Source organism: Nelumbo nucifera, chromosome 1, assembly GCF_055504915.1.
Source record: "Nelumbo nucifera cultivar China Antique chromosome 1, China Antique-T2T, whole genome shotgun sequence".
NCBI classification, from domain to species: domain Eukaryota; kingdom Viridiplantae; phylum Streptophyta; class Magnoliopsida; order Proteales; family Nelumbonaceae; genus Nelumbo; species Nelumbo nucifera.
In genome coordinates, this window is record NC_142649.1 from 30,962,346 (window position 1) to 31,034,434 (window position 72,089).

A 72,089-nucleotide genomic window follows, 5' to 3' on the forward strand; every position below is an offset into this window, starting at 1 on the left:
GAGCCTTCCATTTGGCCATTTAGAAAGTTCCAGTTGTCCATACATAGTGACAGTCGAGTTGCAGAGTGTTCCCCATCTTCTCTCACTCGTGTATCCATGGCGACGGTCGAAGTTGTTGAACCAAGGAAGATGCTTAGGCCTGGTCGAGGGGGGCTGATCGGCCACGGACTCTCCAAACTCATCAAGATGATAGCAGCGGTGCCGGAATCGGAACGCGAGTCTCTGCTCCCCCGCCAATAAGACAAGGCCATCTGCACCGCTTCTGATATCGCCGTTGTGGCTGTCATGTCGAAGCCCCATTGTTGTCAACACATCGCTACCACCGGGAACATCTGTGTGTATTGCCCCGGTGTATTCCCCCATTACAACAGATTATAATCGTCATTTGAGTAGTAATGGGGGAATGGGGTTTACCTTTACAGCGGTGGTCGACCAGTTCTTTGGGAGGTTGAAAGTAATAATATCTCTAGTTTGGTCACCGTAAGCCAAGTAACCAAAGAACCCAAACAGCACTCACCGGAAATTCTAGTGAACGCCGTACACAAGCGTAATCCCAGTGAATGCCTATCCCAGCACCCATCGGAAATTCTTCCTCTTTCTCATCAACGCTTCCAACGGCTAAAGTCATTCCAAAACCCTCGAAACAAAAACACCACCACCCCTTCGGCAAACAGCAACCCGCCAACGCTTGTAATCACCTCTCTTAGAAAAATAGTCAAACAATTGGAGGTCTTCCTTAACGACGACCGCCATCACCAACACGTTGCAGATGTCTACGAAGATGGTGAAAGGGGAGAGAGTGGAGAGAGCGATTTCGACAGGGACAAGAAGGAATATGTAAGAAGACAATGTCAAGGTATGGGTGCCCACAATGGATGACATGTTTTGGCTGATGAAGACGAGATAACCAACAGAGGCACCACGTTGGGAGATGCAAATAAGGAACTTCGTCAGATACCGACCTATCATTCCGAAGGCTTTGAAACGCAAGTCACCATACGTATGGACTTCTTCTGATGCTAACCTGTCTCTGCATTGAACCTGTAGAAACAGAGAAGATGGATTATATTTGTGGGTTTTCGATATTTGGTAGAGTTAATCAAAATCTTGACGAAAGGAGAGGAAAGAGGAAAGAACAAACAAGGAGGAGCATGGGATTCACAAGTGTAATCTTACTAGCTGGATCGCTATAACCTGGCCTTTAACACACTTGATCCTTGCCATCCCCCTGAACAAGCTCCGAAGCCACTATCATTCCAGCTCCATAAGATTCCCAGAGGATTGAGTGACGATTATCCCATCCCACGGCAGGCTCGATACTGAATGGCAGGTGACAAGGAGCAAGAACAAATGGTTAGTGTAATCGCACCAAAATAGCATGTGAAATGCAACGATCCTCTTCCTCTTCACCTATCATTCGGTTAGAGGAATCGTGCCAAACTCGTACGCTGTTAAGGGAAAGGGGAAGAAAAGAGATTGAGGGAGAGAGAGAGGAGAGAGAGAAATGCAAAACAAGGTATTATAAGAATAGTATGGGGATTAAAAAAATATTGTAACGTTCTTTTTTGACAGAAAGGTAAGGGAAGGGGGTCCTTGTCTTATGTCAAATTACAGGGGGTCTTTGTCACAGACCCCATAATATAGGGGGGTCTTTATAATTTGCCCTAAAATCTATTCCGTTATCTAATAAAAAAATCTACTCCGTTATGATTAAGTGACTTGGTGGATTTGTACCGGTGGTGGAGACATATCTACATTCCACACTCTCCCTTTTCTCCTATTTCAGCTGAAATTTTGCGATTCCGAAGAAAGCAAGAAGAATTAATTGTTGCTCATTAATTGGGCCCTAAAAGACAAGCTTGTTTTTCGCGTTCAACAAGGAGAGTTTCCAAGAGGGTGAAATGCTGCTTGCCTCTTCCGAATTTCTAAATCGAGCCTAATCCACTGGTGGATTCTTGTATTCTGCCGAGAAATTACAACAAATCTAAGCCGCCCAAAATCCAAATGACGAGCAAGGTTAGTATGATATACTCTTCGCCTCCCGCAGTCTCTGTATTTCTGTTGTCTATGGTGCGTGTTTAAAGTTAAACTCGAAATTGAAATTCGAAATAAATCTATAGAAATCGATTTTGAACTAAAAAATGGTGTGTCTCTGGAGTTAAAAGGAGGACTTGCAGCAGCGGCGGTGGTTTCCTCTTCACCTCTTCCCTCCCTTTGATTCCATTTATTTACAACTCCTTAGTGGCATTGACTAGGCTTATTTGCAACAAACTGGTGAGAGAGCTAGTCCCCAGATGTCTGCGTAACAGAGCACACTGCCCTGCCCAGCTTGCCGATCCTAATGATTATTCCGGTCGCTCTGCCGTTCACCTTTATGAATTCAGTCAACCATCGGACTTGACCCGGATTTTATCGGCACCAAGAACAATATCGATTGCGACCAAGTAAAAGGTTACCTGTAGTGTTTCAGCATTTTTCTCTGTCACAAACCAACCATGACCATCGTCACCGGTCTGCACAGCAGCTTCGTTTCTCAGATCACAGGCTACATTAAAAGAGGGTATCCCAGTTTTTGTGGTATGAATCACTTGTCAAGAGGGAGTGCGGTGATGTTATGAATCTAAAGCCAATCTTGTCTCCCGAAGTATACACCATTTACCGTCGGCTAAGTATTGAATTTCTTGCTCTTTCCTCTGATATTCGATCTTTATGTTGCCATGCGTTGAATAGTTTGATGTCTCGCCTATAGTGTTTAGTATTTACTCCATTTATTTATGCTTTATCAGGCTTGATTCATGGGATTAGTTAATCACGGTTCCCCCCGGTTATCCTGTGTTTTTGCCATACAATCATCATGACGGCATAAAATTCCATACTAGCTTTTATTTTGTTTACTTGAACTAAAATTTCAGTGGGGTTGAACGATTCAGTGGGACTATTTACCTGGGTCATACCATGCTGTTTTATGGCTTAATAGTTGGTAAACTAACGATTCTAGTGCGTCTTGCTGCCAGTTCTCATGTAGTTATTTCTCATGGTTTTGGTTTCACGTAATTTACTTCAGGCCATTCTTTTTTTAGTCATTGTCTTTCTATGTCATTGAATAATTCTAGCTTGTTACATTTAGATATACTATGGTGAATCCCCTCTACTGTTAGTAGTTGTCGATGTGATTTTATTAAGGTTTTTTTTCTTGTTTGTTAAAAAATAATAATAATAATAAATTAAAAATAGAAGTAAAGTTCATATGCAATGGTACACAAGTAAATGAATAAACCAATAATTATTTTGTTTGTGCTTGTGCTTATTTAGGTCTCTCCATTCATCCATTGGGCCTAGGAGAGGGGTGCCTATCCCCTTTCCTCTCCCATCCGAGTCTTACCTGGACTGGTTGGACCATTTCCTTGGATATAAATGAAAACGGATTTTCGATGCAATTTCCGGAGGTCCCATCACCTCAATTTCCTTAACTGATGGCAGGGACTCCAATTCAGCCCAAGTGAGCCAATTTCCAATACTAATGTGTAGACCAAAGGGCAAAGGTGGCTTGGTATAATCGTTTCTGATCAAAAAAAAAAAAAAGGTGGCTTGGTATAGGAAACTTAGTCCAGAAAAATACAACCCTCATGGGAAAGTGGCTTTGGAAGTTCCCCCTGGAACGTGAAAGGCTCTAGAAAGCATTCAGACAATGACTCGGATGTAAAAGTATCCCCTAATGCCTCATTATTATCTCCTTGGAAAGCAATTCAAGAGGTTTTTCCTTTCTTCCTCAACCATATTCAATTTGATGTGGGAAATGGGAACAAGGTCTTATTTTAGGAAGGCCTTTGGTCGGGAGAATAACCTCTAAAGACCTAATTCCCCTTACTCTTTACTTTGTCAAACTATAAATCTGAGCTCATTTCAAAATTTGTGACCTTCAACACCTCATGGCTGAATTGGGGTTTCAGTTTCAGAAGGGGTCTTAGGGACTTGGAATGTGAATCTCTGATAACCCTTTTGGCCAAGCTGGACTCTGTTTTCCTAGACCAAATTATAGACGATACAAGGGTTTGGGCAATTTCTAATAATGGCATCTTCACTTGGGCTTCTTTTTTCAATAACCTAATTCATCCTACCACCCTGGGTTAGAACCTCCCGGTAAAAGAGGTTTGGAGCATTAGAGCATGCCAATTCCACCAAAAATTCAGGCCCTTTGCTGGGAGATCTTTCTTGGGAAGATTAATGCCAATTCCCTTATGTTTATTGCCTTTGCAAAGCTAGTGAAGAAAATATCTTCTATTTGTTTATTCATTGTACCTTTGCACATTGTGTTTGGGAGCATTTCTGTTCTCTTTGGTTGCAGGTGGACTCCTCCCAAGGATGTGTTGGGTCTCTTTGATCCAATCCAAACTTCTTGAGACAGTCAAAGAAAAGAGGAAGGATTCTATGGAAAGCAATGAGAGCAGCACTAATTTGGACTATTTGAGAAGAAAGGAACAGGGGGATTTTCAATGACAAGTGTAGATCTGAGTCAGAAATCATAGAAACCATAAAGATACAAGCAGCACGTTGGGTAAAAACCTTGAAAATCTTCCATCTTTTATCCTTCAATGATATTTTGAGATCATGGAAGAATGTGGCAAACTTGGCCCAAGAGAAAGAAAGGGTTGTCATGGAATGGAGACCGCCAACACCTAATTATGTGAAGAAACTAAATTTTGATGGAAGTTTTTTGAGAAATTAAGGAAGGGCTGGTTTAGGGGGTGTATTTCGAGGTAAAGAAGGTGAGATACTAGCACTTTATCTGGGTCCTGTATTGCAAGGAGATTCATTGACAATAGAATTATTGGTTCTGCTTCAAGGGCTGAAACTTGCAAAGCAGTTTGGCTTTCAAAGGTTAGAGGTGGAAGGGGACTCTTAGGTGGTTATTCTTGGACAAAATTTCACAGCCAAACCCCTTGGGTTTACAAGCAAAGGATTAAGGAAATTGAAAGGATAACAAGGGAACTGAGTGAAACTTTTAAATGGGTGAGAAGAACTACAAATGGCATGGCAGATTAGCTAAGCAAGGGGCAGATAGGCGGTACTTATTTCAGGCTAAATTGTAAGGCTGGTTTTTCAGGGATTGCAACTCTAGTTGTATTTGTTTACTCCTATGGGTGTGGGTAAAATTACCCACAAATTTGTAAGCTCAAGTTTCATATAATGCTTAATAAAATTTACCATTGCTGATAAAAACACATCGGTTGAACTCATGTAAGGATCAAAATAAGAACAGAATTATTCATCAAAGGACCAATTTATAATATCTAAGGGGCCAAAATAAATAAAAGCCAACCTATTTGATAAAAACCATAAAGTATTATACCATACATGTAAGATACTGTACAATTACCAAAAAGCTATAAGATATTATATACCAAATATATAAGCTATTATACTACATTATATATATACAATTTCTGGGCTGGCCCAGGCTGACCAGGCCTAAGGTTTGATTTGTCTGGGCCTGGCCCACATTATGTGTGGCTTGATGCAAGTCCTGGCTAGCTAGGCTTGGGAAAAATGTGGCTGCCCAAGCCCAGAAATTCGTAGGCTGGGTTGGGTGTACATGATCATCCTGAAGCCAAGCTTTCTCCCTCCATAGCTTATATTTGGTAAAAACCATAAAATAGTATACCATCTATGTATGATACTATACAATTACCAAAAGACTATAAGATATTATACCAAATTTATAAGTTATTATACTACATATTATATATACACAATTTCTGGGCTGGACCAGGCTGACCAGGCCTAAAACTTGCTTAGTTTGGGCCTGGCCCACATTATGTGTGGCTTGATGTAGGTTCTAGCTGTCTAGGCCTAGGAGAAATGTGGCTGCCCAAGCCCAGGAATTCGTAGGATGGGCTGGGTGTAAATGATCATCCTTAAGCCAAGCTTTCCCCCTAATATGCACTCCATAACACATGTTCTGTTCTAGTCCTACCTATTTTTAAAATCTTCTGTTTAGTTAATCATCTATGATTAGTGCAAAAATAATTAAGTATTATCTTTGAAGAAATGAATAGAAGGGAAAAAAGGGGCCTAAAGACTCCACTCTTTATTTGCTAGTTACCTATTGGAATAGGACCCTTAACAGCTGGGTGGCTGGCCATATCTCTTGAGCCACTTTTGATGTGGCAAAAAATGGTGTGGTCTCAAAGGTAAATTTCTTTGGGCTGCATTTGGCAAAATATGTTTTTGTACTGAAAATAAAAGTGAATTTATTTTTTCTTACGTTTTTGAATTCAAAGTGGGAGCAAAATTTGCCACCCAAAAAATTGGAGCAAACTCTTGTAAGCTTTTGTAGACTCTCATCAAAGTTGCCGATCATCTTTTTGTTGGAATGGTTTAGGCTATGTTTGATGATTAAGTGGTTGTTAAAAGAAGTACTTGTTGCACAAGTACTTTTTAGAAGTACTTATTTTAACAACTACTTATGGTTGTTTGGTAACCCACTTGCCAAATCACTTATTATGTTTTTAAGCACTTATTGGGGTGGGGATGTTTGGTAAGCTACTTTTCCCATAAGTGCTTATATTGACACAAATGACAATTTTAGCCCTCATTTCAATGAGAAGAATAACTTCACAAAATAGAAGAAAGTGGAAAAACGACAGGTCCGTTAGCCACTTTTCCTTATCGCCGATTGTCGCCGGTGGAACTATAACTGGGTGCACCGCCACCTGGTTTGAATGAGAGGAGATGGAGGTATAACCCTCGTGTTGGGGTATTTTAGGTATTATAAGAAAATACTAGGGACTGGTTCATCCCATTTTATTGGAGAAGTACTTCAAAAAGTGCTAAAAAAGCCAACTTTGGGTCACTTTTTTAAGAAGTACTTCTTTTAAAAAGCACTTCTTCTCCACTTTTTTACTAAACACATAAAACCATTTATTAACCACTTAATGTGTGGTCCTAGCTGTTAAAAGAAGTACTTGTTAAAAGAAGTACTTCTTATAAGTGAAATTAAACAGGGGCTTAGAATCCATCATATGGATAGCCGAACCATGCTAGATGGTTGGGCAAAATTTCAAATTTCTAAACCCTTTTGGGAACCGATTTCTCAGTGAATTTGAAAACTGAATTTTCTAGATTGATCTTGCATTGAACCAGACCAGATTTGAAACCAAATTGAAACGAAATTATACCTGATATGGAAGCCACAAATTGCAGCTCCCAAATTGGAAGTTCACGCCCAATATCAGTCCCAAAATCGTCCTCCAATTGAAGATGTGCAGAGTATAGGGGAAACCGATTCAACAACTATGATTTCAGCAAATCTGCTATCCAATTGACTTGGATCGAGTGAGATAACTTAACTAATCATGACAACTTAACCAATCACATGATAACTAAACTAATCTGCTATCCAAACCCAGTTTTGACCCAAATCACATGACAACTTAACTAATCATGTGATAACTTAACTAATCATATTAGTAATGGGCCTTAGGCCCATTTCTCATAAAGGCTTGCACCTCTATGTGTTGCATGGCTACTTTATGCCTGATATTGTATGATGTGGAACCCCACAAAGGTCTCACACAAGTCCATGAGGGTCTAACCCCAATTTCTTAATTTTATCAGGTATGATGTTTGCTTAGGGAATTATGTTCTCTTTTGGAATATGTCGGGGTGGGAAATTCAGCCTTAAAATACCTTTTCCCTTCTCTTTACTCTATTTCCTTGTTTAAGAATAAGGCTGTCTCTAATTTCCTTCCCTTCCCCCTTTTGCCTTTGTCGTTAAATTGGGATTTTGGCTTCCGTTGGGGCTTGAGGATGATGAACTTGGTGATGTTTCCCAACTTCTTTTGATTCTTGATAATGTTTGGTTGGATCTCTTATAGTCAGACAAGAGGATTTGGTCCCCCCACCCAAATTGCTCCTTTTCTTGTGCATCCATTTTGAAAGCCCTTTGTTCTTCCTCCCCTTAGTCGGTTTTTCCAATAAAGGAGCTTTGGGCTAAGCCTATTCCCCCCAAAATTATCTTGTTTTGTTGGGAATTGTTTTATGGGAAAATCAGTACTATAGACTGCTTACAAAAAAAAAGAAGCCTTTTATGTGCTTGTCCCCTAGTTGGTGTATTCTTTGCAAAGCTAATGGTGAGGACTATTTCCACTTACTAATTTCTTGATCCTTTGTTGTTGCTATTTGGGATTGGACTTTTGCCTTATTTGGTTGATGGTGGAATTTACCCACTAATGTAAGTCTACTTTTCGACCCGTTGGTCTTTGTATGGCCCACAAAAAGAGGGTGGATAATGTATCAGAGCAACTGCACTTTGGACAATTTGGGAGGAAAGAAATGCAAGAAATTTTCAATAAAAGGAACGAAGCCTCCCGAATATCAAAGAGTGTATCTTAACAAGGGCAATTCATTGGTTGAGAACTTCGGAATTTTTCCATTTGTTCTCCTTTGATGACTTCAGAAGGAACTGGATGGAGGTGGCTAATATCTCCCTCAAGAAGTAATGGACTTCTATAGTGTGGACTCCGCTGTCGGAAGGTTGTGTAAAATTGAACTTTGATGGAAGCAGTCAAGGCAATCCTAGCCCCTCAGGTATAGGAGGGATTTTGAGAGATAGGGATGGTAATATCTTAGCCTTGTACTCGGGTCCAGCGGGAATGGGAAACTCAAAATAGGGCTGAGTTGTTGGCAGATTTACAAGGTATTCAGATTGCTAATCAATTTGGTGTTGAGAACCTTCAAATTGAAGGTGACTCCAAGGTTGTTGTAGGTTGATTAACAGATCCGAGCTCAATCATTTGGTGCTACAAGGACCTCTCAAAGAAGGCCAACTGGTTATTAAGAAACATGAATGTTAGTATATAGGGGGTTGGCAGGTTTGCAAACGCTATGGCAGATTATCTTGCTATAAACAAGGGGTTTTGAGGGAACATTTGTACTGGGCTACCTTGTAACCTTGATATATAGTGCTATGTGATTTTCCCTCTTTGAGGGAGGTTGATGATTGTAACAGTTCTCATATTGTCTTAATAAAATTCCTCTTCAATTATCAAAAAAAAAAAATCTAAACTAACACGAGTGTCTTAAGTGTCCGATTTAAGGGCTAATACATAGAAAACATACCAATATGAACATAAAACAATAATGTACTTAAAGGGTCTTCCGTTAGGAGCTAACCCAAAAGAAAGTTGGTTCTGGTATCCAATTGTGGAAAAGTTTGAAAAGAGGCTGGCTACTTGGAAAAAAAGTTACATTTCGATAGGGGGTAGAGTGACCTTGATTAGGGCGACACTTGCTAGTCTTCTGGTTTATTTTCTTTTTGTATTCAAGATACCCTCAAGGGAAGTCAAGAAGCTAGAAAAGGTGATGAGGGATTTCTTGTCGGAGCCAGGGGAAGAGAAGAAGGATCACTTGATTAGGTAGGAGATAGTCAACAGGAGTAAGGAAGAAGATTCGGATTGGGAAATCTAGTTCTTAAGAATGAAGCTTTTCTAGGGAAGTGGCTTTGGAGATGGCCGTTAGAGAGAGAGAGAGGTTGTGGCACAAGGTGGTGAATAGTATTCATGGCTGTTTGCAAAATGGTTGGGATGCCGGGGTATCTCGACAGGCGACTCTTGCAACACCCTGGAAGGCCATTCACGGAATTCTACCCCATTTCTCAATTTGGTAAGGTATGATGTTAATTCTAGACACAATGTTCTTTTTTGGGAAGACATTTGGGTGGGCAACCAACCTCTTAAAGACCTTTTTTCCTCTCTTTACTCTCTTTCCCTTTATAAGGAAGAGCCAATTTCTAGTTTTATTTCCTACTCAAATTCTTCTTTGTCCCTAAACTGGGATTTTGGTTTCCGTAGAGGGTTACGTGATGATGAAAGTGCTTGCATTTCAGATTTATTGTCTTCACTTGAGTTTATTTGTTTAGATCCCCTCAAACCTGACACAAGAATTTGGACCCCTAACCCAAAAGGTTTGTTCACTTGCTCCTCTTTCTTCAAGTCCCTCTGTTCCACTTCTATACCTTAGAATTTCCCAATTAAAGAATTTTGGACTAGGCCCATTCCCCCAAAGAATTTTGAAAACCTACAAAAGAGAAGACCAAATTGGTGCTTATCCCCTAATTGGTGTGTTCTTTGTAAATCTCAGAATGAGGACTGTGACCACTTATTGATCTCTTGCTCCTTTTCTACAGCTTTATGGAATTGGATTTTTACGTTGTTTGAGTGTAGGTGGAACCTGCCATCTGATACTGTTGTTTAGTTCGTCTATTTTTGAATGGCACACAAAGAGAGGGAGAGTTATGTGGAAGTGCATAAGAACAACTTTGTTGTGGACAGTTTGGGAAGAAAGGAACACCAGAATCTTTTGTGAAAAAGAAAGGAATTTCTTGGAAGTTAAAGAATGTATTTTGACAACGGCAACTTAGTGACTAAAAACTCTAAAGATCTTTGATGCATACTCTTTTGATGACCTATGGAGAAGCTGGTTAGCAGTGGCTAATGCTTCTACCAGGAAGGACAAACATGGGGTTGAATGGATGTCACCAAGGAAGGAGTTTATCAAGCTGAACTTTGATGGAAGTTGCTGAGGAAATCCAGGACCTTCAGGCGTAGGAGTGCTGAGAAACAAAGATAGTAACATGATATCTTTGTACTCAGGTCCTGCAGGTGTGGGAGACTCTTTAAGGGCCGAATTACTGGCTGCTGTACAAGGAATCCAGCTTGCAAATCAGCTAGGCATAGAGCATCTGATTATTGAAGGGGATTTCCAGGTGATAGTGGGTTGGCTGAAGGATCTAGACATTGTGATTTGGAGTTTTAGAAATCTTCTCAAAAATATTAAATGATTAACAAGGAATATGACAATCAGAGTTCAGTGGGTAGGGAGATCAGCAAACTCATTGGCCGATTCACTTGCAAAACAAGGGGTTTCTCGGGATACTTTATTTTGGGCTTCAGTGTAATTTCTTTTGTACTTATAATTCTGTAATTAGCTTTAAAGGAAAGGTTGCATCTCGTGCCTTTCCACGAGTTGCATGTAACTCTTATTTGCTGGTTTAATAAAATTTCACTCATTTATCGAAAAAAAAACAATAATGTACTTTATTCATTTACAAATAAATGTTTATGTACATAGTCTGATTGGAGCTAAGGGCATACACTATCTAACACTTTGAGCACCTTGATGGGTCTATCATTAGTTATCTATGCCATTCTAAAATGTTCTTTGCTTATAGGTGATCCAAACCATGCTCCTGAATTGGAAATATCTCCTATTCTCTTCTATTTTAAATGCATTTTTTCCCCCACCCTCTCATTTCTACATCAAAACCTTCAATCCCCAGGATTTTCTTTTGACTGATTATAGCCAATGATAATTTCTAATTGTAGGGAACCATATTTTCTAGTAAGAGCACTGGACTTCGTTTCATGGGGTGCACAAAGTTTTGATGCCTTCTATCACTTTCTAAAGCCTTAAATCTGATTCTTTTAAGGTAAGCTCATGATTTTTGGTGCATTATTTTGAAGAAATTCTTGTGCACAACACACTTTTTGATGTCTTGATTGAAAATTCCTTTTGGTTCTTACTTATAATAGTGAAGCTCATCTCATAGGATAATGGTTTGTTTGAAAGAGTTATTGAAGGTGTATTTTGTTTTTGGTATGCATTGAAGAGTTTAGTTGGTTAATAAAAATGCATTTTGTTTATTCTAATCACATGACTAAGTTTGATAGGTTAAGAGAATTGCTAATGTGATGGCAGATTCATTGGCCAAAGAAGGGGTCCATAGGGAAATTACTTCTGGGCAAAATTCTAAAAACCAAATACATTAAATGGGTGGCTGGGTATCCATCCCCAGCTTTGGTTGTACTTCTGATCATTTAATCAATCTAACAAATTTACTCTTTACTAACAATTTGACAAAAAAAATCGCATGGCTAAGTTTATACATTAGGAAATGGAAATGATCTATTGATTGTTTCTATTTTTTTTTTTTGAGTTTTAATACTTTGTCATGTGTTTAAGACTCCACATTTTCTGTCAATGATCCAAATCCAATGGATTCATATGGGATTTTTTGGAACAATATGCATATGCATTACTCATAAAAGTAATAGATAAGATTGATTTCAAATTAAAAGTGGTTTGCAGTTGGGTTGAGCTTGGAGTTCATGGTGATTGGGAATTTTTTCTAGTATGAAAATTATACAGACCATAGTGATATTGAGTTAGATATCATCTTTCTTAGAAATTGGATTTTCTTTTGTGAACAATTTTCTAGACATGCACATTTTATAAAAATTGCTTCAAATTTCACATCATTCCATTGTAGTAAGTAGTATTTTTCTGTTGGTTTTCAGTAAAATGGTGAATTTAGATTTAGCTTCAAAGTTGAGACTTGATATGCGTGAAGGGATGGAATATCCATCACATGGACGTCCAAGTCTTGCGGAATAGACTGGACGAATTTCAAAAAAAATTTCTCCCATCTTTGCAGGGAATCGAATTCCCTATTTTGAAAACAAGTTTTCAAGGATCAATCTTGAACCATGAACCAAATCAGATCTGAACCAAAAGGGGTAGGAGGGAGGATATACCTGATACGGAGAAACAATATCTCCCAATGGAGGTGTTCACGCCCAAGGAAGGATCCAAAATCTGCTCCCACTGAAGATGGCGCAGTGCAGGATGGAGCAGAATCAGCAATGTTCTTCCAAAAGAACTTGACCCTTCGCAAGAATCAACTGGATGGCTTGTGAGTACAGCTCCAACCAATCTTTTCCGAAAAGATTGCAATCAAGATCAGATCTTGATTTCTCCCAAGAACTGGAGATCTAAAGGCAATGGCGGTGGCAGGAAGGAGGCAGCAGGAGAGAATTCGCAGGGTGCAGAAATCTCTCTTTCTGTGATTTTTCAGCTCTGAAGAGAATCAGATGTGTTTCTTTCTTAGGCTGCCGCCCCCTTCTTTTGTTAACTTAAAAGATCAGCTCCTAATCCAATTAGGAGCAGCTTATCCAAATCATATTTGGATAAGATCTCTCTTTAGGTGATAGGGATAAATCCTTATCTTATCTGCAGATTAGATCAGCCATCTCCTAATCTAATTAGGAGGTTTCCAGATCTAAATTATTTAGATCTTGGACTCTCTAAGTGGATAGGGTCTAGGCCCAATCCTAACAGCTGATCCATCCCAGAATTTGCCCCATAATTAATTAAATAAACAGCCCAGTTCGAAATGGGCTTTAGGCCCATTAAGCTTATGTACTCACTTAACCTTCCAAATTGCTGCCCAGTTGGGCTTCCTTATAAGGCGTGGGACCCAAACATTGATCTACACATCAGCCACATGGGTTCGGCCCAGCCTTTGTTACAAGGCCTGGCCGAATACACTGTTAAAGACAGTGCACCCCCTGAAAACCCATCTTATGGGCTCTATGGGCCCAACACTTACCCTAAGTGGTCCCTGGGCCAAGCCACCTTGTAACACCCAGGGACTATGGGCAGATGCAAGATTAGCTCATCAGGTATTATCCTCAATGGTCTTACACTTAACCTCTCAGCCCATAATGATCAAACATTGCCCGACAAGAGAGGACCTCTCCGTCGGCTACAAGGAACAGTGTTGCACTCTCAGCTCATATGGATCCCGGGAATTAAAACCTTTTGCAAATCATTTCGAAACCATAACATATATATATATATATATCTTTATATATTTTGCAAAACAAATCTCAACGATTGAAATCGGCTGCTGGCAGTCTTGGTTTCCATTAGTGAGAGTGCATCCCCGATCATTTCCTTTGTCCGACAAAGGGGCTGATCCTGTCACTATGATCACCCATTCAGGTGAATTCTCAGACAGTCCCAACATACCCAGGTTTTGACCCCCGCTAAGGATCTCACTGAATGGTATATCAAAGACAGCCCAATCCTACACCTAGTGCAGTATCATAATCGAGTCTAGGGGTCGGGTGTAACTTTCCAGTTTTGCCCATCAATCTCCAAGGTCCAGGGCAATACTGGAAATCTGGTCCGGTTCAAAGGTTCTATTAATCCTACACTGTATGTGCCTAGGGTCTCACTTTGGCAGTTGAGACAGGCCACCCCAACCGACTTGGTGGCACCACAGTGTCAGCCTTGTCAAGATAGGTCTCCCCAGACCGATCCACTGGCTGTGAATGTTCTAAACTAACACTAGTCTCATTAAGTGTCCAGTTTAAGGGTATTACACAGAAACATACCAAGGGAACATGAATCAAATATGCACTTTTATTCATTTACAATAAACTCAAAAAGTACATCATTCTGATTGAAGCTAAGGGCATACAAAACTGTCTAACAATGCGCCCCCACTTAATGTGGTTGTCAATCTTTATTATGGGAGGGCCCTTAGAGCTTGGGTGGGGATTTTAATGTAATTGGATTTATAGAGGAATCAAATAACCCCCAATATACAATTACAACCAGTATGAAGAAGTTCAGTGACTTAGACTTCAAGCCATCTTTACTTGTACTAACTTCCAGGAAAACCCAACCTGCTCAAAGCTGGACCATTTTCTCTTTAATGCAGCATGGGAGAATCTTTGGAGGGGTTTGGTGACAAAAGCCTTACCTAGAGTCACCTCTGATCACTGCCCTATTATGTTAGGACAGGAATGGTTAGGTGGTTGACGCCTTTTAGACTTGAGAACATGTGGTTGACGCACCCAGATTTTGTAAAGAAGGTTGGGGAATGGTGGAATGAGGAATTGAGGGGTGTAAAATAGAAAGGAGTGTGGTTCCACAAAAAACTGAAAATTTTGAGGGCCAAAATAAAAGAGTGGAGCAGAGATCAGTTTGGGAAAATAGAGGAGCACAAGTCCAATTTACTTTCAGGCATTGAGTCTTTGGATGAGAAAGAAGCCCAAAGAACAATGAATGAACAGGAGAGCGAGTCAAGATGGAAACTAAAAAAATAATTGGAAGAAGTGCTCTATAGAGAGGAAATTTCTTGGAGGCAAAAGTCAAGGCATAGATGGATCAAGGAAGGTGATGGGAATACCAAATATTTTCATGCTTTGGCCAATGGGAGACGGAGAAAGAATTTTGTGATCAAATTAGAAATTGATGTGGAAGTTTTCTCCTCAAGAAGAGATAGCAAGGATTTTTGTGGACCACTTCAAGTCAAGGATGAGAGGACCTCTAAACATTCGAGAGAGGTTGGAAGGCTTAGAGTGGCCAAGGCTAGACGAGAGCATTTCAGGTTGGCTGGAAAGGAGCTTTGAGGAAGAAGAAATCAAACAAGCGGTGTTCTCTATGGATAGATCAAAGGCACCAGGACCAGATGGTTTCACCATGGCATTTTACCAAGATTGTTGGAGAATAATTAAGGAGGATCTGGTTGAGGTTTTCAAGGAGTTTGAAGAAAGACATGTGAGTAGCCCTGGAATAAATGCCACTTTCTTAGCTCTGATTCCGAAAAAGATTGATGCTAAACACCCAAAAGATTACAGGCCCATTAGTTTGGTGATCAGCATCTATAAAATCTTGGCAAAGGTGCTATCCTTAAGGATCAAAGTGGTCTTACCATCTATCATTTGTCAATCTTAAAGAGCTTTCATACAAGGTAGGCAGATAACCGATCAAATCCTAATGGCAAATGAGTGTGCGGAGGATATGAGGAAAACACGGGGGCCAGGCTTTGCTTGCAAGTTGGACCTTGAGAAGGCATATGATATGGTGGACTGGAGTTTCTTCTTAGAGATACTTAGGGCTTGTTGGTTTGGGGAGAGATGGTGCTATTGGATGATTGGTTGCCTCACTTCGGTTCATTACTCCGTGTTAGTGAATGGAGTGTTGAAGGATTTCTTTCCAGCCTGCAAAGGGTTGAGACAAGGTGATCCTCTTTCTCCTTTTCTTTTTACTTCGGTGGCGGATGTGTTGAGTAGATTGATATCAAAAGCAAATAGGGAGGGGGTAATAGATGGTTGGAAGATCGGAAGGAATAATGTCTCTGTAACTCATCTCCAGTTTGCAGATGATATTATCATTTTTTGTGAGGGAAGCGAGCCAAGAAGAGTGGGAAATCTTAAGGATATAATATTACGCTTTGAGAGAGTTTCCAATATAAAGGTCAACTTTGAAAAAAGTTGTGTAGTAGGGGTCAATCTAGCTAACAATGAAGTTGAGTCTATTGTAAACTCTTTGGACTGCTCTATTTCTTCTTGGCCCTTGACTTATTTGGGTTTACCTTTGGGTGAGAATCCTAGGGAAAGCAGATATTGGTACCTAGTTGTTGAGAAACTTGAAAGAAAGTTGGCAGCTTGGAAAAAGAATTATATCATTATGGGAGGAAGGGTAATTTTGATTAAGGCTACACTTGCCAATTTACCAGTCTATTATCTCTCTGTGTTTAGGATCCCCCATAGGGAGGCTAGGAAATTAGAAAAATTGATGAGAGATTTTCTTTGGAAACCAGGGGAGGAGAAAAAGGATCACTTAGTTAATTGGGAGACAGTTTGTCAGAGTAAAGAAGTAGGGGGTCTGGGATTAGGGAATTTGGTCCTAAAAAATGAAGCTTTATTGGGAAAGTGGCTATGGAGATGGCCTCTGAAAGAGAAAGTTTGTGGCACAAGGTTGTGAATAGTATTCATGGCTGTTCTGTTTCTGGTTGGGATGCTGGGGTATCTCATCGGGCTACCCAAACAACACTGTGGAAGGCAATACATGGTGTCTGTTGGACAGTTTTGTATGCCCTTAGCTTCAATCAGAATGATGTATTTTATGAGTTTATTGTAAATGAATAAAAGTGCATATTTGATTTATGTTCCCTTGGTATGTTTCTGTGTAATACCCTTAAACTGGACACTTAATGAGACTCGTGTTAGTTTAGAATGTTCACAGCCAGTGGGTCGGTCTGGAGAGACCTATCCTGATAAGGCTGACACTATGTGCCACCAAGTCGGTTGGGGTGGTCTGTCTCAGCTACCAGGGTGAGACCCTAGGCACATACAGTGTATGATTAATTAAATCTTTGAATTGGACCAGATTTCCAGTATTGCCCTGGACCTTGGAGATTAATGGGCAAAACTGGAAAGTTACACCCGACCCCTATACTCGATTATGATACTACACTGGGTGTCGGATTGGGCTGTCTTTGATGTACCAATCAGTGAGATCCTTAGCGGGGGTCAAAACCTGGGTATGTTGGGACAGTCTGAGAATTCATTTGAGTGGGTGATCATAGTGACAGGATCAGCCCCTTTGTCGGACAAAGGTAATGATCGGGGATGCACTCTCACTGATGGAAACCAAGACTGCCGGTAGCCGATTTCAATCGTTGAGATTTGTTTTGCAAAGTATATTTTATATGAAATATGAAAGTATATATATTATGGTTTCTAAAATGTTTGCAAAAGGTTTTAATTCCCGAGATCCATATAAGTAGAGAGTGCAACACTGTTCCTTGCAGCCGAGGGAGAGGTCCTCTCTTGTCGGGCAGTGTTTGATCATTATGGGCTGAGAGGTTAAGTGTAAGACTGTTGAGGACAATGCCTGATGGGATAATCTTGCATCTGCCCACAGTCCCTGGGTGTTACAAGGTGGCTTGGCCCAGGGACCATTTGCTGTCCACAACAATGTATTCGGCCAGGCCTTGTAACAAAGGCTACGCCGAACCCATGTGGCTGATGTATAGATCAATGCTTGGGTCCCACGCCATACAAGGAAGCCCAACTGGGCAGCAGTTAGGAAGGTTAAGTGAGCACATAAGCTTAATGGGCCTAAAGCCCATTTCGAACTGGACTATTTTAATAAGTTAAATATGAGCGAATTCTGAGATGAATCAGCAGATAGGATAAGGTCTTAACCCCATCCACTCAGAGAGTCTAGATCTGAATATGATTCAGATCTAGAAACCTCCTAATGAGATTAGGAGAAGGCTGATCTAATCTGCAGATAAAGATAAGGGTTTATCCTTATCACCTAAAGAGATGTCTGATCCAAATATGATTTGGATCAGCAACTCATAATTGGATTAGGAGTTGATCTTTTAGGGTTACAAAAGGAGGGGGCGACAGCCTTTAGAAGAATCACATAATCAGATCCTCTTCAGAGTTGAAATCACAGAAGAAAGATTTCTGCAATCCCTGCAAAATCTTTCTTGCTGCCTCCTTCCTGCAGCCGCCAGACATCCAGTTCGATCTCTAACTTTGTGGGAGAAGTCAAGATTCGATCTTGACATCAGTTCTTTGTGAAAGAATTGATTGGAAGCTGCGCTCACGTGCCATCCTGTTGTTTTTTGCGAAGGACAAAGTTCTTGGAGAAGAACACTACTGATTCTGCTCCATCTTACACTGCACCATCTTCAGTGGGAGCAGTCTTTGGATCCTTCCTTGGGCGTGAACACCTTCATTGGGAGATATTATTTCTCCGTATCAGGTATTATCTTCTACTCCTTTTGGTTAAGATCTGGTTCAGTTTATGGTTCAAGATTGATCCTTGAAAATATGATTTTCTAAATAGGGAATGCGATTCCCAGTTGAAGGGAGAGAAAAAAAATTTTTGAATTTCGCCCCTTTATTCCGCAAGATTTGGGTGTCCATATGATGGATTTCTCATCCCTTCAGTGTCCTCCCCAATTTCCTTCAATTTGTAAGGTATGGCATTTGCTCTAGAAATTTGGTTCTTTTTTTGGGCAGACACTTGGGTGGGTAATCAACCTCCAAAAGACCTATTTCCTTCTCCGTATGCCCTTTTCCTTTATAAAAAGGAGGTTATCTTTGTCTTTCTTCCCCCTCCAGTTTTACCTTTATCCTTGAATTGGAACTTTGGTTTTCGTAAGGGCTTAAGGGAGGAGGAGCTTGCTTGTGTTATTGAACTTCTATCCATTCTACAGAGTGTTTGCTTAGACCCCTCTTCTCCTGATAAAACGGTGTGGACTCCTATCCCAAAAGCTTCTTTCACTTGTGCATCTTTCTTCAAATCCCTTTGTTTGAGTACTTCTTTTGAGCCTTTCCTAGTGAAAGAAGTTTGGGCAAAGCCTATGCCCCCCAAAATTGCTGTTTTCTGCTGGGAAGTGTACCTTGGTAAGATTAATACTTTGAACTTATAAAAGAAAAAGCCTTTCATTTATTTATTCCCAAACTGGTGTGTGCTGTGCAATTCTCATAGTGAGGATTGCTACCACTTACTGGTTTTTTGTTCTTTTGCTGCAGCTCTTTGGGATTGGATGTTTGTTTTGTTTGGATGTAGGTGGAATCAACTAGTAGAGGTAAAATCATTATTCTCACCGACTACCTTTGCTTGCCTAACAAAAAGAGGGAGGAGCATGTGTAGATGTTTCAGAGCAGCCACCCTATGAACATTTTGGGAAGAAAGAAATGCTAGAATTTTCCAAGATAAAGAGAGGTCCTTTATAGAAGTGAAGGAATGTATCTTAACCGGGGCTAGCCATTGGCTGAAATCTATCCATTCTACGGAGTGTTTGCTTGGATCCCTCCTCTTGATAAAAGGGTGTGGACTCCTATCCCAAAAGGTTATTTCCCTTGTGCATCTTTCTTCAAATCCCTTTGTTTGAGTACTTCTTTTGAGCCTTTCCTAGTGAAAGAAGTTTGGACAAAGCTTGTGCCCCCCAAAATTGCTGTTTTTTGCTGGGAAGTGTACTTTGGTAAGATTAATACTTTGAAGAACTTACAAAAGAAAATGCCTTTCATTTGTTTATCCCCAAACTAGTGTTTACTGTGCAATTCTCATAGTGAGGACTGTTACCACTTACTGGTTTCTTGTTTCTTTGCTGCAGCTCTTTGGGATTGGATGTTTGTTTTGTTTAGATGTAGGTGGAATCAACCAGTAGAGGTAAAATCATTATTCTCACCAACTACCTTTGTTTACCTAACAAAAAGAGGGAGGAGTATGTGGAGATGTTTCAGAGCAGCCACCCTATGGACAATTTGGGAAGAAAGAAACTCTAGAATTTTCCAAGATAAAGAGAGGTCCTTTATAGAAGTGAAGGAATGATATCTTAACCAGGGCTATCCATTGGCTGAAATCCTTGGATTCTTTCAGCTCTTTTTCATTTTATGACATCTGTAGGAATTGGGCCACAGTTGCACACACTTTGGTTAGAAAAACCAGAGCCACTACAGTTTGGGTAACTCCCCCAAAAGGATTTTTTTAACTGAATTTTGATGGAAGCAGCTAGGGTAACCTAGGGCCATCTGGCATTGGAGGAGTATTGAAGAATGAGAATGGTAATATCATATCCTTATTTTCAGGCCCGATAGGGATAGGGGACTCTACAAGAGCTGAGATATTGGCTGCAGTACGGGGAATTCAGATTGCTAATCAACTAGGAGTGGAGAACCTATTGATTGAAGGGGATTCTAAGGTGATTGTGGGCTGGCTGTCAAATCCAGACTCAGTTGTTTGGAGTTATAGGGGTCTCATCAAGAAAGTTAAATGTTTAACAAGGCACATAACATGTAGATATCAGTGGGTGGTTAGGGATGCAAATGCCTTGGCTGATCATCTTTCTAAACAGGGGTCTACTAGGGACCATTTATTCTGGGCAGCATTGTAATTTTGTTACTGATTTCTTGTAATGTTTAGGGGAGGCTGCATCTCGTACCTCTCCAAGGGATTCTTGTAAAATCTTTTTTCTCTTGTCTAATGAAATCATTTTTAATTATCAAAAACAAAGTGGCAGAAATATTTTTTATTATTGAATTAAAGCAATAATGTTTTTGATATGCATTTCCTATTTGTAAATATTTCAGTATAATTGTTTAGAATATCTTATATAATTTCAACCAACCTAAGGTGAGGCCCTTGAATTTGTCTTAATCAAATGATATGTTATGGGGCCAATAGCTCAATGTTTCAGACCAATAAATTGTTTAAGGAAAATTCATGAAGGATATCACTCTTTCTAAATTTTGATAGCAAAATAAAAGAAAAAAGAGTGAGGTGATGAAAAAAGTGATACCACCCAATTCATAAAGGATATCACCCAATTTATAAAGTTTTGATAAAATAAAGGATATCACCCAATTCATAAAGTTTTGATAAAATAAAGGATATCACTCTTTCTAAGCTTTGGATTTGGGTGAGGTGATGAAAAAAGAGTTAGCACCCAACTCCAATGCAAGAAATACAGCCTGAAACACTACAATCATAACAAGTTAATCTGGCATCTGCATTGGAATTACAATTCTAGGGTTGCTCACAAGCCCTGCAAGTGTCTCTTTGTACATCAGAAAGTTCTGGATGTACAAGAATTTAATCTAAAAATCGTTTTCCCAATTAAGTTACACAGCTCTTCTAGGTTCATCTGAGCATAATTGAAGATTTCATTATTTCTTTCCTTCCAATGCACCAAACTGCAGTAAAAGGAATACAACTCCAACTCATTGGATTCTTGGCCAAGTCGCAAATGGCTAATTTGAATTTATAGGCTGCCATCCACTTCTTCTAAATAGGTGAAAGTTGAAACAAAGAACAATCAAACAAAAGAACTTTAGTATAGCTCTATGTATTGAAATGATATCTTGAATCTTCTTCATTGCTGTATCTTAAATAGCAAATGCTTGGAAATTGGAATGCTCTCCTTTTGTGCCAACCAGTGGGTTGGTAAGGTCTTCCTGCTGGTTGTAGCAGAGACTTGGGATCCACACAAAAGTTTTGGACATACTGTCTCTTGATTGCTCAACATTCTGCTCCATGCAGCATATGCACATGGACGTTACCGTGTTGTAAAATATGATCAACCAAACTTTCATGGTATGGTGCTAGAAATTGGAATACTTCACTGGGTCCTTCTAAAAAGATATGAACATAGATGATATTTGATGTCATGAAAACACCATATTGTGATTTTGGTGGTGAATGCTTATGTTGAAGAAATTATGTGGCTTATATGTACTACTATTGCTTATTTAAACCATTCTGATTTTGTTGGACCATTTTTTTCTTTTGCCATGTGGCCTCAGTCTTTTGGGAAGTCTTATGCTCCTCTATAGACTGCTTTGAAAAGAGATGAACCAAAAAGGTCTGCAAAAAGTCTTTGATGCGTTTGTGCACCTGTGGAAGACTTAAATGAGTTTACCAGAGGAATTCTGTTATTAATTGGTTTTCTGTTTGAGGTGCCGAACCATAGATATTGTATAACGAAAGCTTTAAGGCCCTTTTTCAATCTTCATAGTTCGTATTTTTTGATTACTTATCCAAAAGCAAGCAGGAAAAGCAAGCGAGAAAGAAAGAATGAATGAAAAAGAGTGGTTTTGAATGATTTATTGATTTTTTTATCTTTTCTCTCACTTTATTCTACTCCAAGTCAAAATGAATTAAGCAGTAGTTAGCCAATATTATTTGTAATTCTACCCTGGTGCTTACTTTATAATTTCATTAGCATCTTTACTCTAATGGTAGTTATATCTAACAGTTGTGAAAAATCTTTATTTTTTCCATTCTGTTGTTTCCCCTGAGTGATTAGCTATCTTTTCTTTGACTTTTACACCTGTTGTTTCAAGGATTCATACTAAAGATGTTTATTGTTGAACCATGAAGGTATGGCAAGAAGTAGAGACAGAACTGAGGATTTTAAGGACACTGTTCGCTCTATAGCTCTTTCTCTAGGATATAATGAGGTTTGTTACTACTGCAAAAACCATATTTTTTTTGGGTGTGTTTCTGTGGTTGGAACAAATTACAACTTTAAGAGATTGAAATTTATCAGTTATACTGTAATGAAAGTAACTTTTAATGGATCTTGAACAACAACAATATTAAAATTTACACTTGCTTATTCTGAATTTATTTATTTTAGATCTATGCACATGGCATTTTCTTTTTTTTTTCAATATTATGCAGATGATACTGTAGAGAAAATGAGCCGAATGGCCCATAGACTATTTATCCTTTTTATCTTTTATGTTCTTTGCTGTAATGGGCCTTAATCTGGGCTTTATTCTTTCTTATGTTATGTCTTTTTAATTTTCTGCCCAACTAGGGGCTTCTCTGTAAATTACTAAAGTTTAACTTAATGAAATAGAATTAAGGGAGTAAGAGAAGGGATTATGTTAAAAAAATCTCTCTCTCTGAACCCAAGTTGCCACCACCTTCTTCTTCTTCTTCTCTCCTCTTGAACTCTGATTTCTGCTACCTTCTTTTGAATTTTTGCAACTTTCTAAACAGTCTTTTCTTCTCAAAAGTCTGTTTTTTTTCTGATACATATTTAGTGATATACTTGCTCTTATTTTGTAGAATAAAGAGAGTATTAGAATAGATACAAGGAAATTAGATGGCCTGAAGACTGCCACTCATCACATAAACTGAGCCACAAAAAATAGGAAAGAGCTACCTTAATCTGGTAGGTAAGGGCCTTGGTGAGAACTGCTCACCACAGGGGCTTCTTTGAGGGAGCGTTGTCCTCCTGAACAAAAAGAGAGAGAAGAGAGGATTTTGAGGGAATCCGAACTATCCAATTATTATTTAAGACTGCCTTACATAGGCTGTTGGGACATGATATCATAATTAACTTGATTCACATGGCCTACGGATGTAAACATATTTGATGGGTGGTTTAAAGCCTTGGGCATCATCCAGTCCTGGCTGGTGTATAGTGGAGTAAGAGAGTATTGGAATAGATACAAGGAAATTAGATGGCCTGAAGGCTGTCACTCATCACATAAACTGAGCCACAAAAAATAGGAAAGAGCTACCTTAATCTGGTAGGGAAGGGCCCTGGTGAGAACTGCTCACCACAGGGGCTTCTTTGAGGGAGCGTTGTCTTCCTGAACAAAAAGAGAGAGAAGAGAGAATTTTGAGGGAATCCGAATTATCCAATTATTATTTAAGACTGCCTTACATAGGCTGTTGCAACCAGATGTGAAGGGGACATGATATCATAATTAACTTGATCCACATGGCCTACGAATGTAAACATATTTGATGGGTGGTTTAAAGCCTTGGGCATCATCCAGTCCTGGCTGGTGTATAGTGGAGTAAGCAAGGTGGTGAGTGTTTTTCCATGTAGTTTCCTCCTGTGGTAAGTGGGTCGTTTATACTAGTACCTCCTCAACCAATATGTTTCCTGCACATACCCAGTGCTGATCAATGAGTGCCTTGGGTTCAACAATGGGCTGGCCTTCTTCAGTAAATTCAGGCTGGGTTTGACTGGCAGTAGCTATGGGTTGGAAGGCCTTCTTCAGAAGTGAAATGTGAAAGACAGGGTGCAGGAAGTATCTGGTAGCTGTAGTCGATAGGCCACTGCCCCTATACTCTTAGTAATGTAAAATGGGCCAAAATTGGAATTTATGAAATTTTGTATTTTTGTATGTTTGGACAGTAGGGGTATTTTTGTCGTCTTGCAATTTTCTGGGCTCCAATGATAGGGTTTAATTTGTCTAGTCTTAGTTTGTTTGTGTTTAAAATTTCAGTCATTGCATAAGTAGGATTAGAGTTAGAGTCTTCTTTGAATTGAAGTAGGATATGACAGCTTAGTTTGAGTTCTACTAGGATTATTGAGTCTAATGGTTTTGACTCCTTTGACAATTATGAGTCTAACAGTTTGATTCCTAGGATTATTGCGAGTTTAGAGTCTATAAATATGTATTGACTTACACAAAAGCAATGAAGTTTATTGAATTCTCTTCAGCTTATGCTAACTATGGTGAGTGGTTCCAGGTATTTTCTCTCTTATTCCTTCAAGAAGCCATTACAGCCATCAACAGCCATAAAATTCTGATCAAGAAGCCAATAACATTCTCTAAGGACTAGAACTGAGCTGGTCCTACATCACTCTTTTTGCTATGGATGATTGGGGATAGGGTTGGAGTTTCAGGTAAACCCAGTCGCCAACCTGGAACTCCGAGTGTAGGTGATGCTTGTCATAATTGGACTTCATCAGTTGTTGAGCTGGTGAAAGGTGAGCCTTCAATGATTGTAGAATCTCATCACGTTGATAAGCTGTTCATCCACTTTAGTCACCACCGTGGATCCCTACTCATGGGGTGGGATGGATGGAGGGTTCCACCCATATAAAGCCTGAAATGGAGTCGTCCTTGTGGAAACATGATAGGTAGAGTTATACTATAGCTCGGCCCAAGGTAGTGAATGGGGCCAACGTATCAGTTTCTCTCTTGCAAAACATCTTGATATCTCTCCAAGCAATGGTTAATAAACTACGTTTGGCCATCAGTTTGGGGGTGATAGGCTGGTGGAATGTAAGAACTTGCTGCCTCTGGCCTTGAAGTATTCAGTCCAAAAGTCACTCATAAAGATGGGGTCCCGGTTTGAGAGGATGGACTGGGAGTGCCATGCAACCATGCCACCTCCTGTACAAGTGTTTTGCCACCTAGACTGCAGTAAATGGATGGGATAAAGCCACAAAGTGGCTGTATTTGGTGAGTCGGTCTACGACCACCATGATGACAGATTCCCTTGTAAGGAGTGAAAGTCCAGTGGTGGAGTCTATACTAACCTCATTCCAAACCTTGTCTGGTCTAGGTAAGGGTTGCAATAATCCAACAAGTTTTTGAGAGTTGTTTGTATTTCTGGCAAATTGTACGTTGAGCAACCCAATCCTGGATCATCTTTCTCATACCCAGCCAATAGAAATGGGAAGATAGCCGTTTGTAGGTTCTGAGGATACCAGAATGTCCTCCAGTTGCTGATCATGGAAGAGTTGGATGAGCTGATTTAATAATGGTGAAGAGGCAGGCGGCACAAATCTTCCCTTGTAGAGGAGATCCATTTGTCTGAGGGATTACCTAGGTCTGGAGGTGACATTAGCAAGCGGTTTGGTTCAGATTTGGGTTAGAGTGGGGTCCTGTTGGGCTTCTTCTTTCAACTTGGCCAGCAAGGGCAGGAACACCAATTCTTAGGAGGCTGGATAGATTTCTGATGAATGGCAATTGGGATTGGATGCAGGAGAATGTGGTTCGAGAAACTCTTGTTCTCTTTGTCTGGTGACAAACCTATCCTACTAAAGGAATGCAGGAGAGTGAATGGTCCGAAGCCATTCAGATTTGAAAATATGTGGATGGGACATCCCAATTTCTTAGAGTTTGTGGAGCAAAAGTGGTGTTCCTATCAGTTCATGGGTTCAGCTGGATTCATCATGCTAAAAAAACTGGAGGCAAGGAAAAAGGTGGTGCTGGAAAGGTTGTCGCATTTGGACAGGCTAGAAGAAGATGATTCCCTGTCTAGGGAAGGGAGATTGGAGAGAGAAAGGCTAAAGGAGGAGGTGGAGAGACTTCTTCACTTTGAAGAGGTCTCTTGGAGGCAAAAGGCTAGAGCATTGTGACTGAAGGAGAGGGACAAAAATACTGCCATTTTTCAGGCTATGGTGAGAGGGAGGAAAAATTCAATATTGAGATTAGAAGGAGTTGGGTTATTGAGGACCAGCAGCAAATAGTTGAGGAAATTTACAAATTGTATGGGAATCTTTATAAAGCCATGTCTAGTAGATTTTGTCAATTAGGGGAGCTGGATTTTCCACAACTAGATGGGGAGCTGAAAGCATGGTTGGATAGAGATTTTGAGGTAGATGCGGTGGTGGATGTGATTAAGAAAATGAAACAAGATAAGGCACTTGGACCAGATTGATTTAATGTTGCTTTCTATAAGATGTGTTGGAATATCATAAAAAGGATCTACCTGAGATGTTTAGGGAAGTTTGGGTGGAGATGAAGATTGAAAAATTTGCAAATTCTAACTTCATTGTTCTTATTCCAAAGGTTGTAGGTGCAGCCAGGTTGAAGGATTTTAGGTCTTTAAGTTTGATATCAAGCCCATACAAAACCATTGCCAAAGAGGTCCTTCATTTGGGTGGGTCCCACTCAGATGGCTTTTGTTCATGGGCATCAGATTTTGGACGGAATTCTGATTGCTAGTGAATGTGTGGATGCGAGGATAAGAAGTGGGGAAGGTGGAGTAAAGATCGATTTGGAAAAGGCGTATGATTATGTAAAATGGGGTTTCTTTGAGGAAGTTGGATGCATTTTGGGGAGAAATGGAGAAGTTGGATGTTTGCATGCATCTCATCTGTATCCATCTCAATTTTGGTTAATGGGATATCAACAAAATTCTTTGAGGCATTGAGGGGTTTGAATTTGAGAATCTGTGTTTAGTTTTTCTGAAGAGGTTGCACCTCGTGCCTCTTCTTGGGATGCTTGTAACATTTCTGTGACTAATAAGTTTCTTCATTCATAAAAAAAAAAGAAATATTATTTGGTGAGATGGGACTTGGTTTGCAGGGACAAGAAGGATGGGGGCTTGGGAGTGAGAAGGCTGGGAACTTTTAATAAGGCTTTGTTGGGGAAATGGGTTTGGAGGTTTGGTAAAGAAAGGGAAGCTCTATGGAGAAGGGCGGTGGTTGGAAATAAGGATTGGTGAATTTTGGGTGGGATGTGAGAGAGATTCAATCTTCCTATGGGGTGACTGTCTGGAAAGGGATTATGAAATTTAACTCTTGATTCAGTCATTTCTTGATTATAAAGTGGGGAGTGGTTCAAGTGTGAAATTCTAGGAGGATAACTGGATTGGGATTGGAAAGTTGTGTGAGCTATATCCTAGGCTTTCTTTACAGTCTAAGTAATAAAGGTGTGTCTATTTCTCAATGTATGAACTTAGCAATGGGTCAGTGGTGTGGTGTCCTAAATTTAGAAGACCTTTGTTTGACTGGGAAATAGAGGAATGTGTGGGGCTGTTGGCGAAGCTTCAAGAGGTGGATGTGAGATTGTCACTACCAGATGCTAGATGGTGGAAAGAAAGTAAAAATGGAAGATTCTCAGTGATGTCTCTTTACAAAGCTCTGTCCAGAAATCATGCACAGTCTGATTCAGTTGAAGGGGTTTGGGGGAAGCCATCCCCCAAGGGTGGTGGCTTTTGCTTGGCTTATCTCAATGGGGAGTATCCTGACTCAAGACAATCTGAAAAATAATGTCCATCAGTTTCCTAGTAGATGCCCACTTTGCTTGTCAGATGAGGAGTCTATTCTTCATCTACTGGTGCACTGCAGCTTCACTAGGAGTATTGGGGCTTACTTATTCAACCTTTTCAACATGGATGGTTGGGATCCTAGAGACTGTATGGTGATCTTTGGCTGCTGGCCGGGGGTGCGTGGAAGCATTAAAGCAAAAATTATCTGGTTTGTTCCTTTTGCTGTATGCTGGGAGGTTTGGAAGGAAAGAAATAAGAGGATTTTCAAGGGAAGAATTAGAAGCAACAGAGAGTTAGGGGCTGTCATCAGTTCAAAGATTGTAGATTTGGTTTTAGCTTTGCCAGAAGTGGAAGGCTTAAGCAAAGCAAATTTCAGAGCTCACTTTTGAAACACTTTGAATATTTAAGTCTAGTTGTAATATTTTTGTTTCTACTTTGGATCTCTCTTATATGTTTTGGGGTGACTTCTTGTCACCAAAACCTTGTATCTTTCTGTTCTATTGAATGATTATTTTTTTCTTTATTGATCTTCAAAAAAATGGGGTATACTTGTCTGGATTCAGATAGAGAGTGGAGTTCATTGGCCCTTGACAGAACATTTGCAACTTTGTTTGAATCTCCTGGTTTACACTACTCTGTAATCAAAACCCAAAAGCTTATAAAACAACTTCTGTTGTTCAGGTCTATGGGCATGTTACTGCGGCATATACTTGAGGCTTTAGTGGTCTATTTTAATAACAAAAGGTCAGCCGAAGAGATAGGAACACCATGTCTAAACTGACAAGACTAATGCCATTAACTCCTCATAAGTAGACCTGGATTGGGAGTATGGAGAGAGAACCTTACTGAAGAAAACAATAGGATACCCATTTTGAGTGAGTACAACACTAATGCCAATTCCCGAGGCATCACATTCAATGGTAAACTCTTGAGAAAAGTTTGGTAGCATGAGAGTGGGAGGTGAAGCCACAACTTGCTTTAGTGTCTTAAAGCCTGTTAAGCCTTGCCATCCCATGTAAAGGAACCCTTCTTTGATAGCCTGGTTAAGGGTGCTACAATGGACCCATAGCCTTTGATGAATCTTCAATAGTACCTGGTTAGATCTAGAAACCCATGGAAACCACAAACTGACATGGGCCTTGGCTAACTGGGCATGTCCTAGATCTGCCTTAACCTGTCCTACCTTCAAAATGTGGCCTAGATAGTGTACTTCAGATTGCCGAAAGTGCACTTAGATGGTTTTGGCATAGAGCATGTTGTGATGTAGGACTTCAAATGTCTTCCTTAAGTGGGTCAACTGTGAGCCCCAATCCTTGCTATATATCAATATATCATCAAAAAAAAAAAAAAACAGAAGGAAACATCACAGGAATGGCTGGAATATTTCATTCATCATAGTTGGAATGTTGAGTGTGCATTTGTTAGGCCAAATGGCATGACCAAAAACTCGTAGTGGCCCCAATGAGTTCTAAAAGTTGTTTTGTGCATGTCATATGGGTGAACTCGGATATGATGATGATTAGAAGACTGCAAGTCCAATTTAGAGAACACTTCAGCCCCCTTAGCTCATCCAATGGTTCATTAATTACTGGTATGGGAAACCAGTCCTTGACGGTAACCCGGTTAAGAGTTCGGTAGTCTACAAAAAATCTCTAGGTCCCTTTTCTTGACAAGAAGGGTTGGGGTTGAATGCGGGCTCAAGCTAGATTAAATCCATCTCTTATTTAGTAGGTCTTTGACTATGTGTTCAATTTTTTATTTTTGAAAATATGGATACTAGTAAGGGTAGACATTTGATTGAGTTGCTCTAGGGAGGACAAGTATCCGGTGGTCTTGGGCCCTTGTTGGAGGGAGTCCCTTAGGCCCTTGTGCTGACAGTATTTAAGGACTGACTAGTTCATTTCATGTTGGGGATTGGTTGGGCCTTGACCCCTTAGGAAATAGGTCTATCCATTCAAAGTAAATTGCATTGTTAGCTTTGGACCAGTCTGCTCCTCAAAACTCTAGGGGTGGAGATCCACCATGAATCTATTTCCTTGTATCCTTAGTTCAATTCCTTGGCAAATACCAGCACAATTAATATGATTTCCATCAGCCACATACATTGGAAGGGGCTCAATAGGTTGGGTTGTGAGTGTGAAGAAACTCCCTGATGTACCATTTTATTGTAGTCCTTATTGTATTGTTCTCTTATTTATTATTTTTTTTCACTTCAGCCTTGCAAGGGCCTCTCTGTAAATTCTCTAAATAGTGTTGCCCTACAAGGGACTCTCTGTAATATCTTTAATTTTACTTTCTATATAAAGGACCCTTGGGGTAGGGTCGAATCATCCATTCTTCATCCCCAGAATTCTGTATTCTGCTCTGGGTCTGTTGACATGGTATCAGAGTAGGCTCCTCTATAATCTCTGCTCTTTTCTTGCTCATTCGTTGGGCATATTAGGGGTTTTTTGTTCTCAGGGTGTTTTGGCTGGTGTTAGGGTTGTTCTCTTCAATCCTAACCCTAGTTCCTCTTGGAAGCTTCTGTTTGGAAGGATTTTTGACTGGCTGTTCTCTTCAATCCTAACCCTAGTTCCTCTTGGAAGCTTCTGTTTAGAAGGATTTCTGACTGGCTGTGTTGCCCAGATCCTTCTTTTCCTCTCAGAAAATCAGTGGGAACTGACAAGTCTTGGAGGAGTTCTGGTCTTCTCTCCTGGGCGGCAGCAGATTTTTTTTTTCTTCCTCCGTCTGTGTACTGGTTTCTCCAGGGTGGCAGCAGCTTTGCTTGTTATGGTTCAGTTTTGAATAGTCACGATTAAGGCATCTCAACAGTCTGACTTCTTCCTCCCTCAACAGCAGCAGTTTCAGACCTGTTTTCTTTCGTTTTCTCATGCTTCCGACTGTTGAACTTCAACAGACATCAGGTTTTCTCTTCAAGCTGATCTGGAAAATATCTCATTTCAGGTTGGTGCATCATACTATTGTCATGATTGACTGTTATCAGTCCTTGGAATCCTAGTTTTGTACTGCCCTAGGGTATTTTCTTCTCTTGGTTATCAGTCCTTGGAACCCTAGTTTGTGCTGCCCTAATTCTGTGATGTTTATTGGAGGATCTTTTATTCTTCTATAAAGGTTCTTGCTGAAGTTGCCTTGGATTTGCCTGAATTTCATGCTTCAGCCCTAATTTTACTTTTCTGAAGAATTATGTGTTCGGTTGAAGTAATTTTCTGCCTTGTTATTGCTGATTTGAGTGCATTACCAACATCAGTGCTGCTATTCTGGGTTGGTTTTTTGCTCATTTATGATGGCTGAAGAGGTTGACTTTTTCCTTGTAAAATTTGATTGAACTAACTACAATATGTGGAAGTTCCATTTTGATTTCTATGTTGAGAGAAAAGGTCTTAAAGGTTACTTGAATGGGACTATATGTAAACCTGATGAGGCTGAGGCTGATAGTAAAGCCTATACACAATGGAAGCTAGACAATGGAAAATTAGGGCCCGTTTGGCAAGTCTTTTTGAGAAGATCTTCTCGTAGCTCTGACAGTCAATAGACGCGTTGAGCTTTCGACATAAGATTTGGGCAGCCCGAAGACCGTTAGGTAAACACGCATCTTTTCGTGCATTGTTTCAGGTCTTTCCACACAAGATTAAAGCGCGGAAGACACGGGAAGCTTCATTTGGAGCTTCCCGAAATCAGCCCAAAATGGGCTTCTCGCGTCTTTTCGGCACCCCATCTTTTGGCAGCGAGATCTTCCGCGTGCCAAACGGGAATAGACCGATTTTTGGTCTTCCCGGTTTGTAAGCAGCCAAAAGACCACGGGAAAAGATGCACCAAACAGGGCCTTAGTCTCCTGGATTTTGAGCTCCATTGCGCCTCACATTAGTGTTCCCATGAGAAGACTGAGGACTGCTTATGAGATGTATGCTTATTTGAAAAAGGTATATCATCAGTCCAATATGTCCTAGAAATACCAGATTGAATCTGAAATCTTTGCCTATTGTCAAGGGGACAAAATGATACAAGAATACTATTGAGGCTTTATTGATCTTTGGGCTGAATATGAACTTGTTCATACTGAATCTTCTAATCCCATTGAATGTGTCAAGTATTTGCAGAAACATTTTGAAAATTGGAAAGTTAACTAGCTTCTCATAAGGATGAGACCTAAGTATGAAATAATTTGGTTAAATATTTTGAGTAAAGGAACTCTTCCAGACTTAGACTCTATGATGGGAGAGTTGTTGAAGGAAGAAACTAAACTCGTAACTACTGTAAACGTAGAAGGGAAACATCTTGATTCAGGGATTGATATTGTTTTTATTGCATAAGGGAATAGGAAATCTGGTGGAAAAGACCCTTCTAAAACTCAATGCTATGAGTGTAAAGGATATGGACATATGGCCTCTCATTGCAAAAAGAAGAATGTCTGCACATATTGCAAACAACATGGACATATCATTCCAAATTGCCCAATTCATCCACCCAAGGGACCCATGAAGAAGAATCAATTACAAGCTTATCAGGCGTCTGAGGGACGAGTGTTCGATACCCCTATTGCCAAGGGAGAATCCTTTGCTTCCATGAATAAGGAAGAGATACAACAACTGGTATCCTCTGCTATCTCATTTGCCTTTTCTGCTAATAGCCTATCTAGTAGTTCCTCGGTTATTGCTCTTTTCCCTCACGTTTGGATAATTGATTCTGGTGCTACAAATCATATAATCGGGGCCTATCTTGAACCTTCAAACAGATTGTCTGAGACCAAATATAGACATATTGTCACTGCTAATGGTGAGAAACTTGATATCATTGGGAGTGATGACTTGTGTATCAAACTTTCCCCCTCAAATTCTCTGTCCCTTGCTAAAACTTTCCTTGTTCCTAAACTTGCAATCAACCTTATTTCAGTTGGTCAATTAGTTGATGAAGGTCACATTCTAACCTTTTCCTCTGATGGTTGTTTGATTCAGGACCAGTGCACTATGAAGGTGAAAGGGAAGGGGCGTAAGATGGGCCGCTTGTTTGCATTTGAGTTTGAGAAATCTCCATCAGCATCATCCTCTACTTATTTGAGCTCTTCTACATTAAGTCTTGCTTTGAGTTAGAGAAAATATGTTTGGGATTTGTGGCATAAATGCTTGGGCCACCCAAGTTCTAAAAAACTTAAATACTTATTTGAGTCTGGTTTTATTAAAACTAAAATTCCTTCTATAAAATCCTTTGATACATCTTGTGTTTTTGTTGTTTGAGTAAGAGTCATATTTTACCATTCACTCATCGAGCTGAACTTGCTACTTCACCTTTTGAAAATTTTCATAGTGATGTTTGGACTTCTTTTGTTGTTTCTTGAATGGGATAAAAGTATTTTGTGCTATTCATTGATGACTGTACCAGGTACACTTTGATCTACTTTCCCAAACACAAGTCAGAAAATTTTCCAACCTTTAGGTTGTTTCATAACATGGTTTGAGTTTGTTTCCAAGCAAATGTGCAAACCTTACGCTCAGACTCAGGGGGAGAATATAGTGACGGAGAATTTTTGGCTTACCTGAACCATCATGGCATACAAGTCCAATGATGCTGCCCAGATACTGCTTAGCAAAATGGTGTGCCAGAAAGAAAGGATGGTCACATTCTCAGTGTTATAAGGACTCTCCCATAAGAATCACATGTGCCTTCCACATTCTGGTTTGAGGCCACTAGCACTGTAGTATATCTGATCGATTGTATCCCATCTTTTGTGCTTTCTAACATTTCTCCTCATCAAAAGATGTTTGGATGCCCCCAGATCTTTTCCATTTTCATGTCTTTGGGTGTCTATGCTTTGTTCATCTTCTTCCTCATGAATGTTCAAAGCTTTCAGCTGAATCTGTAATGTGCGCTTCTGTGGGGTATAGCCCTAACCACAAAGGATTCCTTTGTTATGATCCCTCAACACGTCATTATTTATATTTCTCGAAATGTGATTTTTCTTGAGCATATCTCCTTTATTTTCAAGAATTGCCAAGTTATCTGCACCCTCTGTTTTAGTTTTGCATGATTTTTAACCACAGGATACTTCGTCATCCACTATTGAGAAGGAACTTCTCATCTTCTCTCGCAAGCGGGTTCGTGGTCCAGCTCTTACGCCTATGACTCCTCTTCCTCCTAGTCTAGATCCCTCGCCCATCACAGACAACCCAGCAAGTGATGCCTCAGTTTTAGATTCCTCAATTATTCCTCTTGTACCTTTATGTCGTTCTGCTTGTCTCTCTAGACCACCTGACCGCTATGGTTTTCTTTCAAACCATAGCTCCTTCTTTGCCGTTTTGACCTCTACAGATATTCCTTATTCTTACCAACAAGCTAGTAGAAGCCCTTAGTGGTAAGAAGCCATGGGTGCAGAGATTCAAGCCTTGCATGAGAATGACACCTCGGACCTTGTCCCAACACCTTCAGATGGCTCTATTATTGGGAGCAAATAGGTCTATTCCATCAAGCTTAAATCTGATGGGATTCTAGACTGTTACAAAGCCAGGCTTGTGGCACAGGGATATATGCAAGAGTATGGCGTTGACTACGAAGAGACCTTTGCTCCAGTAGCCAAGATTACTATAGTCTGTGTTCTTTTAGCCCTCTCTGCTGCTCACTCTTGGATGATCTTTCAATTGGATATGAAAAATGCCTTTTTACATGGGCTTCTAAAAGAAACAATATATATGAAACCTCCTCCAGGGTATTATAGTGATCCCTCCCTCGTTTGTCGGCTAAAGAAGTCCCTTTATGGGCTCAAGCAAGCCCCTTGAGCTTGGTTTGAAAAATTCAGAGATGTTGTTGTGCAAGTTGGATATAGCCAAAGTGCATCAGACTACTCTCTTTGTTCGGAAAAGACCCCAGGGCCTTACCATTCTCTTACTGTATGTGGATGACATATTGTTGATTGGAGATGATATAGAAGGAATCCAGGACCTCAAGTCGCTTCTCCACAGTTCCTTTCACATAAAAGATCTCAGCCCTCTTAACTATTTCTTGGGACTTGAAGTTCAATGGAGCTCTTGAGGTTATTTTGTCTACCAACACAAGCATGCCTCTGATCTTGTTAAGTTGGCCAACCTCACTGATGATAAATAGGTTGATACTCCCTTGGAGCTGAATGGCAAATTATTCAAATTAGAAGGCTCCCTACTTCTTGATGCTTCCCTCTATCGTCAACTTGTAGGGTCTCTCATCTATTTGACAATGACTCGTCCTGACACCTAACGGTGCATTGAATCATCCGCTATATGTGAGGCTCTTTATCACAGGGTCTTTTCTTCTCTTCATCTTCTTCTCTCCAACTAAAGGCCTATGCTGATGCAGATTGGGCTAGATTCCCCGACACATGCCGCTCCACTACCAGGTGGTGTGTCTTCATGGGTGACTCTAATTTCATGGAAATGCAAGAAACAACAGACTGTTTCCAAGTCCTCTACAGAAGCAGAGTTCAAGGCAATGCCATTTATTTGTAGTGAAGTTGTTTGTTTTCAATCTTTATTTCAGGAATTGGGTCATTCCTCTCCTACACCCATTCCTCTGTATGCGGATAACACTAGTGCTATTAAGATTGCCTCTAATCCTGTCTTTCATGAAAGGACAAAGTATATTGAGGTGGATTGCCACTTTATCCGCGACATGTTTCTTGCAAACTCTATCTCTCTCCCTCATGCTGCCTCTGATATGCAAGTTGTTGACATCTTCACAAAGGCCATGACGAGATCCAAACACTTATTTTTTGTAAGCAAACCGATGCTCATGCCTCTGCATTAGTTTGAGGGGGAGTGTGAAACTCCCTAATGTACCATTTTATTGTAGTCCTTATTGTATTGTTTTCTTTTATTTATTATTTTTTTTTCACTTCAGCCCTTCAAGGGCCTCTCTTTAAATTCTCTATATAGTGTTGCCCTACAAGGGCCTCTCTATAATATCTTTAATTTTACTTTCTATATAAACGACCCTTGGGGTAGGGTTGAATCATCCATTCTTCATCCCTAGAATTCTGCATTCTGCTCTGGGTGTATTGACAGTGAGGCCCATGTAGCAGGCCAATAACTTAGTAAAAAGCTATAAGGTGCTCCCACTATTTATTAAAATTGAAATAGAATGGTTCTTGAGCTTGTCTTCAATCCTCATCATCCTCAACTTAGTTTGGTTGGTCAAAGCTTGCAATTATATCTTTGGGGTCTCTTCCTTGTCTTTTGAGTTGTTATCGTCTGGTTGCTTGGGATCAGTTGTCTCATCTTCTTCGTCATCCATGCACAAGACAAAAATCTTGTTGCTTCTTACATTTATGACTGGGAGAGAACTTGTCATCACAGTTGTGGAAGAGCTGACACTTTCTACAGGCCTGCATCTTTAACTAACTTAGCTTCTCCAGTTAGTCATTCATTGGAAGTTGGGATCTGGCTTGTTTGGCTTTGCATCCTTTCATTTTAGGTCTAGCCAGGGTGGTGATTTATGGATGGGCTCGTGCTACTGCTGTAGTCTCTTCAATCAATTAAGTCATTCTTCTTGTAATCGGATTAGGCTTGTAGCAACCATAGCCGTGGCCAGTTGCAATGCCTTGACTTCCAGCCAGATGATCTCCTGGAGCCCTCCAAAACAGACGAGTGCCTTCTCTGGCTAGTTAGAAACATAAGAGGCTAACATCTCACACTTGTTTTGATACTCTTTGACCAAATAATGCTATTTTAGCTTCAAGATTAACTGATTCGAATCCTCATAGTTGGATAGGCCAAATTTGGAACATAGAGCCTTTGAGAAATCCGATGACGACAATTGGGGATGAGTTTGATGATATCATTCATTGGTACCACAATATTGCCTAATTTGCCTCCTCTTCCATATGGACAATGGCAACTGCAACTCGTTGGTAGCCCAGGGTCTCATTGTATTCGAAGAATCACTTGGCCTTGAAAATCCATGAGATAGGGTTGTCTCCGGAGAAGAGGGAGAAACCCTTTTTCATTGATGCTCATACTGGTTGGACATCACTGTAATGGGGTTCTTTATCTCTTGTACCTCACTGGTAACCTTTTGTAATTCTCCTTCAATCTTTGTTACCTGTTCATCCATTGCTGCTGACATAGTTGTCAAGATGATGCCTAGGCAATAAGGCATTCTTGGAGGGTTGCCTTGCCCAATCACCTACATATAATATTTAATGCACCACATAGTATTTTTATATTTTTATTTTATGATATTAATAGGAGTACAATTTATATTAGACTAAATTATTCATATTGTGGGTTTATAGCATTAATATGATTATTCTTATACTAGTTTCTTTTTATTATTTCCTTATTTGTTTGGGTTCAGTTGATACAGAAGCCAGTGGCAGTCTTGAACCCTTTAGGACTTTAAAACCTGAATTGATAAGTAAGAAATAACTTGAAGATTTTATATAATTGACACACAAGAACAATCAATAGGACTTCACATAATCTTTTGCTTCTTCCTAGGACCAAAACAAGGGCTTAACCCCTATGTTTTGTATGTTTTCTTTCCTTTCTTATTTTTCTTCTCATAAATATGTTGATTTTCTATCTTTTGATGTGGGGTTTATACTTTTCATGAGGATTATGGTAATTATTAGTTAAAGATAGTTGCTTATTGCTATGAAACCTAGGGAGCTATCATAAGTATATATATATATATATATATAATATATATATATATATTTATATATATATTAAAATACTCATCACCTAGGCAGTTAGGTGACAAAGCGTTGCTGACCTAGTCACCGGCATCGGTGAAAACTGATGGCTCTGAAATTAATTTTGTGAGAACTACACATGATGGGCTTCTTTGATGAAAGCCTTTCCTCCTGAGCAAACAGAGAGAGAAGTGATGGCTCTGAAATTAATTTTGTGAGAACTACACATGATGGGCTTCTTTGATGAAAGCCTTTCCTCCTGAGCAAACAGAGAGAGAAGTGAGATAATTGAGGTAATCTGAGCTACCTAATTATTATTCAGGACTGCCTTATATAGGCTGTTGCAACCAGATATGAAGGGCACCTGGTATCGTAACTAACTTGATCCATATGGCCTACAGATGTAAACATATTTGATAGGCGGTTTAAGGCCTTGGGCATCATTTGGTCCTGGCTGGTGTGTGTAGTGGGAATAGTGGGCTGGGCCTTTCTGTATGGGCTTAGCCTTATTAGATAAGGAATCAGCTATGCTATAGCAAAATCGCCAAATCCTTGGAACTAGATAGTCTCTCTTGCAGCTAATGACCAGGCCTCCCTGATACAGTGCCAATAAACCCAATGAGAGTCTCACCTCCCTTTCATCCAACTCATCACTACCTGAGAGTCACCCTCTGGGCCTCCATCTACTCTAGGATAAGCCAAGAGGAGAAAATATTCTTGTTGTTCTTCAAGTTAATTTTTGCTTTCATCTTTTCCTTCTCAGTATCTTGGTAATGTGGTCTGAAAGATTTTGTCCTATATCAAACAGAGTGAACTTACAATCTTGAATCATAAAATGTCTTTGTTCTCTCATACAGCCTGCCATGGCATGTATGCCATTGTGAAACACAGACATGTGGGTTTGGAAGCTGGGCCTAAGTAAATTCAATATTTTGAGATATTACTAACAAAAATTGCATTTTATTAAATTAATAAATAGCACTACGTGCACTATTTATTTGTTATCCTTTTTACACATTATATTAACTTTTCAAATATGATTTTTCTAACCAATGATGGAGACACTTGATTTCCTATTTTGAACTACTTGGGAATTTTCCAGAATAATTGTCAGATTGAACTACTTGTGAAGTGGTGATACAAACAGTGTATAAATGTTTATTGGTTTTCTTTTCTTTTCCCCTAAATTGCTTACAGTAATTTTCCTATAAATATATTTGGGATAAATAAGAGTCTATTAGAAGGTTCTTGTTTAAGCTACAATTTTTTTTGTCTGCAGGAGTCGTGTACTTTTTTAGTCTTGATTTCCTATTTTGAACTACTTGGGAACTTTCCAGAATAATTATCAGATTGAACTACTTGTGAAGTGGTGATACAAACAGTGTAATATTACTAACAAAAATTGCATTTTATTAAATTAATAAATAGCACTACGTGCACTATTTATTTGTTATCCTTTTTACACATTATATTAACTTTTCAAATATGATTTTTCTAACCAATGATGGAGACACTTGATTTCCTATTTTGAACTACTTGGGAATTTTCCAGAATAATTGTCAGATTGAACTACTTGTGAAGTGGTGATACAAACAGTGTATAAATGTTTATTGGTTTTCTTTTCTTTTCCCCTAAATTGCTTACAGTAATTTTCCTATAAATATATTTGGGATAAATAAGAGTCTACTAGAAGGTTCTTGTTTAAGCTACAATTTTTTTTGTCTGCAGGAGTCGTACTTTTTAGTCTTGATTTCCTATTTTGAACTACTTGGGAACTTTCCAGAATAATTATCAGATTGAACTACTTGTGAAGTGGTGATACAAACAGTGTAAAAAATGTTTATTGGTTGTCTTCTTTTACCCTAAAATGCTTACAGTAGTTTTCCTATAAATATATTTGGGATAAATAAGAGTCTATTAGAAAGTTCTTGTTTAAGCTACATTTTATTTTCTGTTTTGATTTTAATTATTTACTTATTTCTTATCCAAGAGGAGTTACTAAACCAGTGTTGCCATATTGTGGATTTGACTTTTGACAGTCCAAAACGGCAGCTATATTAGCATCCTTCATTATGCATAAACCTCGCCAAAGATCAACTTTTACCAAAGCTGCTCTTAGAACGGTATGTGCATGGTTTAAAACTATCATCTCAACTTGTTTTACATTTCATTGATATTAACTTTACTTTTATAGTTGATGTGTCATACTGGAAATCATAGTTTTCAAGGCACCAAGGTGAGGCTAGGCGACAGGGGGGCGCCTTGTCACCCTAGGCGGGCACCTAGGTGATGGGTTTTTTTATGTAGAAAACATAGATCCTAGGGTAGTTCCCTAGGTACCATAACCATATTTCCTTAAGAATTATTCATAATTTTCATAAGAAAAGTAAAGAGTTCATGTGAAAGTATAGAAAATCAACATATTCATGAGAAGAAAAAGAAGAAGGAAAAGAAAATTCAAAAAATATAGGGGCTGAACCCTTATTTTTGTTATAGGAAAAAAAGAAGAAAATGTGTTGATTAGAAAACATAGTAGTAGTACTGGTTCAGTTTTAAGTTGAACCAGTACAGCATTTAGCAATGTGTTGATTAGACAATATTTTAAGTTCTTCCTTACTTACTGGTTCAGGTTTTAAAGTCTTTGGGGGTTCAATACAGCATTTAGCAATGTTTATATTGATTAAACCCTAACAAAAAGAAAATAATAAAAATAAATTAGTATATAAACACACAAAATGAATTTTTGAGTTTAATAGTGCCTATTTTATAATTATAATGTCAAAAAATAAAGTAAAATATTATTTTATAATACATAGTACAAAACTGTTTGGCGATTAGGCGATTAGGCAAGGTGAGCCTCAAAGGGCGCCTTCTTGCCTTGACAAATGCTGGAAATCCTGGTTCAGCTTGCCATTTAAAAAGGTCCATTGTTATTTCTTTTTTAAGAAGGTAAAGTAATTTTATTGCCATCTAGGATAAATTAGCAACAACGAACAATCGGTAGGGGCTCCAAGCACACAGTGACAGTATTCCCCTAACTATCAAAACACTCAAACAAAGCCGATTACAAAAAAAACGTGAAAAGAGATCCTTTACCCCCTAAAGAGTTAAGAGACTGATTTTTAAAAATTCCCATGCAGATGAATTCTGGAAATTCTTGTCAACCAAGACCCAGGACCCTACCCTCCTCACCACCTTTTTAACCAGCTCATAATATCGCTTCTGGAATAGTAGATCACATAACTCTTCCTTTATTAGATAAATCATTCACCAACCAAGCACCAAGTCAATCTTTATGGAGTGAGGTTGAGTGAGACTAGCTCAGCTTTATGGCTGAGAGGAAATGAATCCAGACTTTGTGTGTAATAGTATGATGAACGAAAATGTAATCTGTTGTCTCCTCTATAGTACACAGGCTGTACCTTGGGGGTCTGATTTTACCCTTCTTCTGATTAATTTATGTTAACAGTTAATGGAACTCATGGTAGAAGTCTGTGTAATACTAACTTTGTTTTGATATGTTAGCTCGAAAGCATCAAAACTCTGGAACAGTTCATCCTGAAGCACCGGAAGGATTATGTGGATCCACATCGCACCACTGAACAAGAAAGGGACAGCATTGAGCATGAAGTATGTTAATATAGTACCTATTCTTATCATTTGTATTGGAGCATATCTATATTGAAATTTCCATACAAATGCTGGTTTAATTTGTCTTTTACTAATAAGTACATGGCTGCCTATTTTCAAGACAAGGTTACATATATATATTTTTTCTTATAAGCACTACATATTTGTTTCTAATATGTTCATTTTCTGTAGGTTAGTGTCTTCATAAAAACTTGCAAAGAACAGATAGATATTCTCAAAAATAGGATACATGATGAAGATACAAGTGGGAAGTCAAAGGCATGGCTTACCATGCGGAGTGATAATTCTCATGTTGATATTGTAGCCCACAAACATGGTGTGGTATGGTTATGGCCTCTCTTGAATGTGCTCTTTTGGCATCCTTTAATTTGTGAATGTTCCATTTATAGAATCTAGTACTATCTTGATTCATTTGGTCGACTTGTTTTCCTTCACTTGAAAATGCCTTAGTGGATAATATGCATTAGGAAAGTAGTAGCATTGCAGTGCAATGATATATGATCTTCAACATTGTTATTGGTAATCTTCTTTTTCATTCTTTTATGGAAAACTTTTTTTTTCAAATTTGTGCATTTAATTAGAATTTTATTAAGTAAAGAAGAAACTAGTAATGTGGAAAAGTGTACTTTGCAGTGTATGACATCTGTATGCCCTTTACAAAATGTATAACCATATAAGCTCATTTTTTTCTGTGATTTTATTAAATTAGTTAAAAATGTAATAAAAGGAAGAAGAATAGATTGCCAAAAGACAATGGCACATAAACCTTCCTTCTTTGATTAGTTTCATCAATCTTCCCTTCCAGTTGATCCATGGTAATAGGTGCCTATTTTATTTTATTCCCCTATATTTGATACCATGTAAACCTGTAGAAAATAAAATAATAATTATGGAGGGAAAAAATCTGTCATGGAAATAAAAGAGAGAGATGAGGATTCTGTCATGGCTCTATGTTGTTCATGGGTCCCACTGCAACAGTTGGATGCATGAAGTAGTTTCTGTGTGATGCAGTTGTATTAGATCCACTTTGCACCTTTAGCTGTCAAGTTTTGCAAATTCACCACTTCTGGAAATTTGGAAGAATAAAAATATGCCTTTGAGCTATCCTCAGTTGATAATCTTAGTCGTCATTAAGTTGCCTTTGAGGTTCTTTATTAGTTTATTTTCTTTTTTTGAGTATATTAACTGGGGATATATTTGCTTGCTAGTTGCTATCTAAGGAGCACACTTCTTTAAGAAATTCTAGTCAGTTTTAAGAGTTCAAAGATGTAGGATCTCATTTTAGATATGCATCCTGAACTTTTGAAGGAGGCAAATGAAATATAGATTGATGAGCAATATTTTCTTTGTTGTTTGGTGCAGACTCTAAACATTCTTCGATGCCAACTTTCTAATTCCCTCAAGCTATTAGGTTCTAACTCCTTGGTTGTCCAATTTCCCTCCTCCTCCCCCCTTTTATTTCTGTGGATCTGTTTTGTTTATTGTTTGTCATTATCTGAACACATCAAATCTACAGTTCAGTATCATGAGCACAGTTGTCAAATTTGGATCAGTTGTACAAATCACAGCCCTTGTCAATTCTTTCTTTCTTCTGCTTCCTCTGTTTTTGGTTGTATTTTGGGCTGTTGTTGCTGAAGTTGTAATTGTTCATTGCTTTGAGACTTTTTCTTGTATCTCTTGTTTGTTTCTCTCTTTAATGAAAGTTTCTGTTGATTGTAAAAAAATGTGAATCATTCTTAAAATCAGGATGCTCAATGATCACTGGTTTAACCAGTAATTTATTTGTTTACCCCATGAAAGTTGTCTGAAAGTTGGGACACAGAACCCCCTGGCTCACATGTTTACCAGCTTGAATGTACTATGTGATTTGAGTCTGATAGCACTGTGATTCTTGTCCTACTTCATTGTTCTTGTCAATTATTTCTGGTCCTGGGTGGTGGCCATTTATTATTTACTAAATAGAGAAAGTTCTTTCTTGGGGTACCCATTCTTGTTCACTTTGGATTAAGGGGTGCTTGGCTGCTTGTCATATGGTTATTGAAGCAGTAGCCTTAGATGATGGTGGTGGTAGTGTTGGTGAATAATCTATACATCACAGCTTGTTTTCCTTTAATACATTCACTTTTTAATGAAAAAGGAATGAGGATGCTTGATTTGTAACCTTATGTACCTTGGACGAGGTCTTTCTGTGGGAAAATGAAAAAAAAAAAAAGAAAAAAACATCAGCTTGCACTTGAAAATTACACTGATAAATTTTATTGTCAGTTTCAAGGAAAGCATTTTTGAGTACCTTTTCCTAGTTTCTTTGCTGAGTTTTCATTCATACCACCTTTTCTCTTGACAGTTAATTTGGTAAACTTCAGGTTTTGATTTTAAGTGAGAAACTTCATTCAATCACGTCTCAGTTTGACCAACTAAGGGCCATACGCTTCCAGGATGCTGTTAATAAAGCAATGCCAAGACGAAAAATGCACCAGGTTACCAATTCAAATTCACCAATTATCACTAAATCTAATCAGTCAGAGGTCAAGGAGCCAGATGAGCTCCCATCTGAACATCAAAGAGTTCAGCAGCAATTCTTGGATGATGAAACACGTGCTCTTCAGGTAATTGTTGTATTTGTCTTCTTAGGGTTAAAGTTTTCTTTATAGTCATTTTTGGTCATTCCTTTTATGTAAATTGTTGCTCTACTTTTGCAGGTGGAGTTGACAAATCTTTTAGATACTGTTCAAGAAACTGAAACTAAAATGGTGGAGATGTCCGCATTAAATCATCTGATGGCCACACATGTTCTTCAACAGACTCAACAGATAGAGCTTCTGTATGAACAGGTCAGTAACTGTTTGCTTGTTTATAGGGTTAACTTATTTGCCTTCATTTTTTGCCATAAATTTGCTGTTTTTCACTGGGGAAAATCAAAATATACTATCAAATGGTTAAAGACAATATCTTGTATGTAAAACCATTAGTTCTATAAAACAAGCCAAGTTAAAGAAACACTCCATTCAAGGCACTGAAAGAGCTCCAAACTCAAATCTGAATTTTCTGTAAATTTTCTTTTGGAAAAATCATTACGAATCACAGAAGTTTGAATGGTTGAGAAACCTATACCAAAAAGTCCCAAAATTCAGGGAGATTTGAACCATACCAGTTTCAAGGATGGTTGCCACCATTTATACTAACTGCTGACATCATCTGGCGATGGTCTGATGTCAGTAGGTTGGCTCTACGAGTAGAAGTCTACCCTGAATCCAGATGTTGCTCTGATACCAAGTTGACTAATGTAAAGCCAAAAGAAAAAGAGAAGGGGGAAGTGAAGAAGAAGAAGAGAGTTCGAATGATGTGTCTCAGTTATTGTTCACACCAAAGACAAATCTTTTATGTTTTGCTGAAAAGTACAAGTTTGCGCTTACTTGGGCGCCCAAATACAAAAGAAGAAAAAACCCAAAAAGCCCTTACAACATTTGCATATTCTCAACAATTCCAAAGATATGGCCATAGATGTATGAGAGAAGAAGATTGGGAGTGGTATTTGACCTTATTTCATCAGAGCCACTGTAAATCTCCTTTGAGGATGAAGGTTTTGGGGGCACTCTTGTTGTACCTCCACCTTCTCACTTCTCAGAACACTGATGCTCTAAGTACTAGTGTGCTCCCTACTTTTGATGTTCCTGCTTCTGTTACTGACCTTGACCTCCCTATGGCTCTAGAGAAGGAAAATAAACATATATCATCTTCTTCTACTGCTCATAGTGTATCCTCTTATGTGTCTTATGATCGGTTATCTCTTGGATATGTCTCTTTTGTGGCCTCCATTTCATTTGTTCATATTCCCATGTCTATAACTGAGGCTTTGATAATACCTAAGTGAAGAGAAGCTATGCAAGCTGAGATGGATGCTCTAGTGAAGAATGAGATGTGGGATGTGCTGAATTACCTAGAGGAAAGGCTCCTATTGGTTGTAAGTAGGTGTTCACAATGAATTACAAGTTAGATGGAAGTATTGAAAGATATAAGGCCAAGTTGGTAGCAAAGGGTTACACACAAACTTATGGGATTGATTATGAAGAAACTTTTTCACTAGTTGCAAAGATGCCATCTATATGTGTTTTACTATCATTTTCTGTTTATTTTGATTGGCTATTATGGTAGTTTGATGTGCAATATGACTTTTTGAATGATGATCTAAATGAGATGTATATGATGTTACCACTGGGGTTTTACCCTGAGAAACAAGGTGTTAGGGTTTGCAGATTCAGAGGCATTGTATCACATGAAACAGTCACCTTATGCATGATTTGACAGCTTTAGAAAGGCATTACAAGGAATTGGTTTTGAGCAATCCCTGTCAAATCATACTTTGTTCATGAAGAAGAATGGAGAGCTAGTTATTGTATAATGTATACATTGATTATATTTTGGTAACAAGTAGTGATATAGGTGGAATTGCATAGCTCAAGTAGTTCTTAGCTTCAAAATTTGAAATCAATGATTTGAGGGAACTGTGGTACTTTCTTAGAATTGAGGTAGCTAGATCTAAACACAACATCTATATCTTTCAAAGGAAGTATGTAATAGACTTACTTAAGGGCACATGGAAGTTAGGAGTAAAGCTAGCAGATACACATATTGAGCCTTGACGTAAGACTTGTGCTACAAAAGGGAGCTCCTTGAGGACCATGCCATGTATCAAAGACTTGTAGGGAGACTTCTCTATCTTTGTATTACTCATTCAGATGTATGCAATTAGTGTTGCAAACCAGTTCATGCATACTCCGCGTACATCACATATGGTAGTAGTGGAGAGGGTCCTTGCTTGTCTGAAGGCTAGTCCTGGCAAGGTTATTTTGTATAAGAGGCATGACCATCTGAAGGTGGAAGTCTACACTAATGTTGATTGGATTGAATCTCTCGATGATAGGAGATCTACTTTAGAATATTGTGCTTTTGTGGGTGGAAATATGGTATCTTACAAGAGAAAGAAACAAAATGTGGTGGTTGGGTCTAATGCTGAGGTGGAATACTATTCGATGGCTCATATTTTATTAGAGGCTTTATGGTTGAGGTCTTTATTGGAGGAATTAGGTGTTCCTGTTCAGTTGCCAATCTTGCTATATCGTGATAACAAGGCTGTAATTAATATTGTGTTAGACAGTTTTGTATGCCCTTTGCTTCAATCAGAATGATGTACTTTATGAGTTTATTGTAAATGAATAAAAGTGCATATTTGATTCATGTTCCCTTAGTATGTTTCTGTGTAATACCCTTAAACTGGACACTTAATGAGACTCGTGTTAGTTTAAAATGTTCACAGCCAGTGGGTCGGTTTGGGGAGACCCATCCTGATAAGGCTGACACTGTTGTGCCACCAAGTCGGTTGGGGTGGCCTGTCTCAGTTGCCAGGGTGAGACCCTAGGCACATACAGTGTAGGATTAATTGAATCTTTGAACTAGACCAGATTTCCAGTATTGCCCTGGACCTTGGAGATTGATGGGCAAAACTGGAGAGTTAAACCCGACCCTTAGACTCGATTATGATACTGCACTATGTGTCGGATTGGGCTGTCTTTGATGTACCAATCAGTGAGATCCTTAGCGGGGGTCAAAACCTGGGTATGTTGGGATAGTCTGAGAATTCATTTGAGTGGGTGATCATAGTGACAGGATCAGCCCCTTTGTCGGACAAAGGTAATGATCGGGGATGCACTCACTGATGGAAACCAAGACTGCCGGCAGCCGATTTCATTCGTTGAGATTTGTTTTGCAAAGTATATTTTATATGAGATATAAAAGTATATATATTATGGTTTCTAAAATGTTTGCAAGAAGGTTTTGATTCCCAGGATCCATATAAGCAGAGAGTGCAACACTGTTCCTTGCAGCCGAGGGAGATGTCCTCTCTTGTCGGGCAATGTATGATCATTATGGGCTGAGAGGTTAAGTGTAAGACCATTGAGGATAATGCCTGATGGGCTAATCTTGCATCTGCCCACAGTCCCTAGGTGTTACAAGGTGGCTTGGCCCAGGGACCACTTAGGGTAAGTGTTGGGCCCATAAAGCCCATTTGATGGGTTTTAGGGGGTGCACTGTCCATAATAGTGTATTCGGCCAAGCCTTATAACAAAGGATGGGCCGAACCCATGTGGTTGATGTGTAGATCAATGCTTGGGTCCCACGCCATACAAGGAAGCCCAACTGGGCAGCAGTTAGGAAGGTTAAGTGAGCACATAAGCTTAATGGACCTAAAGCCTATTTCGAACTAGACTTATTTTACAAGTTAAATATGGGCGAATTCTGAGATGGGTCAGCAGATAGGATAGGGCCTTAACCCTATCCACTCAAGAGAGTCCAGATCTGAATATGATTCAGATCTTGAAACCTCCTAATGAGATTAGGACAAGGTTGATCTAATCTACAGATAAGATAAGGGTTTATCCTTATCACCTAAGGATTAGGAGTTGATCCTTTGGGTTTACAAAAGAAGGAGGGGGCGGCAGCCTTGAGAAGAATCGAATAATCAGATCCTCTTTAGAGCTGAAAACTAGAGAAGAAAGATTTCTGCAGTCCCTGCAAAGATCTCTTCTTGCCGCCTCCTTCCTATAGCCGCCAAACATCCAGTTCGATCTCCAGTTGTGGGAGAAGTCAAGATTCGATCTTGACATCAGTTCTTTGAGAAAGAATTGATAGGAAGTTGTGCTCACGTGCCATTCTGCTGTTTCTTGCGAAGGACAGAATTCTTGGAGAAGAATACTGCTGATTCTACTCCATCCTGCACTGCGCCATCTTCAATGGGAGCAGTCTTTGGATCCTTCCTTGGGCGTGAACACCTTCGTTGGGGGATACTATTTCTCCGTATCAGGTATAATCCTCTCCTACTCCTTTTGGTTCAGATCTGGTTCAGTTTATGGTTCAAGAATGATCCTTGAAAATATGATTTTCTAAATAAGGAATGTGATTCCCAGTTGAAGGGAGAGAAATTTTTTTTTTGAAATTCGCCCACCTTATTCCACGAGATTTGGGCGTCCATACGATGGATCTCTCATCCCTTCATATTCCTCATAACCCTATTCACCAAACATATAGAAGTTAATCAAAACTTTATATAGGAGAAGGTTGTGCCTGTTATGTTTGTATACCTTTTGTGAAATACGATCAACAGCAATGTTTTAAAATAGCAGCAGCATGGGGGGGGGGGGGGGGGGGGGGGGGGGGGGGGGGGGGGGGGGGGGGGGGGGGGGCATTCCACTACCTGGAGACGTGAAGCATGGTTTAGAATCTAAGAGGTGTAAGCCTCCTAAATACAAGGAGGTGCAAGCCTCCTAAATACAAGGAGGTGCAAGCCTCCTAAGACGTGAAGCTTGATTTTTTATTTCTTTTAATAAAGATGTTTTACATTAAAAAGAATTAAGATGCATAACACTAGCTGAAGAATGAACAGCCCAAACTTCCCTTCCCTTCCCTTCCTTTTCCTTTTCTCTCTTTTCATATTTTCTTTTCTTTTCCTTTCCTTTTTTCATTTCTTTTTTTCTGTCTTTTTATGTGAGGTGCATGAGAAATACACCTCTAGCACTCTCTGTGAAAGGCATTTGAGGCGTATGCCTTAGAGGCATCAACACATCTGGCATATACCTCTCCTGGAGGCGTGCCTCCAGGCATACGCCTCTCACACCTTTTAAAACACTAATCAATAGCGGGCAGACATTTTCGCAAAGGGATTTCCTAAAGCTTGATGCAGGTCACACTGAGCAAGCCGGACATAAGTGACTGTTACCGGGCCTATTATGACTGTTACTGTATTGTTAATGTTTGTCTTCTCTTATTATTGGGATTGGGCCTTATTATTTTATTTTTATCTTTCAGTTTTAAGTTGTCACATGGTGGTCACATGACCACTTTAGTTACAAGTTACAACTGCTCTATGAGGGACACTGATGTAATTTTCTTCACATTAGTCCTTGAATATAGAAGTAAATGGGAGACTTACAGCCCCTAACAATCTATTTTCTTCTTTTCATACTGTTTCTTCATCTGAAAACTCATAACCCATAAGTCTGTGGTAGACAAGTATTTCATTTGTTCTTCTAGAACTAACATCTTTATTTAAGCTAAGATTAGTATTTCTTTCTTTATTGATCCCAAAGGCTTCCCATTCCAAATCATGATTTTTGATTTCAAGAAGTTTCTTCCAGAACTTGAATCCCTTTCATCTAACAATCATTCCCCTTCCTCCCACTAGGATTTGGAAGTTTAAAAAACAAATCAATGGGTCTGTTAGCCACATGCTCTCAAATCTAAAGGGAGTTGATCTGCCCAGAATTCTCTCTTGCAATATCAAAATAGGGCAGTGGTCTTATACCAGCCAAGAGAGAGTGTGTGGAAAAAGAGATTTCCATGTTGTTCATCCCAATCCACAAGAGAGAATTCTATCAAGTTTTGAGCATACAAGGTTACTTTGAAAATTAGTCCAAGTGGAAATTGTTTATAGCAATGGGAGCTCTCTATGAAGAAATTGAATCTCCTTTTGCTATTCATTGGTTGGATTTATGTTCTTATTTTAAATCATGTAATGAAGTCCCTACCAATGAACCATGGACCTTTCTATAAACCTTACCACATGGAGTTCCTCCCAAATTTCTCAGTTCCCTTCTTTCCTTAGTTGTTGGATCCATATATGTTTCAATTACATACTCAAAGCCATCCTCAATTCCTCTCACCTTGATTGAGATTATGATTGCCTTAATTCCTCTGCTCTCTCAAAAACCTCTGAATTCTAGAAAGTGATGGTTCCCCTGCCCCTGTGGCCCTGCCCCAACTGTCCCAAAGAAGAGGCCTATGCCCAATTAGTATTCCTTACTACCAAATATTCCTAGTCTAGGGGTCTCTTTCTGCTAGTTTTGCCTCTTGAAGCATAGCTGGCTCAAGGCCTACCTTCCTCGTTACATCCTTGAGAGCTTTTCCCTTCCTAGAATTAGGTATTTAATTGGGCCAAATTTGAAACAGATCGAGCCACATCCAAATTTGATCCAATTATTGAGACTTCAAATCTATATCCAAAATCTGATATATTGGACTCAGATTTGGATTTAAACCAAATCTGCTTTATTGTGTTCAAAATAAATAAAATTTTAAGAGTTACAAAATCAATTACTTTTTAACCTATACATATGTAATTACTTTATATAAATTTAAGTGTTGAATTTATAGTCACAAACTATTAAATTCAATAAGATTAGAAGTTAGATCATGTTTCAGACTTTTGGAGTCCATTGACAGTCCTTCCAATAAATATCTAACTCACTCACATTTCCATGATGATCATCATGCCTTGCAATGGGAGGGTGGTACTTGTGATACAGACAAACAATCACTGATATAGAAACCAAGGCTGCACATTGGCCCACCTAGCCACATAAACATAAAACTAGTGTTTGGAATGGATGCCATTCTCTTGAAAAATGGTGCCACATCAGCGCCACATCTGAAATCCATTTTTCAGACCATGCCTAGTGTTTGGCCATACGTTTTTCTGAAAAATGTTTTCTCAGACCAGGCCTTGGAAATTGGGAAAGGTGTGGTCTGAGAAAATGTCCTTTATGGTGTTTTCTCGTTTATTGTTGGTAGCAACAGTATGCTGATGTGGCAGCAAACAGCAACAGTCTCAAACAAAAAATAACAAAAAAAAAAAAACATTTTCTGAGAAAACGGCATGCCAATGTAGCACCATTTTCTCAAGAAACACCTCACAGGGAACTGCATTGGTTCCAGACATGGCCAAAGACAATATAATGGGGTCCAGAGTGCAACTGATACAATAGTCAGATTTTCTAGAAAAATGGGGTTGGAGGTTCCCATAAACAGAAAAATAATGGTTTGAATACATAAGCCAGGAGAAACATGGGGTTGAAGGAAAAAAAGAGGATGGAGAAACTGTATTGAAGTTGAAAACTTGAGATGTGAAATAGCATATGATAAGGAGAGTGATGGGAGAATAGAGAGGGTGCAGATGAGGAGGGAACAGTATACTGTGATAATTGATAACCATATTTCATAAAAAAACATCAATAGTTCAATATTTATTAAATTCCATAATCCAAATCCATAAGGCAATACAAAGATTAAAATCAAAATTCAAAAGGTTTCATAATAACCATAGAATAAGTAAATAATAGGAGCAGAGCCTTTATTTTAGGCAGGAAAACAAGAAGAGAGCCAATAGGCATGGAGGAGGGATGCTATGGTTGCATCACGTAAAGTAACTAGTATAATGTTAGATATCTTATATTCTTAATAGTTAATCCTAGGAGGTTGGGGATTAATGGAGGACGAGGGCCAATATGCATGGAATTCAATCTGTTATTCTGTTTTGAGTTTACTTAGAAGTTAATAGACCATTACAATGATGCAAAACACATTAGAGTATAAAAGAAAAGGAAATGAAATTTATCAGAGAAAAAAAGGTGACTCGGGTGGAGTAATTAGAGATAGAGAAGGGAAAGTGGTGGCATTATATTTAGGGCCAATAGGTGAAGATAACTCTCCCATGGCTGAAGTTTTAGCTCTCCTCCAAGGGATGAGATTGGTGAAACAACCGGGCCACTGGCCTCCAACAATTTGAAGTGGAGGGAACTCAAAACTGGTGATAGGGTGGTTACATAAAAGCAACATGGGAATTTGAGTCCACAGGCAGTCCTTGAGGTAGAATAGAAGCTTATTAAGGGAGCTTGGTGCAACTGTTAAATGGGCTAGAAGATCTTTAAATGGTTTCACTGACACACTTGCCAAACAAAGTACAACTAGGGGTGATTTGTTTTTGGTTAAATTGTAATTGAATCTTTATGGGGGGGTAGTCCCTTCTCTTTCGAGGACTGGACCAGAAGAAGCATGCATCTAGGTTGCCTTGCATCTTAGGTGCACCATGCATGTGTCCTTGGGTTCAAGCAAGGTACATGCTTTAAAATGTGCCTTGCTGTATACCTAAGCATGCTTGAGGTACATCTTTTTTTAAACACTTTTAGGTCAGAGACTTGAAATTTTCAGGCATATTTAGAAACTTGTTTTGCAATTTTGTAGATAAGGTTGTCTTGGTTAAAGTTTTTATAGAACCAATGAATAGATTCCGGAAGTATTGATTATGGGGCTTTCCATAATCGTGAAACAAACATATCCAAAAAATGAGAGTAAGTAGACTAAGATGGTTTGGCCATGTGCATAGAAGACCATCTATAGCACCAGTTAGAAGAAGTGATTTGTTGCAAGTAGAAAATTTAACAGTGGATATGGCATTAAACAGAGCAACTTGGTGAAATAGGATTCATGTATCTAACCCATATAGTTGGGATAAAGGCTATCAATCTTCCAGTTCGTGAGAGATCAAAGGTTTCAGGTAGGGGTGTAAACGGATCTAATTCGAATCGGATCAGGCAATATCCGAATTCGAATCTGATTAAAAAATTCGATATCCGACGGATATCGAAAATTAATATTCGAATTCAAATTCAACTAATTAATTATTTTAGGTAATTAATAAATATATAAAATAAATATTTTATTTATATAAAGTATATAAATATATAAATTATTTATATAATTTAATTATTATATATATAAAGTATATAAAACATTTAAAAATTTTATATATTATATAAGAATTAAATAATCGGTTGAATTCAGATATTTATCGAATCGAATCAGGTCATATCTGAATTCAAATCTGATTAGTTATTTGGTATGAATAGGATATCCAAATTTGACCAATTAGATATTCAAATTATCCGAATTCGATTCAATTATGTCAAATCTTGAATTCGAAATCGGATTTTCGAATACCATTGATACCCCTAGTTTCACAGGTGTCTAATGTAATGATTAACCCTCACCCCAACTGAGTATATATATATAATCCAGTGGACAACAATAATGTGGAGTTAACAGGGGGGGTTGAAACAAACTGACTAACTGAACTGCATGAGAGATGTCTGGATGAGTCATGGTGAGATAGATGGAGATAGTAGAACTTGTTCCAATAAAGAAGGCCTGAAACTCTTGTTGGCTCCCTCCACCTCATGGCTTTACTAAACTGAACTTTTATGGCAGCGGCATGGGTAATCCAGGGCCATCTGGAACAGGGGGAGTAATAAGAGATGAACAAGGAATCTGTTAGCTATATTTTCTGGATCAGTAGGGGTGGGAGATTCTTTGAGGACTGAGATACTTGCAGCTCTTGAAGGGGTACAAAGAATCAAGGATATGCATATTAACAAGCTGATCATAGAAGGAGATTCTGAAGTGGTGGTAAACTGGCTGAAAGAGGATAGCTTTAGACTTTGGAATTACAACAACGAAAAGAGGAAATTTAAGTGGCTGACTAAGGACATGGAAATTCAATACAAATGGGTAAAAAGAAGTGCGAACTCATTGGCAGATGGTCTAACTAGACAAGGGGTGAACAGAATTTCTATATTTTGGGCTGTATTGTAATCGGTTTTTGGTGTTTAATGGTTGCTCTCGAGAGCTAAGATTGTTTAGCTCCTTGCCCTGCAACTTTTCATAATATTAATACAATTCACAGTTATTGATCAAAAAAAAGAAAATGAAGGACCCAACAAGTTGTCGATATAGAGTAGCATCAGGAAGCAAGGTCCCATTAGATTTAGACAACTTAACATTGAGTGCTAGAGGTGTATCAACCTATTTGGTGTTCGTAAGACTAGCAAGCTTAACAAGATCAGAGGCATATTTGTGCTGACAAACAAAGTAGTCTTGATCACTTCATTGTACTTGCAGCCCCAAGAAATAAGTAAGAGAACCCAAGACTTTCATATGAAAGGAATTGTGGAGAAGAGACTTAAGTTCTTGAGTTCCAACCTCATCGTTCACACTCAACAACATATCATCAACATACAACAACAAGATTGTAATGCCTTGAGATTTGTGATGAACAAGGAGTGAGTGATCAGAGGCACTTTGATGATATTCAGTAGTAAGAACATCTCAAAACTTCTCAAACTAGGCCCAACTTGTTTGGGGCCATATAAAGATTTCTTTAGCCAACAAACAAGGGAGGTATCACCACTATATCCAGGAGGAGGCATTCTTCACGTCTAACTTATAAATGGCTCATGAATGCACAGTAGAGAGCTAGGAGGATACATACTATAACAATCTTGGCAATGAGAGCAAATGTCTCCTCATGAACCATTAGACTTCATGACTTGACGGTGTAAACCCAATGACTTCCGATGACTAAAGCATCTAAGGGAGGAAGGACTAAATCCCAAGTGTCATTCTCTTGCACGGTCTGAATTTCTGCATCCATGGCTTCTCTCCAATGAGGATTGGTAATGGCCTGCTCATATGAACGGGGAATACCTATGAAAGATTACATAACAGACATAAGAACTATGGTTTGAAGGGAAACCATAGAGGTCTGGAGGTCTAGAAATATGAGAGGAATGATGAAGAGATGTGGTAGGAATAGAGATAGAATCTAAAGTGACATCACTTACAAGAGCATCAGTGGAGGGGTGATTTGGACCGGGAGGAAGTGGGGTTGTAAGCATAGGATTTGGGGCACGTAACCTTTTGTGAGAGAAGAAAACCTTTCACACTAGTTGGAGGAGAAACATTCTCTGAGTCAAAATTCTGCAAAACAGAAACAAATGGAGCAGATAGCCTAGCAACAATAGCAAAAAAGGAGATATGCTCAAGGAAAACAACATTTTAAGAAACATGAATGCAATGAGCAGAGGGATCAAGAAAGAAATCCTTTGTGATTTGGATTGTATTCCACAAAGGCATATATAACAGATTTAGCAGATAACTTGGAACATTCATGAGACAAAAGATGAACAAAACAAAGACACCCAAAAACATGGAAACTAGGTAAGTTTGGAGGACGACCGAATAGTTTCTAGAAAGGAGACATTAGCAAGAACATATGAGGAAATGCAATTAATCAAGAAAACAACAGTATTGGCAAGCTCTACCCAAAATGAAGGAGCATGAGATACTTGCAGCAAAGTTCTCACAACACTGGGCACATAACCATTCTTACACTCAACCACTCCATTATGTTGAGGTGTCTAGATAACTTCGTTGAACTTGTATCCCATGACTTTTTAGATAGGATAAGAAGTCTCCATTAGTGTATTCTCCTCCTGAATTTGAACAAAGAATACGTATATGAGATTGAAATTGAACTAGTATCATAGCATGGAAAAGCCAAAATGTAGGATATACTTCTGATTTATGTCTCAAAAAGTAAATCCATGTGTACGTAGTGCAATCATCAATGAACAAGACAAAATACTTGTGTCTTAAGTCAAGAAATAACAGATGAGGTCCAAACATCACTATGTATAATTTCAAATGGTGAGGTGGCATGTTCAAATGTGTGAGGACAGTATGAAGTGCAACTTTTACTCAACCAACAAAAAACATATGAGGTGTCAAAAGTATGTAAAGATGGAAATTTTTTTTTTAATAGAACCAGATTTCTTGTGAAGGAGTCAAAGGCCTTAGCTTCCACATTGCATACCTTACTTGGGTGTAATCATCCTAGGTTGGCTAATTCCTTTCTGGCTTAAGGTTATGATTGAGCTGACATCAGTCTGGTTTGGTTCTTGATGTTATTGGGTCTGGCTATTCCTAGGCAGAGTACTAATTTTTAAGATATGGACGGCATTCATCTTTCTTTTTTCTTATTTTGATTCTTGATGTTATTGGGTCTGCTAATGTTTGTGAGACACCAAATTAACCGAAACTTTTTCTCAGGCAGTTGAAGCTACAAAGAACGTGGAAATGGGTAACAAAGAGATCTCTCAAGCCGTTCAGCGCAACAGCAGTAGCAGAACTTTTCTTTTGCTTTTCTTATTTGTACTTACTTTCTCAATCCTGTTTCTGGACTGGTACAACTAAATCTTTCTGCATTTCCATAATATTTTGGTTATTCACATCCTTTTCCTTACTTTTTTACCTTCCCTGTATTTTTTTATTGGAATATAGTTTTCAATGCATTCATGACAAAGGTAAGTGGATTTTCTTATATCTACACATTAAGAAGTTCAAATGCTATGGTGCCTACGCGTGGCAGCTCAAAAGTATGCGTGCTTTTGTCAAGGTAGGATTAACCTAAACCTGTAGGCTGTAGTTGGAGTGGAATAGTCCTGCTCTAGATGAAGGTTTTAATAGAATAGGTCTGAAAGTATGGACAGTTCTAAATTATGTTTTTTGACCCAAAAGGTGAACTATTTATTATTATTTTTTATATTTCATTTTTGGACAGTTATAAATTATGTATTTCATTTTCATTATTAATAAAAATAATTTGATTACATAAATGTGTAATTTTTCTACATTTTGTAATTTTCCATATTCGTTTCTATTTTAAAAATTTTATTACCTAACTATGACTTCGTAGAATTGTTTAATTGTTTAACCATCGCTTGGATAAAGAATGGTTTTTTAGTCAATTTTAAAAATATATGGATTTATACTGTTAAAAATATTGACATGGATATAATTAGTAGCATTTATTAGTGAAAATAACTTAAAAATATAGGATTCAATAAGAGAAAATAGGATTTAGTACTTAAGACTTAATTAGAGGAGATTAAATGAGGTAGAAAGTAATAATATAAGTTACATTTTCAAGCCTTACAATTAGACATAGATTAAATATACAAATATGAAAAGGGGAAGATAAGGGACTTCTCACCACAAGCCTCACACGGACTCCTTTCAATTCTTGCACAATGCATTCTTGCACAATGCACATGTTGTCTTAAAAGGTAAAAATAAAATATTAAAAATCATAATTGCTTCCTCTCCCATTACAATTTATTACATCGTTCTATTTAATTCTCACAACCCATTAGTTTCACTTTAATCCATCATATTTAATCATCTAAATTCAAATTGAAGTTTGACGAAAAAATACCTAAGAATTCTTTGTAGTTACACCATACTATTCAATTTCCACCACCCAATTAGTTTCACTTTAATCCTTCCTAATTAATCACCTAAATTTGGAAGATTCTTTAGTCTCTTACGTCTCACCCTCTCCTTTGCCTTCTCTAGAGTAACCCCTCCCTCATTCTCGCTTCTGTTTTAACCTTTTGAATATTATAATTTTCTATCTATTGTTCTTCTTATCATGATCAATGCTTATTCTTTTTTTTTTTATTTTATCATGATCAATAGAACTTGCTAGAGATTACCATATTTCGACCATCACAATAAGTTTTGCATTTTTTTTCTGCTTTTGTTTTACTTCAATGGAGTCAATGGCTAGCCTTTTATTGTTTCAAAGTGGTCTTATAAAGCTGGTCACGGGGGAGAATCCAATAGATAGCACAAGTAAGCGCTTTTGATTCCAACTTATTTTATTTTACTTCACTAGAATCATTTTCTATTTCTTATTTATTTTATTTCGGTGAGAACAGTGTCTAATCCCTTACCGGTTCAAAGTAATTATTTTATTTTATTGGAATTAGTGATTACTCTCTTTATTTTATTTTATACTTATATAATTTTATTTTGCTGGAATTAGTTTTCAGGTTCATTTTATCTGAATCACTTTTGATGTGATGATGGCAGGATTTAGGTGGTGTATGATAGAAGGGAAACTAAATGTATTTTACTTTCCAATATTTGTGGTCTTTTTTCCTTGGAAGAGCTTCATAAAAAATGTGTTGGTTGCTATTTTTATGGGGTTTAGTTTGGTTTGGGCTAGGTTGTTGAATAAGTTGAATGTCAGCGTCCAGGAACTCAGCAATATGTTGCAGAGGGCCGAGGATTTACTCAAGAAGGATGAGCCTGTGGTTATGCTTGCTGAACCTAACAAATCGGGCAAAAGAAAGAGAAAGGCAAAGAAGCCCCAGAAGAAGACTACCAAACCCAAGAAGCAGAAGAAGAACAAGGCATCTGATGTCTGTCACTTCTGCAAGCAGACCGGCCACTGGTAGAGGAACTGTCCTACCTACCTGGATCTAAGAAAGGTAATATCGAAACTTGTGTCATAGAAACTAATATGTTAGTTACTTCTGTGTCCTGGTGTGTTGACTCCGGGGCTTCAACTCATGCGTGTAACTCACTGCAGGGGTTCAAAGTTAGCAGAAGGCTGAGTGAAGGTGAAGTGACACTGTTCTTGGGAACAACTGCAAGTGTTGCAGCTGCGGCAATAGGAACCGTAGAATTAGTTTTTAAAGAAGGAGTCCTTGTACTTAAAGATTGTCTTTATGTACAGAACTTGAGAAGGAATTTAATTTCTGTTTCAAAATTGTGTGCTGATGGATATACTGTTTACTTTAGTAATATGATTACTGTTAAACGGAATAATAAATTCATCGCATGCGGGGAGCTAGAGAACGGTCTCTATGTTCTGCATCCTTCTTTGGAAACTAACTTAACCGAAACTACGTCGGTCGAAAATCCCAAGAAAAGGACTCGTGATACAGTAAATCTCACGTGCCTCTGGCATTACCGACTTGGCCACATCGGTGTCGACCGAATCACAAGACTGGTAAAGGATGGTCCTTTGGATTTTCTAACCGTAGAAAATCTTCCCACTTGTGAACCTTGCCTCCAAGGTAAGATGACTAAGCGGCCATTTGACGGTAAGCCTGAAAGATGTGCAGGCACACTTGACCTAATACATACTGATGTATGTGGTCCCCTGAGTGTTAGGACACGGAATCAACACGTGTACTTCATCACCTTTACAGATGATTTTTCACGATATGGTTACGTGTACCTAATGAGACATAAGTCTGAATCATTTGAAAAGTTCAAAGAGTTCAGACAGGAAGTCGAGAAACAGTTAGGGAGAGAAATTAAGGCCCTTCGATCAGATCGAGGTGGCGAGTATCTCTCTGACGAATTCAGGGACTACTTAAAGGCCAATGGGATAGTGTCACAACTAGCTCCTCCTGCTACACCTCAACTCAACGGTGTTTCAGAGAGGAGAAATAGGACCTTGTTGGACATGGTCCGGTCACTTCTCGTACGCTCAGAATTACCCACATCCTTTTGGGGATACGCATTAGAGACTGCTATCTACATGCTGAATAGGGTTCCAACCAAATCAGTTCCGAAAACTCCATATGAGCTTTGGACCGGAAGGAATCCAAGTGTGAGACACTTGAAGATTTGGGGTTGTCCTGCACACGTTAAAAGAACAAGTGCGGACAAGTTGGAATCTAAAACCAGCCGTTGCCTGTTTATAGGCTACCCAAAGGATTCGGTGGGTTATCTATTCTATGACCCAAGTGAGCAGAAAGTGTTCTGCAGTCGAAACGCCCGATTCTTAGAATCCGATTACATCCTGGACACCCATCGTCAGGAAATAGTTCTTGATGAGGAGAGCTCAGGAGCAGTGGGAGATGACCCACAAGTTCCAGGTAATGACCTACCTAGAAGGTCCACTCGGGTATCCAGACCACAGTCCGATATGGTTATGACCAGGATAGTTACCTGGTGGAAGCCTTGACTAGTGAAGAGGATCCCGTGTCTTACGCGGAAGCTATGTTAGACATAGACTCCCAGAAGTGGGTGGAGGCCATGAGAACCGAGATGGACTCAATGGAGACCAATGGAGTCTGGACTCTAGTGGATCCGCCCTCCGGGGTAAAAGCAATTGGTTGCAAATGGATCTACAAGAGGAAGAAGGGCCCCGATGGCAGGATTGAGACCTTTAAAGCTCGATTGGTGGCGAAAGGGTATACTCAGAAAGAAGGCATCGACTATGAGGAAACCTTTTCACCGGTGGCCATGCTTAAATCCATTAGGATCCTGCTAGCTGTAGCAGCGTACCATGATTACGAGATTTGGCAAATGGATGTCAAAACAGCGTTCCTGAATGGAGATCTTAGTGAAGATATCTACATGCAGCAGCCGCAAGGCTTCATTGCTGCTGGTCAGGAACACATGGTATGTAAACTTAATAGATCCATATATGGACTTAAGCAGGCTTCTAGGAGTTGGAACATCCGTTTTGATTCTACAGTCAAAACGTTTGACTTTGAGCAGAATCCGGATGAGCCCTGTGTTTACAGGAAATCCAGTGGGGATAAGATCACCTTTTTAGTCTTGTATGTGGACGATATCCTACTCATTGGGAATGATGTAGGAATGTTGACTTCGGTCAAGGTATGGCTATCACAGCAGTTCTCCATGAAAGATCTTGGAGAAGCTTCATACATACTGGGTCTTCGACTCTATAGAGATAGATCGAAGAGGATAAGTGGATTATCCCAAGCTGCTTACATTGACAAAATTGTCAAAAGATACAGCATGGAAAACTCCAAGAAAGGAAACGTTCCTTTCAGGCACGGAGTCACTCTCTCCAAGAAGATGTCTCCCAAGACTTCTGAGGAGATTGAGAGCATGAGAGACGTTCCCTATGCCTCAGCTGTGGGGAGCATCATGTATGCCATGTTGTGCACTCGCCCGGACATAGCTCAGGCGGTGAGTGTGGTAAGCAGATTCCAGGCAAACCCAGGACAGGAGCATTGGACTGCTGTGAAGAACATACTCAAATACCTTCGAAGGACGAAAGAGTTTTGTCTGGTATTCGATGGTAGTTCACTGCAAGTTCTAGGGTATACCGATGCCGATTTCCAGTCGGATCCAGATGATAGAAAGTCTACATCTGGGTATGCTTTCACGATAGGATCGTGTGCTGTTTGCTGGAAAAGCAGCAAACAGGGGTCCACTGCAGACTCCACAACCGAGGCCGAGTACATTGCCGCAAGTGAAGCTGCCAAGGAAGCCATATGGATGAAGAAATTCATACACGAATTGGGAACGATTCCATCCAGCACATCACCCATCCCGTTGTTGTGTGACAACAATGGAGCGATCGCCCAGGCTAAAGAGCCTCGGGCCCACTCGAAGTCAAAGCACATCGAGATGAAGTACCATGTACTGCGGGAGATCGTTGGTAGAGGGGATGTCCTAATTCAAAAGGTAGCATCAGCGGATAATGTGGCAGACCCATTGACTAAGCCACTGACACAGAAGGTGTTTGAGAAACACGTGGAAAGTATGGGACTCCGGCTTGTACCAGATTGGACCTAAGTGCAAGTGGGAGCTGTTAGACAGTTTTGTATGCCCTTAGCTTCAATCATTTTGATGTACTTTTGTTATTTAGTGGAAATAAATAAAGTGCAGGTTTGATTCATGTTGTTTGGTTTAATTCTGTGTAAAACCCTAAAACTGGACATTTATAGAGACTCATGTTAGTTTTAAAAGTTCATAGCCGTTGGATAAGTCTGGGGAGATTTATCCTGCCAAGGCTGATACTGGTGTGCCACCAAGTGTTGGGATGGCCTGTCTCAGCCATCAGGGTAAGACCCGAGGCACATACAGCATGGGATTACTTGAATCCTTGAACCGGACCAGATTTCCAGTCTAGCCCTGGACCTTGGAGACAGATGGGCAAAACTGGAAAGTTACACCTGACCCCTAGACTCGATTATGACACTTCACTAGGTGCTGGATCAGGCTGCCTTTGATATGCCAATCAGTGAGATCCTTAGTGGGGATCAAAACCTGGGTATGTTGGGGCAGTTTGAGAATTCATCTGAGTGGGTGGTCATAGTGACAGAATCAGCCACTTTGTCGGACAAAGGGTAATGATCGGGAATGCACTCTCTCTGATGGAAACCAAACTGCCGGCAGTTGATTTCAATCGTTGGAATTTTGTTTTGCAAAATTAATATATTTACATATATATGTACGGTTTCAAAATGTTTGCAAATGGTTTTAATTCCCGGGATCCATGTGAGAGGAGAGTGCGGCACTGTTCCTTGCAGCCGAGGGAGAGGTCCTCTCTTGTCGGGCAGTGCTTGATCATTAAGGGCTGAGAGGTTAAGTGTAAGACCATTTAGGATAATACCTGATGGGCTAATCTTGCACCTGCCCACAGTCCCTGGGTTTTTATAAGATGGCTTGGCCCAGGGACCACTTAATGTAAGTGTTGGGCCCATAGGGTTCATACGATGGACTCAAGGGGTTCATTGAGATTTTCAGTGAATTCGGTTGGGCCTTGTATTAAAGGCTGGGCCGAACCCATGTGGCTGGTGTGTAGATCAATGCTTGGGTCCCACGCCATACAAAGAAGCCCAACTGGGCAGCAGATTGGAAACTAATTAAACACTGAATACTTAATGTGCCAAAAGCCCATTTCGAAGTGGGCTGATATGATCACCCATCAATGGGGCGAATTTGAGATTGAAGTTAGCAAAAAGGATTGGGCTCTTAGCCTTATCCACTCTTAGAGACCAAATTCAAATCAGATTTGAATCTGGTAACTTCCTGATAAGATCAGGAGTAAGCTAACTCTATCTGGGAAAGGGATTAAGATTATCCCCTATCCAAATACTGATTTGGATTGGGATAACTCCTAATTAGGAGATTTCTTAATCAAGAAGAAAAGAGAGGAGATTTTCGAATGAACCAAGAGAGGGAAATCAGATTTCGATCAAAGAGGTTCTGGTAAGCAAGAAAGGTTCCTGCGAATTGAGATTAGATCTCATTCTCTCCAGAAAAGAAAACCAAATCGGTACTACTGGTTAACCGGTTGACCGGTTTCGGTTTTGACCGATTTAGTTCTTCAGTTTTTTATATTTATAATTATATATATATTATATAAATATATGTATAATATTATATTTTAAATAATAAATGATATATAATGTATTATTAATATTATAAAAGTATAGAATATATAATATATTTATAAATATAATATATGTATATATTTATATATAATATATAGAAAATATGTGACATATATTAAAATATATATAATATACATACATACATACATACATACATACATACATACATACATATATATATTGATCGGTTCAGTTACTCGCATTTTCCGGTTCGATTCTCTTAGTTTGATTCGGTTATTTGATTTTTCAAATTTTTATGGATACCCCTACTTGCACCCCTAGTTTCAATTTGTATCATTTTTGCATGTAGGCTCTTTCCTTTTAAAATGTTGAAGTATATTGATTGGTTCAGTTAATTGCATTTTTTGGTTCGATTCTCTTGGTTTGATTCGGTTATTTGGTTTTTCAAATTTTTATGGACACCCCTACTTGCACCCCTAGTTTCAATTTGTATCATTTTTGCATGTTGGCTCTTTCCTTTTAAAATGTTGAAGTATATCGATCGGTTCAATTAATTGCATTTTTTGGTTCGATTCTCTTGGTTTGATTTGGTTATTTGGTTTTTCAAATTTTTATGGACACCCCTACTTGCACCCCTAGTTACAATTTGTATCATTTTTGCATGTAAAGGCTCTTTCCTTTTAAAATGTTGAATCAATAAACGAAAGGGTATGATAGATCTCATGAGTTCACAGTGTCTGCATCGTGGTTACAGAAAAAACTCTGTAACCACCGATACAAATCCAACACGTCACTTGTTCATAACGAGTAGTGAGAAGTTGAGAATTAATGGCCGTTTTGTGACAAATGAATAGTTTATTATATGGGTAAAATACAAAAACCTCCCCTGAGGTTTTTGACAATCACAAAAAACTCTATAGTTTCATTTTAAACAAATACCTCCCCGGAACTTTTGAGAAACTTAATAAAAACCTCCCTTCTGTCACTGTCCCAAACGAAAAATATTAGATTGATGCACCAATTTTTTCCAAATGCCCATCTACCCTTTTATAAATTATTTTACATACAAAATTATTGAAATAACCCTACTTTAACTCAACAAAAACCTCTTTTAACAATCGTTTCAGTAATTTTACATACAAAATTACTGAAACACATTTTTTTGTTGAGTTAAAATGCGATTATTTCAGTAATTTTGTATGTAAAATAATTTATAAAAAGGTAGAATGAATATTTGGAAAAAACCGGTGCATCAATCTAACATTTTCCGTCTAGGACAATGGCAGAAGGGATGTTTTTGTTGAGTTTCTCAAAAGTTTAGGGGAGGTATTTGTTAAAATGAAACTTATATGGGAGGTTTTGTATTCTACCCTTATTATATTTTTAATCGATGCACTCCTCTCCACTCTCCTCTTTCTTTCTATGCCCTCCCTCCCGCTTCTGCTCTGAGCTCTCCCCTGTTCCACACTAACCACCAGCGATGGTTGTGCCGTTGGAACACACACTCCATACCAAAAGCCTTTCTTTAATTTCTCTCCCATTTTTCTTGTTTCCTTTTCTTGCCTCTTCCTCTGAATCTACAACCCAATACTCCGATCCGGCCACCACTTGCTCAAAGGAAGTCATTGCAACCACCAGGCATCAGACACAACACTGCAAAAGGCTGGAAAATTTCCGTAGAAGGTCAAAAATTTTGGTGTGTTCTTTGATCTTGAAGGTGTGAAAAAGCTAGACTCTAGAATCTATGAGAATGTGCCGCAGAAGGCAGGAAAAGCTTTGCATATTGGAGATAACTTGCATGAGGATTATATGCAAGCAAAGAGCAAAGAGCATAAGAATGCATGCATTGCTCCTTCCTATACCTGATATGTGCTTTTTTGTTATTTTTCTTGATTACTTTGGATTACTTTACATGAAGGTTAAACCATTTCATTGTTAATAATCATTGTTCCTGCCAAGTTTACATTTTTGATAATTCAAACTACAAACATTTGAGAGGAATGTTTTTGGGCAGCTAACATGTCCAATGGATTTGAAGCACAGTGACAATTCTAAGAGATTCTGGTCTGAACCTAATAAACAGGAGGAATAGACTTATTTCAATAGAGATTCTGGTTCCAATGTAAAATTTAACTTCTCTCCAGATAAAACTAATAAGAGAAATCTCGCTAGTGAAGGGCCTTGCTTATGGCTGTTATATTAATCTCCTTCCTAGCTTTCACCACTTCTCTTGCCAACAATATCAAAATGAGCAGAAATAAATACCAATGGGTCTGTAGATCCAATGCATTATCACGAAGATAGGGAATTCTCTACTCTCATTCATTGAATCACAAGAACTAAGTAACTTTAAATATAAAATAGCTTATTCTCCTTTAATTTATTCTACTAGAAAGCATTTCATTTTACCTTGAATAACGTTAGGACTGCCACTTTGTAAAAGATATAAGATATAAGAACAACATATACAACATACTAAAACAGCTTGTCTACCAATGGTTTCCGATTCGGAGCAAGTGGTGGCCCAGTTGGAGTGTTGGGTTGCTGATCAGAAGAGGAAATAAGAAAAATGAGAGAGAGAGAGTTCTGGTATGGATCGGAGTGTGTGTTCCGGTGGTGCAACTGTCGTTGGTGGTCAGTATGGAACAAGGGAGAGCACAGAGTGGAAGCAGGAGAGAGGGAAAGAGAAAGAAAGAGGGGCCGGGGGTGGAGAGGAATGCATCCATTAATTGCAAAAAGACTACAGTATCCAAGCTTTGGGGGAAATTTTCTGAACTTTGGGAATAGTGTCAAGTTAGTACACAAACTCCAAAACATATCATTACAGTACTCAACCTTTGGAAAGCTATCAATTTAGTACCTGCCCGTCAATTTCACATGTGATTTATAACATTATAAAATTTCAATATTACCCTTTTAAAAAAGACATTATTCATTATCTTCTTCCATGATACAAAACTATACAGAGCAACAAGGAACAATAAAGAATAATACTCTTCCTGACCACCACCCCTCTCCCCTTAGCCCCACTTTGGGAACTCTCTACTTCCGCCAAAACCAAACCCAACAACAACCCAGCAAGTAGAAATCAGAGGCCCTCTTTAATATCTACATCCACGGCGATCCCTCTTACGCTTATGACCCACCCTTTTGTGGTGTTTTCTTCAGCCGAGTCATCCATTCCAAACCCACCCAATTGACTCAAGAGAAGTTATAGTAGTCAGAAAGCTGCCTGCTCCTTATCATCATAATATGCTAAAAGGTTTCATAATTGATCAATTACACGACTCTTTAGGCTCAGTTTCGAAACAGTATAAAATGCAAATATATACAGCATTTATAAGGTTTTACACTCTACATATTTGCATTTATACTCCTTCCAAATTCAATCTCAAGGCAAAGAAAAAAGGGAAAAAGGAAGGCTTACAATGCCAGCTTTTGACCTAACCAAGCGAAATATTTCTGCTTGCATTTGAGAGGGTAAGAGAGGTTATACATATTGTAATATTCAGACCAATCAAATGCATATACTGTACATTCTTGAGCAAAGATCAAAGTCAGCTTTTCTATTTCGATTGCTTGGTCATATCCAAGTTTAACAGCAAAAGATCCAATTTTCACAACAACTGAAATGTATATTAATAAGAGAAACAAAGACGTAGATCCTTGAACATTTACAGGGCTAGAACACAACGAGTGACCTCCTGACCTTTATCAAGACATTTCTCTGGGTTGGGATCTTTCTTCTTGCAATTGATGAACGCCATATTTTCAATTATGCATTTCATTGCTATATGTTTGAAGACGCCATGAGTACGACTGACGTTGGGATTGGCTCTCCGGCGGAATCAATCGTGCTCGCCACCTTGATTGCGATTATCACTTCAGTACTATCAATTTAGTACCCGCAGGTAAGTGTTGTCAATGGCATGAGCTGCGTCCGTGAAACTATTCTGCATGGCACTGAACTATGTAATCGGCGGGCGGCGTTAGCGGTGCCATTTACGAGTGGGACGAGATTGGATGGCACACAGGTCAAGACGCCATGATCGGATGTCTAGATAGACAGAAACGCAGAAGAAAATTGAGGTATTGAGTCCTACAACTTCAAAGAATTTTGGTCCCTCGGAAACCATTTTTATAAAGAGGATCTGACTCATGTTTTGACTTCATTAAGGTACTTTTCATGCACAGTTCATTTGTCTCATTTCACATACCACTGAACCTTTGTCGGTTTTAGACTAAATTGACAGGTTATGAAAGTTGGGTGTACTGCAGTGACAAGTTTTGAAGTCTGTGTACTAACTTGATACTACTCTCAACGTTGATGGTACCAAGGTTCTGCTTGGAAAGAGGATAAAATTCGGTTCAATGGAAATATGCACCCCGAGTCAGTTTTCCTGCCATTTGGTAGAGTTGTAAATAAACCACGAAAATCGAGGGAAGTATGCAATTTTGTCAGTATTTTCCAAGATTTCATGTATTGTCACTTTCTGTCACTTGAAATAGAACACTGATTTATTGCTCTTTTCGTCGCATCTTCTCGTTAAGGAACACCACAACAATGGTTACTTTTCGATGACTACCTATCATCTTCTCGACTTTTGACAACGGAAACCTCCGACGATGGAAACGGAGAACTGCTGTTCGAGTTCTGACGGACTTAACATCGACATATGGCGTCACTGGCTATTCTGAAGACCTTAGAACATCTCAGGTATGTTCTATGTCCTCTCCATGGAGATTCACCGGTGATGGAAAGACCAAAGACATCAGATCATTGCCATATTTGACGATATTTGGAAGGGAAAAGTTGCTGCCCAAAAGAGATTTGGGAAACACTGGAATAGATAGAGGGCCAAATTTTGTCTGGGTTTTCTTCTACTTTTCCCTTGGTTCCTGCATGTATTTGGGTTTCTTCTACTCATTCTTTTATCCTAGCTAAGTTAAATTGGAAAACCAAAAATATGGTGAAGTCTAATTCAAACGGTTGGCCACATATCCTAGCTAAGACGGCTTGTTTATGGGAATCCAAATATACATATTTTGGGATTTCAATGGTCCAATGCAGGGGAAATGGTTAAAAAAGGCTATGACATGATAGCGGGACCCATTCTCTAGATTTGCGATGTAAAAATCTCCCAAACACTTGAAAATTTGCATTCTCAGATTGCTTTCTTCCAATTAAACAACCATGGGTGCAAATGACCATAAAGCCGATCTAACTTTTGCATTTACCTGAATCAATTACTTGCGTTTGCCCTCTACAAACTTGCATTTACCCTCTTCCCAAACGGAGCTAGGATGAATTCTCAACCCTCTCAATAGGTCTTTAGATTTGTTTGACCTCTTCCTCTGACCTTTTTGTGATCTTGGCTAGTCTTTACCCTTACAGTTTTTTTCTGTTTCCTAATCTCTATCCTTTTTACTTGGGCTTCCTCATCTTAATGTACTTCTCAGCTTAGGTGAGCAGTTCAAACATGATCTTGGGTGGTTTCTTAGAGAGGGAGAAGTTTAACCGGAGATATTAAGGCCATTTGTGACTGGTCAAGGTTAAGGATCTCTTGGGATGCTATGTTGAAATGGCACATATAGTCACAAAGGGGCTCATCTGACTTTAGCTTGATAGTGAATAAGCTTTCTAAGGTCCTTTGATGAGTCTCCCCTTGTTGATAAAATGTCTAATGAATTGCTCCAAGAGTTGACAGACCAAGGTTAGAGTCCTGAAGTAGACCATATTCAAGCTTCCCATTTTGAGAGTCATTAGAAAAGCTCGGCACATGATTGCCCTGAAAGCACTCTATAGGAGAATGCGGGCCTTGACAGAGCTCTCTAATTGGTCAATTGGGTTCTCAGTCCTGTCATAGTATTGATGGCTAGGCATTTTGAACTTTGACGGTAGGGATTCCTCCAACGTGAATGAAGGCTCTTTATGTTGATCTTATGTGTTTTGATGATAACAAATACATTGAAGGTTCTAATGTTTTTGAATCAAGTGTGTAGACATTCCTTTGAATCTCCCACAATTTGAGCTAATAAAATGGGAAAATAAAATGCAAGGCATCTCTCTTGGAAGAATAATATCAAGTTCAATAAAGTCAAACGTCATATTTTTAAGAACCTAATGTAATAAATCGTGATGAAGGGAAATTTGGCCCAACCTCGCAATCACTCGACACGTGGCAAAAGCAAGCAGTTCGGGACAGCAGAGCGCCCAAAACACATCAAAAGTAACCAACAGTCCAGGAGCCCGAGCTCCCTGCTAAGAACCCGAGCTCATTGCTGGAAGCCCGAACTCTACCGGACCGGATCCCCTGCCAAGAGCCCGAGCTCCCTACCAAGAGACCGAGCTCCCTACTAGGGGCCCGAGCTCCCTACTACGGGCCCGAGCTCCCTGCCAAGAGCTCGAGCTCCCTACCAAGAGCCCGAGCTCCCTACTAGGAACCCGAGCTCCCTGCCAAGAGCCCGAGCTCCCTACCAAGAGCCCGAGCTCCCTACTAAGAGCCCGAGCTCCCTGCCAAGAGCCCGAGCTCCCTACCAAGAGCCCGAGCTCCCTACTAGGAGCCCGAGCTCCCTGCTAAGAACCCGAGCTCCCTACTGGGAGTCCGAGCTCCCTACTAAGAACCCGAGCTCCCTGCAAGGAGCCCGAACTATCTCAAGTCCTAAGCCTCACAAGGCCGTGACCCAAGCTGGCCCATGGCAGCTCGGAACACTCCCCAAACCGAACTCAAGACTCATCTCGCTCGCCACTGCAGCACTTCGCTTCCGAAACACTAGACTGACCAAACGTACCTGACACCGAGGACGTCCGTATCCAAGGGCGGTGCACCTGACTGATTTGGGATCTAACGCCTGACAGCCGCACTTCAAACGGCCTCCTGCCCCCGCCACCTGCCACCGTCGTCACCAGCCGCAGAGACGGCTCCGACAAAAGGAGCAGTGGCGGTTCTGTCCAGCTAGAGGGGATGACATCCGAACTGGCAGGAGCTTAGAGATAATCATGCCCGATCTGACAAAAGCCTGGAAGTGAGTGCGCGAGGTGGTTATAAAAGGCTCCCTACCCCCCAAGAACGAGGTATGCTAACTTTGCGCTATCTGGCTTATCTTGCCTTTGAAGGATTCTAACTTGAGCTTCGGAGCCCTTACGCCGGGTTCTACCCGGAGCTTCTTCATCCCCTCCGTTTCAGGTCCCCTGCCACTCAGTTCAGAGGCAAGATCGTTGACAGCTAAGACCAGCCGGATTGTGCATCATCAATTGGCACCGTCTGTGGGAACGCTTCAAAAGGCCTCCCTCCAAACTCTCATACCCCTTTCTTCTTCTTTGAAAAACTCAACACTCATGGCCTCTTCCAGCAACGCCGGACGCGGCACGGAGACAAACACCACCGGGGAACAGCTTCAAGTTCCCGTGGTGTGCGTTGGGCAGTTCACCATCCCCCTCTCGGTGGACGGAATTCCCAATCTGAATATGCCACAAGCAGTGGTGCCTGTAAACCTTCCTGCCACAAACATCCCCTTTCCTCCCCCCATCGAGACTACCTTCGCTGAACCAACCGCCGTCCCCCTGGCAACTAGCCAAAACCGGTTGGACGACCTGATGCAGTGCATGCGGGCAATGCAAGCCCAGATGCAACAGTTCTAGCCACACCAGCTTCACCAGCACCAAGTGTTGCACAACCTCTCCCAGTATCACTATCAATAGCAGTTTCCCCAACTGCCACCGAACCAACCACTACTTCCACCTCGCCACCCTGCTCCGAAGCCGGTCAAGGCCTCTCCGCAGGATGGGCGCCCCCACCAGGGGAAGGCCCCCAGGCCCCAGAACCCCCCTAACAGCTAGGCCTCGTCCCCAGGCCGAAGAGAGAGAAAAGTCATCCCCGCCTCGCAGCTCGTAGGCGGGTCGGGAACCTCGCCTGCGAGATCGGCACCTCGGGGCTCCAAACCAGAGTTCCCACTCACGGAAAACCGATTCGGCGCACTGGCAACAGTAGACTACAAGCATTCCGGGCCCATCGAGCTTGGCAACACGGAGGCCAGCAGCGCCAGTACAAGGCCCACTCAACAGCAAAGGCACCGGCGAAGTCGCCGAACCGCCACCCCTGTCCTGTCAGAGCTCAGAGGCAAAGGCGAGACGAGCTCGGATGAGGTAGGAGTTGTCCCGATTCTCTCAGTTCCTTCCCCCCTCGCATCAGAACTCCTGGCGGTTCCCCTTCCCAGAGATTTCAAGCTCCCACCTCTAGACAAGTATGACGGGTCCTTCGACCCCAACGACCACGTTGACGCTTTCCAGTCCCAAATGCACCTCGCCAGGGCTAGTGAATCGTGCATGTGCGTGGCCTTCACCACCACCCTCAGAGGGGTAGCCCGCACTTTGTACAGGAACCTAGCCCCCGGGTCGATAAAGTGCTGGGCTCAGTTCGTGCTGGTCTTCACCGCACACTTTGTCACCAGCAAACGGTGCCCTAGAGCAGAGGAAAGCATCTTCGAAGTAGTCCAAAGGGAAGGAGAACCCATACGGGGCTACATCAAGCGATTCAATGAAGCATGCTTGCAGATACCGCGGTTAGACACCGCGGTGCAGCTCGCGGTAGCAAAAAGAGGGGAGACACACAAAGAATTCAAATGGCACATGGTAGCTAACCAGCCCGCGACCGTGGCCGAATTCCTCAAGCTCGCGGACAAGTTCATGAGAACGGAGGAAGAAATCAACCAACGAACTGAGGGCGGAAACCAGAAAAGAAAGAGGGATGGCGAGCCCTCTAACTCAGTCGACCGGAAAAACCCGGCCCGAGATCCAAAGCCGAACCAGTCGTTCCGAGCTCCCCTAGCAGTTCGGACGGATTACACACCACTGAATACAAGGCAGACCAAGATCCTAATGATGATCAAGGACGCCCCATACGTGAAGTGGCCACCTCGCCTAAAGGGAAATCCGGACGAAAGAAATAAGAATTTGTATTGTAGTTTCCATAGGGACCATGGTCACAGTACCGAGCAGTGCAATAATCTCTGGGACGAGATAGAGGGGCTCATCCATCGCGAATACTTGAGAAACTTTGTACAACACAATAACAATAAGGTAGATCGGCCAGGCGAGCACGAAAAGGATGCCCCCGAGTCTAGCAGCAGGCCTGTCGAACCATTGCAGCGATAGCCTCCGGGGGAGAGGCCAATTCGGGGAACCATCCATTTGATTGTGGGAGGTTCGGTGGTGGCAGGATGTACGT

At 39.7% G+C, this 72,089-nt stretch overlaps 1 protein-coding gene across 10 annotated transcripts; it reads left to right on the forward strand.

Moving 5' to 3' along the window:
* The first annotated feature begins 1,740 nt into the window (after positions 1-1,740).
* LOC104590789 (syntaxin-81-like) lies at positions 1,741-56,264 on the forward strand. 10 transcript variants are annotated; one of them, XM_088896311.1, is made up of 10 exons: positions 1,741-2,016; positions 2,166-2,669; positions 11,385-11,488; positions 22,540-22,619; positions 39,610-39,693; positions 41,096-41,200; positions 41,393-41,542; positions 43,585-43,827; positions 43,921-44,052; positions 55,994-56,264. In XM_088896311.1, the coding sequence occupies exons 4-10, from the start codon at positions 22,542-22,544 to the stop codon at positions 56,135-56,137; spliced, it is 936 nt and encodes a 311-aa protein (XP_088752437.1). In that variant the 5' UTR covers positions 1,741-2,016; positions 2,166-2,669; positions 11,385-11,488; positions 22,540-22,541; the 3' UTR covers positions 56,138-56,264. The 10 variants fall into 10 exon arrangements, with proteins under 10 accessions (XP_088752437.1, XP_010247832.1, XP_088752439.1 ...); XM_088896314.1 differs by having other exon boundaries at positions 1,763-2,016; positions 22,503-22,619; XM_088896315.1 differs by having other exon boundaries at positions 1,763-2,016; positions 2,166-2,644; positions 22,503-22,619.
* Positions 56,265-72,089: the final 15,825 nt, after the last annotated feature.

Excerpts from the sequence above, each read along its gene's own strand:
- LOC104590789 (XM_088896311.1), top strand. The coding sequence starts at position 22,542 with ATGGCAAGAAGTAGAGACAGAACTGAGGATTTTAAGGACACTGTTCGC. Across the intron at positions 39,694-41,095 it reads CCAAAGCTGCTCTTAGAACG|CTCGAAAGCATCAAAACTCT; the intron begins GTATGTGCATGG and ends TTGATATGTTAG. Across the intron at positions 44,053-55,993 it reads TAGAGCTTCTGTATGAACAG|GCAGTTGAAGCTACAAAGAA; the intron begins GTCAGTAACTGT and ends ACTTTTTCTCAG.